General features: G+C 38.0%; 2 protein-coding genes across 3 annotated transcripts; one reads left to right on the top strand and one right to left on the bottom strand.

The window, feature by feature from the left end:
- Positions 1–8,347: 8,347 nt before the first annotated feature.
- Positions 8,348–22,844, bottom strand: slc15a5 (solute carrier family 15 member 5). Its single transcript, XM_066724505.1, has 9 exons — positions 22,235–22,844; positions 15,183–15,405; positions 14,404–14,573; positions 13,944–14,164; positions 13,100–13,286; positions 11,873–12,061; positions 10,856–10,987; positions 9,425–9,533; positions 8,348–8,611 (listed from the first exon to the last, which is right to left on the bottom strand). Exons 1-9 carry the CDS (start codon positions 22,596–22,598, stop codon positions 8,464–8,466), a joined length of 1,743 nt encoding a protein of 580 aa, XP_066580602.1. The 5' UTR covers positions 22,599–22,844; the 3' UTR covers positions 8,348–8,463.
- A 6,990-nt stretch (positions 22,845–29,834) lies between these two features.
- Positions 29,835–33,265, top strand: LOC136771648 (microsomal glutathione S-transferase 1). Of its 2 annotated transcripts, none has more exons than XM_066724078.1 (4): positions 29,835–29,947; positions 30,619–30,759; positions 31,947–32,044; positions 32,620–33,265. In XM_066724078.1, the coding sequence occupies exons 2-4, from the start codon at positions 30,634–30,636 to the stop codon at positions 32,864–32,866; spliced, it is 471 nt and encodes a 156-aa protein (XP_066580175.1). In that variant the 5' UTR covers positions 29,835–29,947; positions 30,619–30,633; the 3' UTR covers positions 32,867–33,265. The 2 variants fall into 2 exon arrangements, with proteins under 2 accessions (XP_066580175.1, XP_066580176.1); XM_066724079.1 differs by having other exon boundaries at positions 29,847–29,947; positions 30,622–30,759.
- The last annotated feature ends 21,390 nt before the right edge of the window (positions 33,266–54,655 follow it).

Raw genomic sequence — 54,655 nt, 5'->3', positions numbered from 1 at the left:
TCCCGAATAAAGTGTGTTTAAAATGTTGGGAAAGAAATGCTACATGCTTAAAGGTGAACATGTTTTAAGATATCGTATCACAATTGGGAAATAATGGGACATAAACTGGGGGTTGGAAAAGAAGGACAGAAGGAACATCCTCACACAGCTATTCATGAAGATGGGGGGGTCAAAATCAAAAGTCACAGTCAGTATCTGGGTGGCCAGCAGCTGCATTAAGTCCTGCAGTGCATCTCCTCCTCATGGGCTGCACCAGATTTGTCAGTTCTTGCTGTGAGATGTTACCCCTCTCTTCCACCAAGGCACTTGCAAGTTCCCAGACATTTCTGGAGGAATGGCCCTATCCCTCACCCTCCGATCCAACAGGTCCCAGACGTGCTCAATGGGATTAAGATCTGGGCTCTTCGCTGGCCATGGCAGCACACTGACATTCCTGTCTTGCAGGAAATCACGTCCAGTGAAAGTGGGTTTGTACCCATAGGCGACGCTGTTGCCGGTGATGTCTGGTAAGGACCTGCCTTACAACAGGCCTGCAAGCCCTCAGTCCAGCTTCTCTCAGCCTATTGCGCACAGTCTGAGCACTGATGGAGGGATTGTGCGTTCCTGGTGAAACTTGGGCAGTTGTTGTTGCCATCCTGTACCTGTCCCGCAGGTGTGATATTAGGATGTACCGATCCTGTGCAGGTGTTGTTACACATGGTCAGCCACTGCGAGGACAATCAGCTGTCCTTCCTGTCTCCTGTAGTGCTGCCTTAGGCGTTTCACGGTAATGATGCAGTCAGTGGCTGCTGGGTCCATTAGCTTGCTGTGCTATGACTTGTGTCTTTATCTCCTCCAGTACATTGAGGTGGAAGCATGCAAGAAATGATACAGGTATTGGTGCTTTGCACTAATCTGGCACTTCAGTGATAGCACGATGAGAATGTTTGCCATTGTAATGCCTTAAGCTTGTAATCTTTTGAGTATAATTTTTTTTTCCAGTTCCTTTTTAAAATGTGTGACATTTAACGTGGAGAACCACCCTGGCATTCAATAAAGCCTTACATAACCCCTTTTATGAACCGGGGAGCTTACGGCATGGAAAGGATTAACTACCACGTCTACATTGAAAGGGAACTGAATCTTTTTTAATGCACATGTTTATTCCAGCGTCATTTAACGAGAGCGTTTGCATGCCTTTTGGCTGCTTTACTTTTCCAGCACAATAAAAGATTTTCCCTTTGAAGAGCAGGCAGCACAATATCAGACTAAAACAAGCAAACTTTTTATTTTGAAACGTTGTATAACATACTCTCTTAATTATTCACAGCCAAGAGAAATGCATGGATGAGACCTCGCGGAGCTGTGTCAGTGTGTTTGCCTGATCCATTTGCTTAGCTTCCCTCGTGTAACCTGTTGATGCTAGGCTGGTAATTGCTCAGGCGCGGACAATCCTTGTGTGCTGCCGTGAGATAATTAGCATTTGACATAAGAAAGCATTAACAAGGCCTTAATGAACAGAGGGGCAAACAACATGATTATCGCCTCACCCCCTCGAGACAGCTACAAGCTCCCAAGTTCTCTGCACTGCATCTGTTGTTTGACGTTAAGGCTGTATAGCTTAAGGAGGAAAGATTGAAGACATATTTGTGTCCGGGAACTTGTACCTTGTATTGATTACTTTCTCTGCTCTGTTCATTTTCAACACTGTGTAGAAAACTGCTTTGAACTAGTTTTTTATGTTTTAAGGTGTAGAGTGCGCAATTTGAATTCAGTAGACTCCATCTAAATTTCTTTCAAAGGAAGAATAAATATTGTTTTGTCTACAATCATGTCAAATGTTAAGCTGAAATATAACGGTTTCGTTCATCTTGGAAAAAGAGAAAGGTGTTATTATTTTGTGTAATAGTATAGCATTGAGTTATTTGACCTTAACTTTCAAGGCACTGCTGCCCTAAAAGTACCTGCTTATGTAGTTTTGCTTCACTGCTACCAATAAAATAAAGTTGTAACAGATGTTTTTAATAGTCCAATAAAATATGTGCAGTGAAAGTGCTGGCACAGAATAGACCCAGACAGAAAATCCAGTCTTGGCAAGATACTGCCTGTATATCAATGTCTGTGTGTTTGGATAGAATTTTACAGGATCTTCATGTGATTCATAATACATTGGTTTATATGTCAAATTGTCAATTGTCAAATGTGAACAGAACCTCCTCATGAAAACAGGTCCTGATCAAATTGTTTGTTTGTCACCAGATAGAGATATTCTGTCCTTGTGCGAATCTATTTAGACCTCGCTATTTTAGTATGAACAAGCAGCACTGTGCTTTAAGGGTAGATAAAACCAGGTCCAAGCAAGTATTGGGGAAATATGGTTGATACTGTTTCTGTAATTGTCTGATCATCTCTTATTAAAATAATCTAATGACGTTATGCACTTACATCTTATGTGTACCAATGGTCCATGCGTTTAAACCAAAGATCGAGAGGAGGCCATTCGACCCATCGTGCTCGTTTGGTGTCCATTAATAACTAAGTGATCCAAGGATCTACCTCATCGCTGTGGAGTTTGTTCCAGATTGTGACGCCTCTCTGTGTGAAGAAGTGTCACCTGTTTTCCATTTTGAATGCCTTGAAGCCCAATTTCCATTTGTGTCCCCAGGTCATAAAAGCTTCTTTTAGGGCACACCAGGAGATTTTAGACTAAAGGTTCATCCCTCTCCTCGGCACCATCATCTGGAATGCCCAATAAGAAAAGGTCAAGTTTGGAGGATGAATTCCCCAGTGGAGCTGCTACCCTCCTGGTCCGTCAGACTACTGCTGCCTTCCCAAATAAATTTACAAATCAAGAAAGGCACTTTGACCAAATGTTTTGGAAGGTACCACAAGTAGCATAAAAGCGACAAAATTAAGTTAGTTCTTCATTTTAATGAGTGCGTGATTGTATGCTGGCTATTATTATTATTATTATTATTATTATTATTATTATTATTATTATTATTATTATTATTATTATTATTATTATTAAAAACAAACAAACAAAAAAATGGTCCTGAAGGCTGTGGTTGAAGTTAGGCCTTGCTATAAAGTTCTTGATAAATCTTGCTGTACACTATCTCCCCACTGACCCTGAGGAAGACATACTGTCAGATCCATCAGGCACAGAAGGCAAAGTAAATAGAAGAAACTGAATTGATTTTTCTGGCGGATCAAAGCACCCTACAGCACTATGCACTTGGATTCCCTACTGAATCAAAGCAGCAGAGGGACCTGAGGGGAAAACCAAAGATCCTTGGCCCAGCTACACTTCTCTGGATGGAGAACCCTTTTCTTCATAAAATCATTCATGCCTTCTTGGGAATTTACTCGTTTTGCTTCCCCAGAGCACAGTGGAGAGTGCTGTGTCTTCTTAAAGCCTTATTAAACTATAAATCAAATAGCGTGTGTGTGTGTTTATCTAAATCTCTATCTAAATCTATATATAGCATATTGAGAATATTTTATTGAGGACATCAGTATGATGGTGTTATTTTCATAGATCTGCATGTGTTATTGTTTTGTGGTATCTAATTAAGTGGCCTCTCAGTTCCTGATATGTTCAGCAGAGGAGCAATATCACACTTTTTGAATTCAACATATGGAGCACTAATTGACAACACATTAATTGATTAATTGAATTGAACACTCCCTAATTATTGATTCCTGAAGTAAGTTTCCTGGTCCATCTCCTTTCTAGGTGTGGAGGTCATCACCTCACTGGCTCTTTTAAGGGGTTTGTTTTTAATCCTGCTGGACTAACCAGGTGAGGGTGTTGGTTTAGTCATCATTAGTATACATGTTACCAGTAGCACAGCAAAGTTGAGCTGGTCTGACAAGTAATTTGGAAACAATTGTAAATGTCTAAACAGTTATGAACACATATCAGATTTTTATTTTAAATTCCGTAGAGGTTTATGGCAAATAGAAAATAATGGAAACTTCTGCCGTAGTTGGTAGTAATGTTGGTAGTTGGTAGTATCTGGTGAATTTCAAACATCAATTTTATTATTTTTATGTGATTATATTGTTTATCTTCAGAATTAACTTTGTTTAATATTTGAATCATATTTTATTTCAACGCACTATAAGATTAGGATCCAACTATCCAGACTGGCAATTGCCGTTCCTCACACATTGCTTCAAATGCTCAGTAATTAAAGAAAATATTGGCTTTTATTTCAAAGGGGTATGTGGGCTTCAGAATATGAGTGCAACAGTGGCAAAAATGTGCAGGGAGGGGTATTGCTGTGATTAAGATTTTTACTGAAGTTTGTCGTCTGATCCCTTCGTTAAAGGCATGAACTGAGATTTCTTAAATTCAAAAACCTCGGGTATTCATGTCACTTTCAAAGATTTGTATTAAAAAAACAGCATGTTATAAAACTATATTTAATTAATTAAAGCAAGCCAAGTTTGCATATCACAGAAATTATGTTTTGTGAATAGATTCAATTTGCCTGTGATATTTCCGTCAATTAATGCGTGAGTACTATTCTTTAATCCTTGCCATGTGCTCTGTACTCGAAATCAGCATAAAATTAATGATGTCGCTCAATAGTTTCTTTTTGTTCATGCTGTATTTTCTTTTTCTTTCTTCTTTCACATGATAAATTAGCTCTACTTATAAAGTGATGTAGATGGTTGGTGGGCAAATCAAGAGCATCTGAAGGAAGTGTTGAGGCTGATAAAGGGAGGAACATAATAAGACAGGAGATTGATTTTCCCTCTGGATTTTTTTCCCTCACTTACCAGAGACATTATCAGGTTAGAGGTCAGTAATAATGAAATTAAGGCAAGAGACATGGAAAATCGCCTTCAGAATGGAATGATAACGATAGTGTGCGAATGCAACCCTGGTTATCTGAAAAAGTGAATATCACCTAAAGTGGGATGGGTAATTGCACGTTGCACTGGGAATTAATTAATCATTTTATAGCAAAGCTGCATATAGGCTGCTGTGTGCTGTCAATCAATCAACCCCTCCCTCTGCCTGCTTTAACTACCAACAGGTCCTGTAGGACTTAAAATAACTGCCATGGGGCGGGTGACAGGGTCAACCCAAGTTGGTGACATCGGTCTTCACAACCTCACAATGACATATTGTCCTACACCCACCTTCGAGGGTTATTTTCGAGGGGCTCTGCCACCATTGGAGCTCCCTCCAGCATGCTAGAGTGACCAACACTTGGCGATAGTGATCGTGTTGCGGCTGTTGAACCAAGCCTCTCGGCCTCAGATCACAGCTATGACCCCCACTTCTGAATCACGACCAAGGCTCTGGAACTCACCAAAAACGGTTCACACAGACTCTTCCCTGTTTTTTTGACTGGGAAACCATTTAGTGGCCTGATAGGATTTGGATAAGCAAGTATAGGCAGCACCTTACACGGGGCTATTTAATTTTTTCTCTTTTACAGCCTTTCTCAAGGCTCCTGTTTTGTTTTCACGACTACACATACGCATTTACGATTCCCTGACACACCCGAGAAACCCCCGGCTGTGTCACAATCTCCTTTGATGCATTTCCCTCTCAGATTCTCCATGAATAGCAACATTTTACTTTCTTTCTGTAATAGTCAGTAGACCATACTGTGTTTGACACATGTGACCAGCAACAATGGAGATTTTCTTTGGTGAAAAACTTTCATGCATTTATTGTAGGCTGAACATCAGCGTCTTTGAGATTCACTTTCAATAAGCTCTGCGGAGCTCGACAGTCTTTGAAATGCAATGGAGCAGACATTCGGAATAAAGCACTGGTCCTATGATCCTCTCATGAGGAATCAAGGCTGCCCAACTTGCAAATTCATACCCCTTGAATGAGCCACTGGAATAAGGAAAGTGTTTTTAATTTCACTTTAGTTCTCTGGCAGAAGATGATGAATGTGGTCACATCTTGCCCTGCCTCTGCCATCGGCTGGCACAGCTTTAGTACTGAATGAAACAAGGAATCAGCAGGTGCAAAACGTATCAAAGGCTATCAAAACTTAACTACTTACTTTTGGTCAATTCTTAAATTAACAAGGTTTGCAGTCCTAAGCTTATATTTTTTTCTACACCTGTTTCTAACTATATATGCATATTATTTTATTTTATTTTTTAAACTACATTGTGGCAAGTGAAAACCATTATTCTATAAAACCTGACTTAGACTTTCGTAAACTGATGACCATATTGAAATATGGATGATTGTTCAAAGCTGGTTAGAAATTCAAATCCATTCCTGGACATTTATCTTCGTACAGTATAGACGCTTATTTATTCCAGCTTTAACACACACTTTGATAAATCTCCCTCAGCGTACATAAATATACCCCTCCTTCATTGGAACATTTTTCTTCCAGTCAAAGTATTTTGCATGTCGTAATGAGGTGTGTGGCATAATAAAGCAAATGTTAATGTAAGAGATTGATGACCCTAAATGTGACCATGCTGGTCAACTGTAATGGAATAGTGCTTTCTGTTATTGATTTGTTTCATCATATCAGTCGCTAATGCATTTTTCCCCTGTAAGCTGCTGGATGAGAAACAGTGCTTTATGTTTATTTGACAAACCATTATTAATAGAAATTTAATTCAGTTCTTTTTTTTTACTGAAATATTTTGCTTTCTTAAACCCCAAATATCTCTTCACAGTCGTGAAGTATTTTTGTTTATTTGTCCATTTGCTCTGTGCCTACCCTGCGGAGGACGATATACTAAATAAAGATTGATTGATTGATTGATAGGGTGTAGTCACAGGTGCAGGAACCAGTTTAGTTGGTCATTTGTTTCATATACTGTTTAAGTACCTGGTACAGCATTTTAGATATTAAGTTATTTATTCTGAGTTACAATTTGGTGTGCATTACCCCAAAAAATAAGTTTAATTTATTTGGAATGTCATTAAAGCACGCACATGCACACACAAACACACACACGCACACAATCGGCATATTTTCAAGGCTGTACACGTAAATCACTGCTGCTTGTCTGACATCATAAGGAGCACTGTGCTTCATTCACCAGGACAGAGAGGGGAGACCAACATCCAAGACAAGACACAAACCTTTTACAGGCTGAACCCGACTTTGAGAAATGACCTTGAAGCTGAACTCCCTTGTGGTGAAGAATATATGTTTGAGAGATCAAAACTAGCAAGCATCACCTGTCTTGCTAGTCAGTGTAACTTCTAAAGGAATATGTCTATGAGTACACCAATCTTTGATTCCTGAATAAAATTAATCGTGAACAAAAATGACCTTTAATTGCTTTGAATTTGTCCTCATCTGAAATATATTTGTTCAGTAACAGTTAACACAAACACAGAACAGGACTTCTGCCCATCACCGGTTCAATAGGTAACGTTATTTCTCAGCAAACAACAAACAAACAAGGAAAGAACTTGCTTTAGATTGGTGTTACAGAAGTCAAGACTAATAAAATTAATAAAATATTGAACTAGTAAATATTTCATACTTTAGCCTGAATATCAATCCTTCACAGAAAGCACTTCTTTATTTGTATTACTGTGAGAGTTCCAGACTTTTTTGGGGAAGGATCATAATTTTTATTTCTTTTACTTTTATGCTTTGCAATGACAAAATGTAGCTCTAGCTCATGCAGAACAGATGTGCCAATAAACCTATGTGATACACTTTGGACTATAAACAACAAAGGAAACAATTAACAAAGGAAATTGATATAGTATTTGAAAATATTCCACAGGGCCTGTAATATACTATATGAGCAGGCAGACAGCTATCAATTCTGGGCCTGTCAGCTAACAAAACAACATAAATAAATGATAACAAATCAACGTCTATTATTTTGTTTAGCTTCTACTTTGGTGTGTGGTCTTGGTCTTGTGATGATGTGGAAGATCATTATAAGCATTCTGAATATATCAATAAAGGGAGACGTAATGATTATGTAGACCCTTACAACATAATCTAGGCTTGAAATAAACAGTATAATATATATATATATATATATATATATATATATATATATATATATATATATATATATATATATATATATATATAATTAGTATATCTACTGAGCAGTAATGTGAGTTAAGCTTTCTTGCACTTTCATGCATCCTTAAACTTTCCAATGAAACCATACTAGTGTTGTTGTACCCTGTATCTTAAGTCAGCAAACCAAGAAACAGACAAATACAAATCTAATGAGCCATTTGTGGCTGTCATAGATGTCACCAGCAATATATTCAATTGTCTCTTCTTTTTACTTTGGCAAACATACTTTATTTCCACAATTATTTAAATACATTTTGATTATATTTACATGCTGTACAATGCCTTGAATAAAACAGCGCAGAAAAGCACTATAGATATATATGTACATTTAACCTCTACTATGTAAACATATATATTCAAAGCTAACAGTGAATAGGCTTTATATGTAATGCCAGCATTACAAATGTCTAAACCACTGTCATCACAAAGTTGTCTCCATTGAAGCAAACTTGTATGAATATTCTGCAGTACTGTCGTAGAACCTGAGGCACCTTTTATGCTGTTGGAGTTTGTCTGCAAGGAGGCTGCCTTTTATATCTTGTCCGGGTTCTTCAGTGAGATTGCTGTATCTACAATACATTGAAAATACATGCATTCAATATCCTCCAATTGTCAAAGGGCAGAAATCTGTTAACTGCATTTTCAAACAATACTAATCTGAAAAGCAATGTGTTCTGTGATTATGATTTCAACTCAAGGGATATTATAATTTCAATAATGATAAATGATAAAATCCTGTAAATTCAAGTGCAACAAATAACATGAAGCAAGAACAATAAATAAATGGTGCTAATCAATTAATTAATCAAATATTTTTTTTCTTTAAGTATTGTTTCTGTATGGCAAACAGTAAAGTGAGACAGCCTGCTGATAGATAAAAGCTCTGGTCAAAGCTGTACTATAAGGCCATCTGGTAATAAAAAAATAAAATCAATTCTTATATCAAATAACAAATAAAAAAATCCACAAAACAAATATAATCTGGCAATTCACCTCTGCACTCACTATATTACTTTTTAGAGGGGTCATGTTCTTTAACTTTCTGTGCCACAACCAGAATGTAATCAATATGTTAATAGAGTGAAAGACATGTTTCAAAATGCAAATTTAAGCCTGACTAAATATAAAGTTTGAAGGCAAAACATTGAACAACGTAACAAAGGCAAATTCACAAACAAACAAATAAAGAATCAGAGCCATAGCATTGCATTAGTATGTATGGATCATATCAATGAGACAAAGAGTTGCTGGCAAAGAAGTCAAATAATGAAGTCAAATATCTGCTGACATCGAGGTCAATTAAAATCTGTTTCCCTTTCAGTCAGAAGGCGAGCAATCTGCAGCTCTGAATACAGCACAATCATACCGAGAGGTTATTTTACCTGTTTGAAATCTTCCAGAAAATGACTGCATTAATGGCCATTAAGGACGCGAGCAGAAAGAAAAACCTTTCCAAGCAGCCATCACTCAAACTGTTTGGAAAGCAATTACCTGCAACGAGAAAACAGCCTCTTGTTTCACATCATACATGTACAACATCTCCTGTGTTTGACTTCTTAAGATTAAAAACATTCCTGTGAAGATTCAGATAGTTGTTTGTTTGTTGTTGTTGATAGGGGAGATTTTTTAATCTCCCCTCTTCTTGGCAATATCAGCAACTTTATCCTCCTGGGCCAAAAGAAAAAACATTGACCCAACTGCCAGCAACAAATTTCAATAGTTAATGGCTTTCTGGCTGATGGATCCGTCATTTGTCTAACTACTGAAAAAACCCTATTACTAGTACTGCATTTTTAATTTGCTTTGGGTCAAAGTTTGCATTGGTGTAACTTTGCAACATTTGTTCCATCTGCTTTTTAAGTACCATGTGTCTGTTGGAAACACTACCTTATCTTAGTACACATGCCTCTGTAATAGTTTGGTGTACTAAAGCAATTAGGTACTTTGTATTTACTTTGTCAATCTGATCCTGTTACATGAAGCTAAGGGCAGGAGACCAACACACCATTTTCAAGAGGTGCTGTACTGAAATCTGATTTGCATCATTGTGGTTTAGTCTGACTGTGTGTTTAGGGTCATCGTCGTGTTGAAAAATCTTATCCCCATTAAAAATGTTCTATAATTAGCACAAGTACAGACAGCATGTATGCAGTGTAGGTGATGATTGACAGACATAGAGGGAGATACATGACTAACGCGGTGAGATTTAATAATCAGTGTGTTTAAATGTAACAAGGGTGAATGCTTGTAATACAAGTATAGTGTGATGTCTTTTATTTCCACTGTGTTCTGAGCAAGTAAAAATATTTAGTGTAAATCAGTTTATGCTGATCGATCTTTTAATCATTTGTATAATGTTTTCCAGTTGTCCCCACAATGACGGCCAGTGCAATAAGGGTCACTTTGGAGTAAAAGCCCTTGTGAATCTCCTCATGTTGGGCTTATCATCTGAAATAGATGAGCAATACTGTAACGCCCACCTCTCCTCCCTTATTGTTCTTTTGCCCTCGAGAGAGACCCTTTGGTATCCTCTGTGGATGTGTGCTCTCTGCTGGGTTCTCTCCATTAGCAGGCAGGAAGCTGCCATGCAGACTTTGAAGTATCAGTGTTCTTGTTTTTCTTTAGTGACCCACCTGTGGCTACTGCTGTCATCCATTTTTGATAAACCCAGCTAAAAGGCCAGTAGTTTACTTTACTAACTAAGGTAGGACCAACTTTGAACATGTTTGCTTTTCCAGCAGTGGCCCAGGGAGGGGAAGAGAGCAAACAAAGACTTTGGAAGTGTGATATTTTGAACTTCGGTAGAGGCCTACCTCCCGAGAACAGATACACCAGCTGAATAATGAATGCCCCAAGAAAGCAGCCGCCTCCATAGGAAAGAGTGAGGAAGTGCATGGAGATCCCTCGAACACTGCTAGGAGCCAGGCGGTAGGATATGAGTGAGCCTGTGAAAAGGAGGAATTTGTAAGAAGTTCACAGGAAATTCTCCGGGGGGAAACTCTCCCAGTAGCTTTGTCGCCTGAGGCTATAGCAAATACGAACTCATCCACTTGCTATCCGCATCTCATGGCACAACATTACATGCAGGTATCATCTCCAACCGTCTTCAGGAAACTGGTTATTTCCACCTGAGTACACAAATACACAACTTTAACAACATAAAGCTTGTCAAATAATGATTTTTTGTATGTCACATTATGACATAACTGAAGCTAAACAAACCACCAAGCCCCTTGACCTTCACTGCTACTTTGTTCCCTTTTTTCAATGACTTAATTGACTAAAAATATTTCCAAAATGTCTGCCTACACAAGAAAGACCAGTTCTAATTGGTTCTTACACTTGTATTTAGGATTATATCAGGTTATCTGCACTTTGCTATACATTATTGCAGGCATAATAAATATAGAATGAGAATTTAAATCATTTATAATATTTTTTTACATGAATGTATAACAAATACATGAACTTACTGTGTGCCTACTGTGAGAAGTATAGTACAGGTAAGGTAAGGTACAGGCATGGACATAAATTCACTCACCTTCTATAATATTGAATTATACAAAACACCAATACATTTATATATTGACAGTATATATATAGACCAGGCCACAGATTTTCTGTTGTGGACAAATATTTAAAAAATCACTGAAGGTATATATATTCCACGAAACAAATCAAAACACAAATACAAAACTTTACTTTAACATATACTTACACAGTTCAAACTAATGTACCTGATACATATATCCATACATACATCACATAAAGGGGTGAAAAAATAAACAAAATGTTAACAAAATAACAGTGCAAAATACAGTCGTTCTTACAGGCTGGGGTGACCAAGGCTTCTGCCACTCCAAGTAGAATATATTGAGGAGCCAACTGGAAACATGCCATCGATGAGATATGCAGTACTTTTCCCGAAAGAGCCTGCTCCATGCTGGGGTATCCTTTCCTGTTAAGCTCTGACAGCCCAGCAACCATAGCCGAGACCGCGGCACACAGGTGACCAGCAACTGAGGAAGACAGAGGATTGTTTCACACAGGATTGCAGCCTCTTCAATATCCCACTCTAGCCAGAACAGCTGAGAACCCATAGGTAGGACATTCAATTTGAAATGATCTGTTTTTCAATATACCTAGAGATACTTACTTTGAAACCTCACAGGCAATAGACCAATTACTGTATATTGCATGTCTAGACACATCCCGAGTGTGAACACAGTTGGTCAGCTAGAGAAAAAACCTTAAAGTTAGATGTCATTGTAAAATGTGATCTTAAATTAGACCACAGATTTCTTCAGGATACTGCTAAAAAACAATAACAACCCCATTTGTTTCAAGATTTGCAATTTCTTACAATGCAATGCTTATGGCTACTGCTCTCACAGATTAGTAGCCTTGAAAACCTGGACTCATAGGATTTTGGGTAACTATACCCATTTAATAATGTACAAAACGTTTCAGCAACAAGCATACTGTTAATTTAAATAATTAAATATTACTTTTTTCAGGAGGACAGTTTAAATTAACTCCAGTATGGATGGACACAATCCACTAAATAACTGAAAGGTAAGTATGTAATAATGCACATATGTGTCTTATTCCCATTAAATTCAATAATAAGTATTGGAATGGACATCCAATATTTGCTATGATGTAAAACCTCAACCGTGGACAACTGAAGGGAACATTCTTATTTGTTCTTCATATCCTCCAGTAGAGGGATCCAAGCTTTAAAATTGACTTCAGTGGATCTTCTCTGTAATGTTGTCTGTAACTAATATAAGTAGCTCAGAAATGGAAGACTAAATTAAATCATTTAAACACCGAAGCTCTAAAGCTTAGCAGAATATGAACGTATGGGTGATTTTAAATAGTAGACGTGAACAAGTGGAACAAGGTAAAACAAATAGAGCCTATGGTGACAATGAGGTAACTTGAGAAGGTATGAATCAATAAAGGTAAATAATTCCTTTGATATGAGAAAACATTCATTTATTACAAAAAAAGTATATTGCATAGGAACAGCACCAACACACTGTTCCACTTACCTATCAGCGTGGTGGGAGACACAGTGCCCCTGTGCAAGGCCACTGAGCACGCAGTAATGCACTCCAGCGCCGGGGCCAGCACTAGCAGCGGCAGGATGCTGACCACATTCATTGCAGCAATAGGCAGAAGAAACCCATTTAAATTCAGGTTGGAGTTCATGGTTTGTATGTAATAGCCCGAAGGAATCTACAAATTTAGAAATAAAATTAGATGCAAATGGGCTTCCATAAAAGTAATGATTGTAATAATGATCTAAAATAATGGAAATCAAAGTGGAATGAGTGCATGGCTTCACAGATGTTCTCTGCAGTTGTAAAATAATTACATCGGCTCAGAATGCTTCGTGTTGTTCACAAACCTATCCATATGCAAGAGAGTAGGCAAACGTTGTGTCTGGTTAGCTTGTTATCTCGTTGTGTTGAGTGACTATTTCAAGACTTGGAGATTTTGCAAATACTCCCCTAAGGTAACAGTTAGGAATTGTGGTGGTTTAGGCTGATTAGCGCGGTGAAATATTGGTGAAATGTTGCCCTGGAGCCTGCGCTGCACTGACATACGTTCCCACCTCATTTCTTCACATTTGGGAAGTCTGTGCTAGAGTTGCATTTTCGGAAATAGGTCATGATATTAATAGTCAAAACAGAAACGATAATTAAGAGTTCTTTACAAGGATATGAAAACAATATATAAATAAGAAACAGTCATATGGAGGAATAGTACAGTATATAAACTAGTACTTATAGAGCTGGTAATGTCATATAGACAAGTGCTAATCAAGGTCTGTGAAACCAGCCATCAGATTCATGTTTCCCCCACAGAATGTAATTTTTCAGTGTATCGTACCTGGGTGATACAAGCTCGGTACAGAAGCTGCAGGGCAAACAGAGGGAAGAGCTTCACCAGGATTTTGACGTTTTCCACATGAGCCTCCCTGTAACGTCCTCCGTTGTTCTCCTTGGCCTGGTCCAGCCAGTTGGTTACGCCACCACTTAGGTAACGATACCTGACGCAGCACATTTTCAGTGAGTTCAGGAAGACGCCGAAAGTGGTCAGTAAGGAACCTCCTGCAGATGACCAATCACTCGGTAATTTGAAACAATGCTGCATGTTCTCATTCATAAGACAAGGCAGGGGATTCCAGAACTGTTCAAGTGTAAACATCGACATGAACTACCTTTACAATCTTCTTAACTTTTGGTTTAGAATTGTAATTATTGTGTACATGTAATAGTGATAAATACAGTACTACTGTATGTACTCAGATTTACGTGGGCCCGGCTAAATCTGCGTACATGTTCCTTACCTTTCTTTGGCCGGAAAGTGAGATTACTGCGCACCATGTGGATGGCAATCAGAGCCAGTAGAACTGAGGTGAAAGGAATCAGGAAGCCGAGATTCTTTGCCACGGATTGCTGTATATAAGATATGCCCACAAACACTATGGCTGAGTTCAGATTCACCAGCCAGTAGAACCTGCAAGACATGAATATGGGTAAATATCAAACAACGTCTCGAATTAGGCAGTTGCCATAGTACTCGTAGAAAGTCAAAATTAAGATGGTCATGAAGGTAGTGGAATTCATCCATAGTGCATCATTTAGAAATAACTAAACAAGGTATTTGTATCGTGCTCTTTTATTTGAGCCCATTAAAATATGCATGGGCACAGGATTCCTTTTCCAGGTTTTACTTTATAATCTAGGACAAAATAGTAAATATTCTCTGATTTTACGTTATTTCTGTAGACTTTAATCTCCACGTAGTTTCACATATTTGTGTGTTTTCTCTTTCTGTGTTCTGCATGTAAATCAACACCTGTTAGGGAACATGTGAAAGTGTGTCCTTTTACAGTGAGGAGCTGATGAAAGGTAGATAGTGCAAGTAACCAAAAAGATGCATCAAAACTATGCTGAACATATAGCGTCCTGTACTTCTGATGTATGTAGATAATGACTGAAAGTAAGGTTATGGTTGTAAATAAATTAGCCTGCAACGTGTGTTAGACAAGCTGGAAGATGAAATGTGACGTCTCTAACATGTGACTCCTGGGCAAATGAGTGGGTTGTCGAGCAGCTGACTGACCAGTTGAAGAAAGACAGAAGCTCATGCTGGTCGTAGTCCTGCAGGCTGTAGGCACTCAGTGGGCAGAGGATGGCCCGGATGCCACCGATGCCCAGAGAGGCTGCCAGGAGGCCGATGTAGAAGAAAATCTGCTGGTCCCTCTTGGCAAGAGTGTGCATAATGTGATGTGTGTCAATGTAGAAATCCTCAAATGGGAACGCTACAACCGGGAGCATGGCAGTACCTGTGGAGACGTGTTATAGAACTTACTCAATAAAGAAATAGCTGTTATTATTATTATTATTATTATTATTATTATTATTATTATTATTATTATTCATAGTAGTAAATAATGCAGTATTATGATATAGAATCATTCTTATTTGACCTTTTTGTGCCTGTTTTTCTGACCCCTGAACTGACTACACAGCCTGGGGAACAGACATATCCTTCAGCACGATTGTTACATTATAACACCTATTTTTCAGCATTGAAATCAGGCTGGGTCTTCAACTTCAAAAGCACTGTTGACAGAGTGGTCACCATGAGTAAACATTATGTGTTAGCTTGGCAGGGTATTTATTATTGGGAAATGTCACTAAAAATCAGTTTAACATTATAGTCCTAGTTAGGCAATTATATATAAAAAACACACAGGCAAACCAAGCATTTAAGCTGTGAAATTTCACGGGAACAGAGGAAAACGAAGGGAAACATGACTTACAAAAGGACAAGTAAACAGATGGTAAAATCAGTTAGTGTTCAACATTGTATTCCCATTTTAAACAGAAAAGTCTGTTTAATTTCCTGTGAAGGCAACAATTTGACAGGCAACACTTTGTTGTGTTTTTATATTGTTAGCAAGCTGGTGTCCACAGGCAATGTAAACCACTTGAGTTAAAAAATATATTTTAAGAATCAGCTACATGAAGGTTGAGGATTATAGTCTGTACACTGATAGCTGTTCTGTTATAGATGAGTTGTGTGAACGGTATAAGATTTACAGTTTTTGAACTCCACCATCACCTGTCATGACACTGATGATATAAGCATTACCTAAGAAGTCTCCTCCCGCTAATATATACACACATACATCATTTCTAATAACTGTATGAATTAAAATCAAGTAAATAAATAAAGCATCAACATTGAAACATACGTATACATGCAAAGCACAGTCAAACATAAGTGAATACATGTTAATATGTAACAGATGGAGCTAGAAGTGTAGGTCTTTAAGACGTAACAAGAAAAGAGAAGTTATGCAAAACAGTGCAAAGTTTTTACACCGCTGACAGTCATTGTGAAGCATACGAATCGCACAACTTAAAATGAGGACAAACCGCATACAAGTATTGCAAAAAATAAAAAAATAAAGAAGAAACCATAAAGGAAAATACATGAATCGGAGAAAATGCATGATACAGAAAAAAAAGAGTAAACTGGAAACTATTAAACAAATTCTCGCTGGTAAATATTTCTAGGGGGAATTTCATAAGATCTTTTATCAATCCACAATATGACAGATTGTCATGTGCTCTTTGAAGTCTGCCAATGCTGTCACTGAGGAGCCGAAATGAGTAAATAAAACATCACACTGTTACTCCTGCTTTGCTGGTTAACAGGATAGCCCTGCTGATCAAAAGAACATTAGCTTTGATTAATCAATCAATACCCCAGTGGCCAAATCCTGTCAATTGATCTGGCTGGCAATAAAATCCCAGTATGGAGGTCTCTGCATGAACAAGTACCTCAGCATGTGATATGTTCTGTCGCATTTTCACACTGAGCCATTCTGATTTGCAATTGAAACAGTCCAATGCCAAAGTTCCATTCTTTTATTAACATATGTATTAAAAAGAATCTATGCCAGCATTCTATTTTAATTTATTTTCCTGTAAGACTATTCTATTATTTCCCCCCATTATCCCCAGTTTTGTAATTGCTAATTAAAATTCAATCTGATTTACCATGGCCCTCCCACAAGCCAAGTCCTGGAAGGCTGATTGCGTATCTTCACACAGGCAACCCAAGGAAACTGTCAAGGATCCTTCTCCTTCTCCTAGTGGTGCTCTGCCAGTTCTGCACAGCTTGAATTTGAGTCTGCAATCTATAGGCTGTGGGACTCACCCTTCAGTCTGTGCTGTACTAGATGAGACATTTGGAAGTTGTTGATCTTTTTATCACACATCTTTATCCACAATGGCTTACAAACACACCAACCAATGTATATTTTTTTTGGTGCAAAAGTAATGTTTTTGAAATATTCAGATATAAAGATACTAATTAAGGCAGGAGCTAGATAGAAATAATGCATTGCATTCAAACTGCACAGAGAGATAAATGGATAATGCGTATCCAGAAAGTGTCTGAGAAGATGGAGTATTGTTCTTTGATGCACCTCTGAGCTTACTCACACACAATCGTGAAACAAGGAGGAACTTTAAGTGCCGATCCTTGGACAGTAAATACTTCATAGCATTCTTTTGAAGAAATTTCCTTTTTATATCATTTTTGCTTCTTGTGTCTGCTTAATGAATTTAATGCCGATTCAGCATGATTCTAATTTCCTCACCTGCAAATTAATATTATTTTAAATTGTAAAGGACGTAAACTTTCCGAGTTGTTTGTGGATAGTTCCCACTGGGGTAGAGAGCTGGTAATCTTGCTCCAATTCTGTCATTGTTTCACACAGCAATTTCAAAGTTTGCGTTGACTTTCACTCCACTTTGCTTTGTTGAATGACATAAAGGAATGCAGGTTTCCTTATTCACTATACCACATTTTATTATTTTATTCCTTAAAGGGATCTTTAGTGCTACATTCTCTCCACTGCTCTAAATGAGCTCAGTATTCTTGTCATTGTCACTGCCATTTGCAGACAAACACAGAAGTCTGTTACCGTGAACATTTCAAGTCATGCACTTCTTTCCAAAATCAAATTGTGAGGCTTTTTACAACACTGAGGTATGTAATTCGTTATACATAATTTAATTATTCTAATTGTGAGGGTGTTATGATTTTAGAGATGTATTATTGGAGCTTATCAGTTCTGTGTTCTCCTCATGTCTAACCTTGACATTTGAAATGATCTGTACCAGTGCCATACTTTGTTTGTTTGAAGGCTGATTTGGCTCTTTTCGAAAGTATAGGTCAGAGAAATTTGGGTCATATAATTGTTTACAGTCTTTTTTCATCCACTAACATTGCACAAATGTAACTTCAGTCCGATATATTTATTGTTTCCCATTATAAATACGGACACAAAACAATTGGTTTTAGTTTTCATTCAGGAAAGCGCAAGTCATTTGTAATTTACATGAAAACTGAATTAATGAGTATTTGACTTTTGGCTTCTGCATTCGAGGTGCCCCTGCTATCACAGCCCAACAGGTGTCAAACCTTGGACAACAATTGGGGCAACAAACTGCTATTCTCCATTTCAGATACAGCACAAAATGGAGCCCATTGAGAAGGCAAATATTAATCATTCAACAGTGTAAAGTTCAACAGCTCTCACTTGAGGTTCATTGGATGTTCTTTTTAATGACTGATCATATAGTTACCCAGGGTGATAATGTAGTGTTGCAGAAAATAATCTTATATAATCTGAATAATCTCAGAATGCTCTTGGTAATGGCTGTGACCAGTTATCTGCCTGAAGCATTGCTTTGCACAAGCTCTTGCATGCACTGTACCTTAGGTGAATTCCTTTGAAGGTATCTAGTTTGAAAACCATGTAAATGTAGAGATCTGTTACATATACAGCTCTGGAAAAAAATAAGAGACCACTCCAAGTTCAGAATTCTTTTCCAGAGCTGTATATGCTCTGTGAATTTTGTAAATTGGATTTTACAGCAATTAAATGAAGGAATAAAGCAAAAACTCCTTATGTTGCCAGAACTGTATTGGTTAGATATGTTTTGTTGTTGCTGGTTGTTCTCTGTGTTGTTTTTTGAACATTTCTATATTGTCACACAAGCAAATCTCCTTCCGCAGGTATTACTGTATATACTGATCTATATTTTTTAGGTAGAGAGATATCCCTTGGAATTGCTCAATATCCTACCTAGTCTAAAGCTTACGCTTTTCTTGTACCTGCTCCCACCTTCTATTCTCATGAGATTTATTCTACAACCTTAAAGATATTTGACGGGAATCAGAGATAAATTGACAATTATAATCTGAACACAACACAACACAAAGAATTCAGATAGCTTCCTCAACCAAAAAATTAGCTCGCCACTTGACTGGTTCTACATGCTTTAAAGATTTGCCTTATAGTACATTAGTTCAATGCTGTCCTATCAATGCTGTCAAATGCTGTTGTTCTATTGATATATTTTACAAGACAAGAGGCTCTGTAATCAGAGCTATGAAGCATTTCAGTCTTTTCAATTTGTAACTTTAACCCCTTTTGAAATACATTTAGGTTTTCCACAGGTGTGTCCAAAACCCAGTTTCACCCGTAAGCACAGTTTAAAAGCAGAGAGAAACTTCCAGGGCTGTCCTTTATTCCTTCATATTCCCTCTCAGTTCCGAACATATCATACATAACCAAACCCCTGCTGAGAAACTCACTCAGAACTTCTTAATTACAGCACCATCCCTGACTGACAAGGCCCATTATAGTGGAAATTATCTTGGTAATTATCTAGCTGAAAGGAAATTTATATTCCTTTATTAACCAGGCCTACCAGTCCAACACATGTTATTCGTCAGCATGGAAGTGGTTTGTTAAAAATCGCTCTAATGAGTTGAATACTCTGTTAGGAAGAACTCAGTCAGCAGTTCCCCAAAGAGCACCCACTTATTCTAATGTATGTAAGTGAGAGAACTTGAGAATACTCCCTAGCCACTTAGACAGCGGCTGTCTTTAATTAGCACAATTTGTGTAATGTTCCTGGGCTGCAGCAATCCTTCCTTTCATGATTCATGGTGTAGACAGCTGTCAGTACCCAGCAGTTCGACACACAGTAGTAATTTATCATTAGAATGGAAATAATGTGTATATATATATATATATATATATATATATATATATAATGCAGGTACTGGTTGCTATGGACACCAGAATAGTACTTTTTTGCATTCATTTAATATATATATATATATATATATATATATATATATATATATATATATATATATATATATATATATATATATACATAATTGAAGCATTCCAAGTGCATTTAGTTTGTGTTGAGAGAAATGCATTCAATGTTATCCCAATAATCATCCCATAAAAAAAACTAACTGTTGCCCATTCTTATGCTAAACACACACAAGATACATTGCAACTAAAATGGAAAGTTACTATATTCTGATCATTTTAAACTTTCATTTAAACTGTCCTAAAAGCCGCATTTAAACCAAGCTATTTCCTCTTTTTAAATTCTCCAATGCTTTTGAATTAAAACAATGCAATACTATGTAATAATAATAGTTTAAACACTACCATTTTAAATTTTAAACACGGGATGACATTTATACACAAGATAAAAGGTAAATAAAAATAAAAATATTATAAATGTGGTTATAATATGTGGTTTTAACCAATAATCACTCCAAAATGTGTTATCCAAACTGAAAGTGTATAATAATAAAACAATAATAGATTTTGCCAGAGAACAAGACTTTACAGCTCTCACGCGCAATGAAAGCACACACTACATAAAAGCTGAATTATCATCAAGTTACTGCATGTTCTCTCGTTTTATGACATTGATAGACCTAGCCGTGATCCCAGGATGAGTGTTGAAACCATTAGTCCATCTGAGACATGCCTATTATATTTTAAACACAAATTGAACTACAGAGCATATGGATTGGAAAGAGCAGGATAGAATATGAAAACTAATCATTGAAATCATAATGTGAGCAATTTCACTTTTCTTTTCACATTTGCCTTCAACCTTTTAAAAGCATTACCAGCAATTAAAGCAAGTTCACTGTCCTGTTAATATATTCACTTCTCTTTGGATCATAGTCAGGGCGAATTTCAATCATCATTACAATCAGTATTCAACATTCCAAGCAAAACTAAAGCACATGAACTCGCACAAATATTCAATTATTTTAATTGTTATAGCCCCCACACAAAGCATATTATCTTCATATTTTATTTTCCAGATGCAAATATTTTATTTTGAAATATTTAAATGATGTCAATATCAGTCCTTACATTCCCAGAAATAGACAATACAAACAAGCAATTAACTGAGAACCTGGATTCTGTGATTTGCTGCTGGAAGAATCTGCGGGTTTTAACTTAATCCACCTGACTACTGTCTGAGCTCTGTAGTATGGAAATCAACTGGCTACAAAATTTATCAGAACCCTGTGTGATGAAGGCAATTCTGACCCTGAATAAAGCAGCTCAAAGCGCACAATGTCTGAACTGGAACACAATTTCCAGAAGTTAACGCTTGTCACAATTTGTATAAATATACAGCTGAAAATATATTTTGATAAAGGACGTACTTCAGGCATTTGTAAAGGAAGTCAATATCACAGATGGGACACGTGCTTTCATTGATTAACCAATTTCAAGGCTTCTGATGCAATCTTACGGCCTCTTCTGTCCCATTTTAATGGATGTACGCATATATTAAAGAAATGTAAAGGGAAGGAAAACTCAGATTTAAATGGAAATGTAAGTCAGCGCCCAAAGGTTACCGGAACTGGGTTTATTTAGAAATATTAACATGAGGGAGATTTCAGAACTGAATTCAGTTTCTAACAGCATTATAAACATATAATTAGTTTGTATATTTCTAAAGAAACAAAATGTTAAGATGTAATAATTTCCAAATAGATTCCTGTTTGATTGTATTGAAGAATATTTAATTAAAATCCACCCAAGTAAGTCTTTTAATATCTTAATTATAAAGTTAATATCTGTATCATGCTCATGGCCAGAACCATATATTCATGTCTGTATTATTTTGTGAGCATCAAGGTTTATTTGTAGAACAGACAAAGGTTGCCACATATATGTTTCTATTGATTAACTAACACTATACGACTGCCTGACAAGAACCTAACAGTATGAAAGAAAACACACCTACCAAAGAAATGGAGGAGGGCACATAAATATAGCACTTTGGTCCTCCCCAGACACGATTCGGCAAACCATCCCACCAGCACGGGGGTGAGAGTGCTGGTCCCTACAAAGGCCAGGTTAACCGTGGCGGCCTGGTAATTGTCGTACCCCAGCTTGATGGTGCAGAAGAGGATCATGTTGCAGACGATCCCAAAGAATGTGAACCTCTCGCAGAGCTCCACCAGCAGGATGCAGACGATGACTTGCAGTTTTTTCCGCGCGTGGGGTCTGTGGGAGACCCGTCCCGAGGTCGTCTGCGTCCTTCTGTCTCCCGAAAGCTGGAGCGGAAAGCCCTTCTCCGGAAAGTCCTGCAGGTCGACCACTGCCATGCTGCGCAGCTCGGGGTCCCACTAGCCAGTTAATGAAATGTGGCTGCAGAAGCCCTGGTCTCATTTCATCTCTGTGAGACTTCATGTCTGCATTCCACACCTAAGTATTAGTATTTCAGAGCGTTCCTCTCACCTCCTTGTAGCTACACTCTTGATCAAAGGCTTTCAAGAATCCAAGTTTGTGTAAGCTCTTCTGTTTGATATTTCAGTTTCCTTTGTGTTTGTTTTTTGTGTGTGTGTGTGTTTTTGTGGAAAGCTTGCGTTTCTTCCTAACCCGTCAGCTTCTCTGCTAGTTTGAAGGTAGATTAGCTTCATGTCTTTCTTCCACGATGTGTGTCAGGTAGGGTGCCAGAGCATAAACCTCATTTACTTTGATTTCTTTTTTGTTGCACTGCACCTTCTTGGTTGTTTAACTTTGAGGTAGTTTTGGTTTATTGGTTGTTTTTTGTTTGAGCTCTCCCACAAGACGAGACACACCTGTGCTAATTCAGGCGATGCCCTACTCCCTGCCAGTAGCTCTTTACAACACCTGGCTTGGTGGGCTGATCGGGCAGTTGACAGTAGAGGGGCCAGGGATATGGGGGGTATAACGAGGTTTTAGTGGAACGGGGTATTAGAGAAGAGATGGGGAGAGAGGCCCTGCTCTTTACCCGGGGCCAGGTGGGTAGAAGATGGGGGCACGGTGGATACATGACCTGGGAAACAGGTAGAGTCGGGCACCCCATGCCGCCCCACGATACTGCCTCCCGCTGTCTGAGTGCTCCCCTCCCCCGAGGTGCAGAGTTCAGAGAGCAGTACCTGGACAGAAATTGTGAATAAGCAGCAGGAGAGACAGAGAACTGCCTGATCCCTGACAGCCACTCGATTGAATTACTTACCTGTTTCGTGCTGGGAGTTTGAGACTTTGTCTGAACTGACCTGTAGAGGAGATCACAGGAGACTCTACATTTTATTACTCTTTTGTTATTGCTGCTGGTACTTTTTAGGGGGGATGATAGTTTTAGGGTAGGTTTTTGATTCGGCTGGTTTTGATTTGCTTTAGTTCAGTTTCTGTAGTTAGGGTCGGGTTTTAGGTTGTTTTATTCACCCCGTTTTAATAAAGGTGACTATAGTTTTAGGTTTAGATATATTCCCCTGTGTTTCCCGTGGGAATTCTCTGTGTGTTGCAGACTTCGTGCCCTGCATTGTGTTGTATATGCTCTATGTTGTTTTAGAGAAATAAAGATTCATCTTCCTTAACTGCTTGGTTATGTGTAACTGGGATTCTGGCCAAACTTGCACAGGGAAGGGTGGTCGTGATTGTTTAGATGTGTTTATAATTGATTGTTGAATTTTTATGTGGTTGTAATTAGTGTTACCTCTTGTTAATTTTAATGAAAGACAGTTAAACGAGTGCAAGGTTTGTTTGAGTTAATTCAACAACCTTTAATTGCCTTTCAGCTCTTGATTTATATATATATATATATATATATATATATATATATATATATATATTTTTTTTAAAGATCACTGAAATGTATTCAAGGTCTTAGAGGGCATTTGTTGAAGGCTTGGGATTTGCAGAAGAGTTTATTATTGTCCTATTGTTTTCATTGAGGCTTGGTTGTGGTTTAAAAAGGTGCCTTACAGTCTTCAAAACTCTCAATTCCCATTGCACCTTCAGAGAACCTATAAAATATATACCATATTGTATTCAATGGTGCATTAACTAACTTCAAATGAGTTCCCAGGACAGGAAAACTTAAGTACATTAAGTACTTAAGTAAATTAAGTACATTCTGCAATAACATTTTGTGTACTTGTTGTACTTACATGTTTTTACTGATAGTTTATTTTTATTTGTGCATATTTCCTTTGGGCCTAGTTAAAATGCTGAGCCAGAATTTGGGTTGAGTCAGATCTCCCCCAAGTCTTCTCTGTTTTTCACTGAAGAATAATACCTTTCAATCCTGGTATTATTCTGGTTGATCATCTTTAGACTCTTTACAGACTAAGCAATATATTTTTTTGTGTTTTTGTTCACGGGTGAACCTCCTTGTCAGCCTGAAACCTCAAAATGTCAATCAACCCACTCAGATGAAAGTTATCTAAAGAATAATTAAGAGACCAACACAGTCGCTGCTGGTTAATTATAAAATATCACATAATAAGAGACACTTATGGCTGCTCTACAGCTAATACATTAATTTTAATGGTAAAGGATCACTACAATAGACTAACATTTCATATGATAGCATAAGTGGAGCATTAGCAGTGTGGTTATCTACCTTAAATGGAGGATTGTGCTGGCTGACATACTCTATCTATAATCCTTAACCTAATTTCTTCAAAGTTTTCTTCATCATGCTAAAAACTAATATTTAGAAGATACTTTTTTTTGCTTTTGAAATAAAGTTCTAAACTTAATTTGTTTCCAGTGCTGCTTCAGTATTTCTAATGATTTTATTCTGTCCTACCTGTTGGAAAAGATCAATTAATGCACACGGTCTTCAGGAGGCTGAATCGAATGGTCATCCCCCCCAGACAACATTGCACAGGTACCCTGGGGAAAGAGTCAGAAAAAGGCGTTGTTTACAATCCATGTGAATAATTTTATAATTCAGTGTCCTATCAAAAATGAAATGGAAACTGAAGTGCATCTCTGTCTCTGGATCTTACCAGGGAGTTGGGCAGTCAATACATTGCACAGCACATCAGAGACTGTCTAAAAAGCTTAGTATTTAGGACTGAAGTAGGGAGAAGAAGACCAGTCTAATGGGAATGCTGCCAATTTCTGGTACTCATCTACGAGGTGTTATAGTCTGTTATCAAGTACTTTCATTACAAAGTCCACAAGAACATCAATGTTTGATTTGGTTCGATTTGTCAACACCACCGAAACCAGAGTGATTGTTATATACAAAGTGGATAGTGTTAGGGCTGGAGACCACCTTTCTCTGAGTTAGAGTTTCAACGGTGTATTGACAAGAATCTAGGAGTGCAGATAAACTAAATAGTGAGAATTGCAATTAAAGGGTACGTGCCCTGAGTGCTGGATGGTTGGGTCAAAGGGCAATCAGTACAGGGCACTTCGTCAATGTTGTATTTGTCATGAGGACCTAGCAATGTGACGCTACCCTCTTGTTTTGTGTGTGTTTTAGTGATATGTAATTATCGTATGTCAGTAAGACAGAATTCTTAACACTTGAGGTACCTAAAGTATCTACTGCAGTGTTATAATCAGATTTTTCTGCTTGAAGAGACACATGAAAGAGGTGCTGTAATTACAGTAGCACTGTACAGAAAAGTACTACATATTGCTTGTTCTACTGTCAAGACAATAGCCCCTATTTAACAGAATATAGCATGGATTATTAGACAACATTTACACTGTATTCTCTGTAAAATGTGTATATATACCTGGTAGGGACTTTCAAATGAAAAGTAATACGGGGAAGGATTCATTAGTGTGAATGAAGGATTGAAAAGAGTGTATGTGTTTTTTAAGGTGACAGCAAGTTGGCAATCCAAATATCGGGCTTTGTATAAAATGAATACAAGTATTTAAAGTGAACACAGGTGGATGAATGGTAGACTTTACTCGTAACACAATGCTTTTAGTAGCCTAGACTGCTGGACTATATTTATTTTTCTAGTAATGGCATTTATACTTACTTCAGAGTTATCTACCGCAAACAACCTCACTTGCATCCTAAGTAAAGGAAAGGCAATGACAAACATGCATAGTATGTAATGTGGATATGTGAAAAGGCTTTGCTCATTCGAGGTATTTTACTGAGCGTGTGCAGCAGTTCGCAGAACAGTGAGAAGTGTGCAATATCGGTCTGACAGCAGATCCCGATTTGTGCAAGAAATTTCTACATATGGGAAATAGAATGGCTTCCACCATGGCTTCTAAAGCAAAAATGATGAGACTGACAGCAAGCTGGATAGTCATTTTTAAATTGAGCAACATAAGTTGGGACATAAGGTAACTTTTCCCCCCCAATTTGTACAGAAATGCAGCAAGTTATCTCACATGTCGACCAAGGGATAAATTCAGTGTCTGTTACCTTTCAATTATATGATTGGATCCATGCAAAGTTTATCCTTGCCCATGGAACGTGTACTTTACTTACCATAACAGGGGTGTCATTTCTCCCCTCCTGTATCATCTTGCAGAAATCATATCTGGGAAATTCAGCAGGTAATCTCTTTGCAGTGGCAGTTTAGTTTTTAGCCTGATGGCAAATTAAATTCCTGTAAATTCTCGACTTACTCAGGCAGTCTGTATATATTGCCTGGAGTTCTTTTTCAACAGGAATTCAATCAATCAAATTCACTTCAGAAGCCCTGATTACACTCGAAAATGTGCCATATGTGTCTGCACAGTCTAGTATCCTTAATCTTCTGCATACGGTGACTGCTTTACTACATGTGTGTGGAATCTTGCCCCAAGAAAATAATGTAGCCACTAATGTCAATCAATAAAAATGTATGGTGCCCGGAACCTATTAAAGAGGCACCCAGTAATGAAATCAATAGCAACGGTTAGCTTCTGGCTTCAGGATTATTGCGCAGGCAGTAATTTAGTCAGCGCTGTCTAACATTCAGAAAATGAGTCGACTGCCATAAAAAATCAATATAAGGATGTTCCGTCCAGCATTCCAATTACTGGTGAGATGGTAAAGAAATCAATACAAGTGTTTGCCATCCAGTATCCTGGTGGGATATCCTACTGCATATAAATGTACTTCTTTCCACTGTAACCGCCTTCAACACAACAGTAAAAGTAACAAAACAAAAACAGGTCAATTTAACACTGCAGCTCACACTGTCGTATTAATTGAGGAGTTATCTCCTATCACAGAAGCTACCACTGTTTCCTCAATTATACATAACAGGCTTTATTTGATTTCCAACCTGGCTAAATCATGGCTGAATCACAGCCCGGAGAATACTGTGTCAAGATGTTTGTCTGTTGTTTTTTCTTGCTCTACAAAGTATATGCACTAGGATTTGTGCCCTTCCATGTGCTCTGAGAATGGTTTCGCTTCTTCATGTCATAGACGTGAAGAGGTAGGAGCCTGGTGATAAAACCACTTTCTCTTGATGTACTCTGTCAGTCAAGCCATTTTCACAGCACTGTATAAATTAAATGCAAGAGCTGAGGCCATTTTCTGGGAATTGTTTACAGAATATGATCAAAATGTGAGTCCACTGCTATTCACAATTGTTTTACTTTTAAATTATTTTTTTCTCTTGCACAACAAATGTGTAGAAAAATGTAATATAGAATTATGATAGTTAATTATTCTGAGCTCCCTGCTGTTGAGGAAAACTGAATAAACTAACATTACTGTACATAATATTTTAACAGACTGGTGTCTCACAAGTATTAGTTTAATATTTGAAGTAAGTGGCAATCATAATAATAATAATAATACAAAATATTATATATATGATAGCAAATTTAAAGCCGGGCATCTCAAAGCACTTTACAATAAAATGATAAGGGATAAAAACTTTGAAAGACTGTTTGTATTACTGTTGTTTTTAAAACCCAGCCTGGTCCCTCTGGCCGAGTAAAGGTCAGACATGGGTGTTGTGGTTGAAAGCCCCCGCGAGAATGAAACAAGGCTCTGATAAGGTTAAGAGTACCTTTCAAAAGGTGTGAAGATTCAAAGGCTTTTTTTTTTTTAGTGCCATACAGCACAGTTCTGACAGGATAGGTGCCGGTCACTATCTTTAAATCAGGAGATGTCAAGTATTGCCACATGAAAACACACAGACTCAACACTACCAAGTGCCTAGTTTGTAGTGTCTTCCTACTGACTCACTCTCTTTTAAGAGCTTTCCTTGTATTTAACCAAATATTAGAAATGTTTGAGTTTGTGTACGATCAGATTCTCTGTCCTACCCATTAAGAAAATACTCCATTATTACTGGGTAAGAATGCATTTGGAAGCAAACAGGGTATATGAAACATTTTGATGGTAAAACTGAGGTATTTTATTTTTTCTTCTTTCTTCCCAAGACACCACAGACTTTAACTAGGAGCTACCAAACATGGATTGTTCAGTGCCATGCATGCAAAGTGAATGCTTCACCTAATAATGAGGAGTGCGGAAGAATAAAACATACATTTAACAGTTGGTGTATGCTTCTCCTGTCACCTACACAGCAAATGCAAATCTACTGCCACATCTTATCACTCACCTTGTGCCTAGAAGCAAAATTCATTTAAAACTGAAACTTTTCATAGTTGGCAGACACATTTCAAGAGTTCCCTCTGACGAGCTGCCATTTGTCTTTCAATGTGATGAACAAGCAGCAACGCAAACACATAGTATAACCACGAGATTAGCTGCCAAAATATGGTGAAATCAAAATCAAACAGAAAATAATAATAATAATAATAATAAGTGTAATTTTATTAATAAAAATATATAGAACTAGAGGTAAAAGTAGATTATAGCTCAGACAGTAAAAGAGAGAGTGAGAGAGGGGAAAGTGGCAGCTTGATTATTTACAACTTATATTTCTAGATTCACATCTTGTATATACTATGTGAGTCAAAAAAAGAATTGTTCACATTGTTCAGCCCTTCTCCCACAGTCAGTTAGTACACATACTCTGAAAACCAGTTTTTCCAGTTGGAAATGACCTTGCACGTTTCAACTCAGTCAGCATGAGTAAGCAAAACGTTGTTCTATTAACCTTTGCATGAATATCGCTGTTTATCCTGGGGAGAAATGCTGTGCTTGAAGTAATTAGATAACCTAATATGACTGTATTTGAAACATGAACTAGTGTCTCTTTCAAACCTGGCCTTGATATTTATTTTTATATTGAACAAACAAAAGAGGTTATGAGGAACCAGACGTAGTTGAGCAACACTGTCTTGTTTTATTTTATCCTTATTTAACTTGGCATTGGATACTTTTGCCATATATAGGGGTTCTTCAGTAGATTTCACACAATACATGGAAAAAGCTAATCGTTTTATGGTAAATAATAAATTAAGAGCTGTTATGCTGCAGCATTATTTTTAAAGGGCATTCAATTACATGTGAGACAAAAGTAGAAAACAGTTTGGGGTTGCAAAATTGGAGCTATACTACTACTACTACTACTACTACTAATAATAATAATAATAATAATAATAATAATAATATGCATATCACACAAGAGACATTTCCATTTTTAAAACAAAGCCAAAGTTCAACTATTTTATTATTACGTTGCACAACCGAGTCCTCCACTATCCCACAATGCCAGCTGAGCGATACAGTGATCCTCCGCGGTGCTGTGCTTCGGCGAGGGAGGCTGCTTTCTCTGTGTGGGTCTCGACAGGCGGGTAGTGCACTGTAAGTAACAGAAGTAAAGAGCCTTCAGTCATTGGCAAATGCATTACATGTTTCTAGAGCTTTTCTGTTTTGCTCTTTGCACTGCAGTGGATAGACCTCGGATTTGCATTTGTTAAATAAGACATGCATGCAAACTGTTGTTAGAAAGTAGCGAGCAATGCAATGCAATGCCAGTGTGAGGCGACTCTGAGACTTGCTGTCTTTTATTTAATATACGGGTCTTTTATAAAGCTCTGAGAGGTTCAAATACAATTTTACACCGTCTTGTTGAGAGGTTATGATAGAAATGGTCTCCGACTATAATAATGAATTGACAACCAAACCTAGTTAAGGACTTGTGTTAGAGAGCTACATTGAATGACATTTGAAAAAGGCGTCTGTTACACTTGTTCAACCAAACATGAAACAGTCCTTGGTTGGGGTTTTGTGCACCCTTTTTTAATTCTGCTACGTTTCCTGCTTCAAGACTATGAGTGTTACTGTGGATTCTCCCTACATTTACTCACACAAGTGTTTAAGATTAGGGTATAGTAAAGGGAGGACAAGTTGTGATGAAAACTGGCTGTTGCCTGACTGCATGGTCCTGACCCATTTGGGATGTCAAGGTTTTCCAGGCAGTTTGCATTTCAGTGCAATGGCAATTCTCATTTCTGGCCTCCCATGTCTTGTAGCAGGACAGCGGCGAGATGGCAGAGATATCCCAGATGATCGACAGTGAGGTGTTCCTGGCCTTCACCAGCTATGCTACCATTGTGATCCTGAAGATGTTGCTCATGGGACCCATAACCGCTTACTTCCGTTTCTCAAGAAAGGTAAACATTTACAAATCACTTACTGTTTTCTCCTTTTATATATTCTTTCTTTTAATAATATAAATGCACAAATATCAATCAAAGGGAAACTATCAAAAAATGTAAGTATTTTATCCTATATTGTGAACAGTATGTACTTTATTTGTATTGAAATGTACTTTTTAACAGTAAGTTATACATTTAAAAAACTTTCCTGCAAAGGAGACATTTCCTATTCATTGTTGAGTTGGGTGGGAAAATACTCTCAACAGACCCTGGTTAAGAAGGCTGTAATGCAGGAGACATAAGCGCTGGGATTTAACTCCAAAAAGCTCTAGACCATGCTGTCCCCACGCCCTTTAAAGTGACTTCACATTGGATTTTCAAGTTTTTATGTCCTCTACTTGTACTTAATCTATCTGAACTTTGCTATGCCATTATGGATAAATGGCATTGTTTAATGAACAGACACAGTGGCCATGTTATTATCTACAAAAACTGTGAGTTATCACTTAAGGACACACTAAGTGGAAAGTCCATGGTTAACTGTGTTTGCGTTTTTATGAATCTACATATCTCTCAATTAATAATCTATAGATTTTAGACGTACAGTGCTGAGTTTGGGTGATTGTATATTTTGAAGGAAAATGAGACATCACAATATTATTATTATTATTATTGGTAAGAAGTTAACAGTAAAGCACCAGTGAACATAATGACGTGAGTAGAGTTTATATATTTCTTCCTGCTGTCATTCCGATATCCAAGAAGTTATGACAGAACAGATTTTGAAACCCTGAAAGAGCGTACATGCTGGCTTTTGAAATCCACCACTATTTGTCGAAACTTGTTTAAATCACAGAGAATAGATGACTGGAAAAGTGCTAGACATCTGCAATATAGCAACATGTACAGATTCACAAAATCATCATTTTAGAAATCGTGCTTCTGCCCCTTTAAGTTAAAATACTTTGCAGCACACTAATCTTTATTTAATTCTGCTTGGAATGTATATAATCTTATACAAAGTTAATTTCTGTTAATTTTGGACATGTTACACATAAGAAAAATGATGTGCTACGTCTGTTTATGCCTGATGGTACGTCGGTGTCCCATGACAAATTGTTTGGGATACACTTGTCTAACTTCTAATAATGTTGCAGTGGAAATGTTTTCTCATCTCCTTCATCCACATTGTCTTTATCTAGGTTTTTGCTAACCCTGAAGACGTTTCTCTCAAAAGCAAGAAATTGGAGGACCAAAAGAAGATGCTCCGCATAGATCCGGATGTTGAACGCGTTAGGAGGTATCAGTAGTCCTGCTGTGGGTTTTCCAGATGCTGTATGTTTTTCCTGAGTGATTCACCTTGTGGTGAAGATTAAGCTCCCTGTGAAATTCTCGCACCACTGTTCAGGAGCTTGTCATTGAACTGTATGGAATAAAAAGCTTCCACAATTAATATTATCAGAAAAGGAACAATCTCAGATTCTTAAAATTTAAATCCTGTTTTTTTTTAATGTACAAACACTTACTGTAATTATATAATCTTAAAGTGTGCACTTTCATCACTGAGCGGGAAACCATAATCTCTCTTATTTTAGGAACATACATATCGTTACACTTTCAATTGCTCTCTGTCATTTGAGGCAGAGATGTCCAAATCCTATTTGTTCTCCTATCATGTTGCAATAACGTATAATGTAATAATGTATTTCACCCCAGATGAAGCAGGGTGGAATTTGGTCCCCATTGTGACATAGTCATTTTATTTTCTATTTTTGTTGCAAAATTCTCTCCTGAAATGTCTCTCCAAATCTTTCCCGAATTTAACCATTTAAAATCCTGCAATTGATTGAACCTCTGTTTCTGGTTCCCATTTAGATGCCACCTGAATGACATGGAGAGCATTTTGCCCTTTGTGCTCATCGGACTATTGTACGCCCTGACCGGTCCGGACCTCCGCACTGCCCTGCTCCATTTCCGTATCTTTGTTGGTTCCAGGTTCTTCCATACTATTGCCTATTTGACCCCCCTGCCCCAGCCTAGCAGGGCATTGGCTTGGGTGGTTGGCATGGGGGCCACAATTTCCATGGCATACAGGATCCTTAGCACAGGATTGTACCTGTGAGCAGCAACACTGTGAACACAGCACCCCACGGCTGGGCATGAGAGCTCCGCTCAGCCACCTGCTTTCCTAGTGATTTTTTGTTTTTTTTAGCTCCAGCACTCGCAGTATTCCCTTCACGAATCAGGGGCGACTCGTTCTGCACTTTAAGGCATCATGAGCTCCTGTGCATTAGTGAGGCCGATGTCAGGCAGTAAAATGTAGCTGTTGGATTCTTCACTGAACTGCCATTTTCGAAACTTTAAGCCATATGGGTCGACAACAGAAGTGTCCACGACTTTTGTGGTGTGTAAACCTAAGAAATTTAAAGCAAATTAATGTGTTTTCTATTATGAATACAAGCAAAGTGGAGCCCAGTGTTCAAACACTTTTTAATAAAGTTTTCTACATTCACATTTCAAATGTTGATTTTTATTTTGCAGCATTTTACAGGTAGAATACGATCCCTCTGTGCATATTTGTGTTGTTGGGTTTGGGTTCTTCAATAATCCCCATGTTTAATTATGCTTAAATCTACAGAATGCCTTTAAGGTATGGCCTATCTTGTGTGTCAAGCATCAATGATTATCAGTCATGTATTTGATCATTTGCAGAAGCATCACTTGAGTATAAGATCAGCAGTTGGAAGATGATAATCAATCCTTGGATTTCAGCTACAGTTTTTGGGAGTTCCAGGCCCTTGCAACTCTGTGTGTAACAATGTGCTTCTTGTTTTCCGTGCATTTTCTCTTAATTCATGCATACACTAATGCATACATATACATAATCTAATCTTTAATATACTGTTCCAGCAGTTTGATTTAATATTAATTTACGGGATTTGGAGCATGATTTCTCAGTTGACGAAGTGACTGAAAAGTGGAAATAGAATAGGTTTCAAATACCTCTATCAAAGAATTGGGAATTGCTTAAAGACATTCTGAATGATATAACCTCAGTAGATCCTACTTACATCTTACTAGATTTGGAAATTAGTGTAAACCCTGTTTAACGTCTGAATATGGCATTACTTTCCCTTGTCACTGTTCTCGCAACTTCTGGTTTAGTGATACATGCGTTTTGTTCTGCTTTTGCTGTGATTAGAAATGATCCTGCTCTGAAGTACTTGGGAATTGAGCAATGGTTTGAATGCTTGCTTGCCAAAATGGTAATCCTTGCAAAGCTATTTTCATCATTAAGAAAACAACCACCGTGTTCTCTAAAGCTGAGATTTGACATTGTGTCCTGGTGGGACTATCACGGGACGTCTTTGTATCCAGCAGCCCTCTTGTGGTGAAATGCTGCAGCACAGTGTCAATGTCATAGTATTTTCTTCTGTATATCAGTCCCATAAAGCCACACGCAAGATTTTAGAATCAGCATTCCCCGTTATGATTGCCTTATCTCTTACATTTGTGACGAAAGTACATTTTTTCAGACTGAAGGTACTAACAAAATGCTGGTTAGAGGTCTTGTTGGTTTTTATTTTATTTCTTCTATAATGTCATAAATGAGAGTGGTGGTGTACTCTTGGAGCGATGGTCACAAAGGGATTCCCGAGAAGCTGGACGAATGCACAAGTTTGCAGGAAGTGACTCGTTTGGCAACATATTTATGATTCTTTAGAATCCCCATTAGAAAAACTTGTCTTGCTGCAGCACTAGACGTTTAAGTAAGAATGTACAAGTTTAGAAAAGCCCTGTGAATTGAGGTGGGGAATGCAACACATGATTCATTTAACAATTATTTTGCATTTTTACTCCTTTTCCTTGTTGGCTCACATTCTGATTCCTGGACAGTGGGGAACCGTGATGCATCTCACAGGTAGAAAAGATACAGGACAATGGGAAAAGAAAAATGGCAATCGGAGGAATGGGGGCTGAAATACTCAGGGCTCTTTTTTTTCTGTGCTTTATTTGACTGATTGATTGGGCTGTAACAGTTCTGCCCCTCAAAGTTAGGATAACAACTTTCAGGAAAAAAAAAATCTTTTTTTTTCTTAACATTCCTGATATGAAGTGTAATTCTTATGAAGAAATTCTCTTGGTCCTTATCTTTTTGTTGTTGTTGTTGTACTATGCCCACTAGGGGGAGACATTTGAAAAGCCAACTTAAATCCTTTCGTAGTGCTGAGGAAACTTATTAAAATGAAATTTTACATTATTATTGTTGTTGCTATACCTGTCCCATGGTTGAATAATTGTTCTATGCATGTGAAATTGATCTAGCACTCCAAATATCTATTTTGAGAAATGCTGGAGGGACTGTAAGTATGTAGGACAGAATCTGCTTTATACAAAGAAAGACATGGATCAAAATCAGGAGCTCAATATTTTAATGGTGAATGTTTGAATGAGCTAAACTGCTCTGGTGTTTAAGACAGGGGAGATACAATGTTCAGATTTGAAGGGGAAAAAAAGTGTTCTACAATATCTAGTAAAACAAATGTATTGTAGGACTTTAGGTGTATCTTGTCCTATAATAGATACCTTGAATGGTTTTGTCAGTAAATGCAAATGCATTCTCTTAAATGCATTTTATGGATTTGAGATTTGCTGCTCAACTCTGACAGCCATTTTGATGTGCATCACCAGCTTGGGCTTGTGTAAATGAAGTAATGGATACATTATTACTTTATGCAAATAGGGAAAGAAAACTTGATTTAAATCAGTCATTATTGCACTAATCTGTCACTAAGAACATTCCAGAAAATCCCCTAAATTAAACTGAGAGCACTACTTCTCCACATATCAGATAATGCACTAGACTTGGAGACACAATCTGTCAAATGCCTGTTTTACTTTTGTAGCTGTTGATGTCCCACTCATGCATATTCAGGGAGTTACTGACACCTACTGGTTATCTGTCTAACACCAGAATAAAAGACTGTTGTGTCTGAGATTATGGAGGACTTTTTATTGATAATCTGTGAAAACATTAAATACATGACTATAAAATATACAAATCAGTTACATGTTTATGGGGGTTAATATTTGGGATGCCACATGAAGTGACATTTTAGAGAATGGGATTGGATTTTATAAACAAAAACCTTGGTGTGTTACTTCAGCACAAGAGGCAGCTGATTGATGAAGCAGGGCATTGTCATCGTGTTTGCCGTCACTTCAGGTGCTTTGAATGAACTGTATTTGAATTCTTAGCAATGCATTTTGAGCTCATTTGTTCTTGGCTCGTGCGATTCAAGGGTATGCTATTTCTCAGTTAGTCAAGCATATGAAGGGAAGAGGAATGCCTAACCTTGTTCTTCTATCAGTTGTCCTCCACTTTCACACCATTGTTGGAGACGCAGGTTTAACCCCTTGAGCTTGCTTTTGTCTCCCCTGTGAAGATGGCTCCATGCCAGAGAAGGGAACAGCGTAGGGAGATGGCACTGTCTCAGGAGAGCTTGTCACTTGAATTGCATTGCACATCAAATACAAAACTCTAAACTCTGCTAGTTCTCTTTCCTACATTCCTTCATTGAATGGATTTTGCTTTCTATCTGTAGGCTGTTTCACGTTTTTTAACTTGGAGTGTCAAATTCCTAATTTTACATATTTACATCTTCTGCCTGCTTGAGTTACACTGCATTGATGTGTTTCTGAAATGGTTTCTACATCAGGAGAAAAAGTTTATGGATTTTGTTGCCACTTGGTGCATTTATTTTGCTTTGTAACACGACCTGCGGTAGAGTGTGGAGATGATGTGACCTTTGCGAGGTGTGTTGTACAGTATCCAAAGTGAATACAAACGCCTTGAGATAAAGCAACACTTCTCATTTTGGAAAGAACTGGCAGGAGTTTAGTGTAGGTGGAGAAAGTGATCCAAAGACCTCGGGAGGGATTTCAAGAGACCGAAGACTGCCATTGATGTCAAGGACAAGGTTTTTAATTTATTTAGTTACAATAATGCAGTATTTATATAAACCAGTATGAATTTCTTTGCACTTATGGCCTCAATTTGGGCTACCTTTGGGATATTCGGGCCCATTATGTCACTTAATCCTCCCTGCCAAGACATAACTTTGAGAGAACTGCTTAGTTACTCATCTGTAAGTTTTTTTTCTCTGTACCTTTGTGTGATTTAATGGAAATCATGTGCTGGATTCATATACCTACCTCCTAGTAGCCATGACAAGTGCCACAGTAAATCATTACGAAATGAGCTCCAGAATATATAACCTAAAAAGAAGAGAAAAACGGAGGAGAGTGATATTAATTTTGGGGTTTGGGATTGCCATAACAACTAACAACCAAACTAGTCCCTCCAACTGCAAGATTAATTATATATGCGCTGGTTCTTGAATCGCTGCATGGACAAGAGGGTATGGTGATTATGTATTAGCAGATCTTATTATGCTGTTTTTTTCAAAGCTGTTGAATACATTTTGCTTTATTAGGATAATTTAATGATAGATTTAGCACTCATGAAAAATAATGGAATCGGGGGCGGAACAGTTAACTGTGGACCAATGAGTTCTGATAGCTCCCGATGTGATGCATGTTGTGATACTGAGACTATGTATTGTTCCGTACGGCAAGATATCTATTATTCAAACCCATTCCTACTTCCAATATTATATTGTTAGCCTCGTTAACTGTACAAGAGCTTAATTAGGCAGAACTTCAAAGTCACAGTATCGACAGAGTCTGAGGTATGTCTCGCATTTATACTGTTTGATGGTTCACGGGTTTCAAAAATGAATGCACAGTTTACAGAGGTCCATCTAATGGCAAAGCCTGTAAATGATGAATTAGTTATATGATACTCTACCCAGTTTAATCTAAGTTTCCAAAAGAATTATCAGTTTTTTCCCCCCCACACGATCTTCATATTGTGCGAGACAATAGTGCTGCATGTGAAAGTCTCTTGAAACACCAACATGAAACATTTTTGAAAATAAAAATTCTCCTTTGAAAATATATCAAAGCATTCATTGTTTGGTCCTTTTCTCTTGGATTCTAGCTTTTGTTTTCAATGGGGCCTAAGTCTGCCCTATTGAAAAAGCTGCTGCATCTTTAAGAAAAAAAGTGAATATCCCTGTTGTACAGAATCCTTCATAAATGAAAGCAACTGTCAGTTTTGTGTCACTCGGTGCTTCTGTGATTGTGTAATAGAGTGGAAGTCAGTCAGTGCTCTACCCCCATGCCGTACCAGCTTCCTTTGCCATCGAACTCGGCTTCACGCTGCACTGTCTGCGGATGCTCAGAGACCCGGAGTAAAAGCTTTTTGCAGTTTATCTTTTAAGTATGAGACACCAGTTGCAGAGAGCAGTGCTTCAGCCCTCATTTGAACATCACCTACCTGCACAGTAATACAAATGGACCTAAACTAAATGACCACTCATTACATGTTTCAATTTCGGAAGCTTGGCTGGGGTCAGCAGATTGCTTATGCTGATCGCAATGATTTGAGCGCTGTGATTACCATAAGCAATTTAAATTTTATTGATTTAACCTTCTGGATGCTGTAATTGAACCTTGATGTTGGGCCTGTGGCTCTCCGAACTAAATTGTGCTTGCAGCCTGGGCTGCCTGGATTACTGAGGGGAAGGGAGGGGGAGGAAGAGGTGAATCGATAAGTAGTTTGTCATGGTAACAATAGAACTGTTCAATTAACATACAGTACTGGATGGGGAAACTTTATTTAGGCCTGGTGCTCATTTATTTTATTACTTTGTCAATTGGGATGTGTTGTAGAAGCTATGTAATATATTTTTGTATAACTAAGTAGACTAATAAAAAAACTCAAATATTATTAAAAGGTAAGTTCCAATAAAAAGTAAAAAATGCAGTTGCTAGCAAGTATTTGAGCTTTCCCCCTTAACATTTTCACATTGTAATTGAAGGAGAAAAGTCCCTTCAAGCATTATATCTGCTTTGCCTCATGTAACCAGTTAGACATTTGACATAAAGGGGGTCAGATTTTATTACTGTTTGTTTCTGTAGTCAGGGTAACAGGGCTAGGATGGTTAAAAGATCATACAGATTTGGCCTTTTTTTCAGATTTTAATGTTATAATTGAAAATGTAAAAAATGTATGTGATACAGCAGGTGCTGCTCAGTACTTATATATACAGAAAACAAACACAACACAGGTTTTTTCTGAAATATTCACATTTTGTATCCTAGTTCCTATAGAGAAGTCTGTGATCTTCATTTAATTTAACATGGATCTCAGGCGAAGATAACTTCTAATTAGTAGATGCTGAGCTCATGATGTTTTTTTGGTAGACTCTGCCAACTGGACTCCTAGAGCTGGCCAGAAAACAGTATTGGGGTTTTGAGCAGCAAGATGCTTATGTGTCAGTGTGCCCTCACTGTGAGTACAATAAAGAGGGTCTTCTACCATGTCATTGTTCAGTTTTATGACATACACCGCTCCCAGCCCCTCCAGCTGTGACCGGTCCATTCTTGTTTTGGTCTATAGATGCTGGAAATGCCAATATAATATTTTACCCACATTCTGGAAGTCAAAGAAGATGTTAGGATCCACAAAAATGGTTTTCCAATACTCAGTTTGAGACAAATACCCTCATAATTTGAAGGAGAATTTAATAAGATTGGAGATCATTAAAGAACAGTGACTATAAAGTTTAGATTGGGGTTAACTAAGTGCATGGACCTCTATTCGATGAAGGCGGTTTTGTAAGCATTATGTTTTGTTGAAAGCCAGGGTAAACTACAGGAAAGAAATGCCAGAAAGATTAAAAGAGTAGAGGCTGGTGGAGGATACGGTTCACTGGGCTTTGGAAATGTTTGTGGTAACGAGAGGGGCATTGGAGATTAAAACCCATTAAAAGGAACGAATTCCCAGTAATTACCCAGATTTTTGAATTTTATTTTTTTTGCAAATGTTGTGTCAGTAGGTCCCTTCCTTGCCTCCTATAGCCACTCGCAACATGGTTGATTGAGTCACTCCACTCAGCTCATTAGAAAGATAGACCGCGATCTGGCAGCATGCTACATTACATTAGCGTAGTGCCCTTCCGAAACAATTACTGCCTGACCCAACAGACCCAGAGTGATATCACAGAGCCATCTGCACACCTTTCAGACATGCATATTATACCAATTACGTCACTTGCACAACTTGTCTTCTCTGTGATGCAAAAGGAGACTACAGCAGGGAAGAGGAGGGCTGTGGAAAAACTGTGACTAAGATTAAGCTGGACACGATCGTCTTTGTTACGTAGAGTATTTAAAAAAAAAAGAAAAATAGTCAAAAACAGTCCAGTCTGCCAAAGCAATAGTGGAAGTTGTATTTGCATCCCTCAGTGTTAAACAATGCTCTTAATCAAGAAAAATATGAATAACATTACTTAGAGTCGTTGCAGTTACTATTCATGATGTTATTAAATGTCATAGAGATAGTGGTTATACTTCTGAAGCTTGTCAAAGTCTCCTTTTCATTCTTTTGAGATGATATGGGTGATAGCTGCAAGGGTTCATAGTTTTTTTCCATTTTAAAAATAATATGCAGATCAAATAAAACTACAGTCCATCCTTAAAGCCTCTGCTCAGAGCACAGGTTCAGCCCCATAGTCCAGACTTTTGATTCAAATCTAGGCTGTTGTAGCCAGCTGTGCTTGGAGTTTGGTGAGCTTGGAGTCAGGCAGGGTTTCCTCGGCTTTGCCACACAACGGCATCCCCTGTGGCTTGTCTGGCACCTGTGTGCCTCCTGTGTGATCAGTGAAAGCTGCATTGATCCTCCCTGCAGTGCTATAACTCTGGTGTTTGCACTGGGCACTCTTGGTGAGAAATGAACTGGATGGTTTCATGGAATTTCCGAGTATAAGTGTGTTTATGTCTCCCCTGTTGGTACAATAGTCGTAGCAATGAGCTGAGTTGGCTAACACTTGCTGATTCCATATGAGAGAGTATATAAGGAAAAATATTATTCTATTTTAAAAAAAGGACATTCCATTTGGCTCCACTGAAGCCCAAACACAATCCATTGCTAAAAATTGTCCTACTTAAGATAAGTGAAAAATCCTAATTCAGATTGTAAATGATTGATGCTGCAAGAAGCAAAGTTGGGAAATAAATGCTATGAAATCCTGTCTTGCACTTCACATTTGAAGTGATACATATCAGCTCATGTGTTAAAGGGGATATTTTGGATATACCAAATGCCTGTATAGTACTAGGTTTGATGGTACCCTGGGGAACAACATAATGCATCACAGAGACATGTGGACCCTGCATGTGTGTAATGAGTATCTACCCATTCTGCACATAAAGACCGGGACCACCAATAGAAAAAAGCCCATCTCTTGATTTCTAAAATAATATTGCAAGTAAATAAACATAATGTTTGAGTAGTATGCAATTAAACCTGGATAGTAGATTATACAATCAGCAAGATTCTTCAAATTGCAGAGACATGATGTGCAATAATATGAATTGAATATATTTGCCTCCATTACAGCAGACACTGCACATAGTAATGTATCTTATTGGTTATATTTCATATTACTTTTTCAATATATCCAACATATAATGCAATTACAATTGCATTTTTATTTTGTTTGTACACTAAATTATTGATGAGGCCAGATACCTATGAAAAATAAATATGACTGGGGTGAAAACCTGAAGCCGAGTAAAGACTTCCAGATAACCTGAAAGCCTTCTCCTATAAATCATGTAATGTCATTTTTTAATTAACTATGTGCAAAAATGTGTCTGAGGAACATTTTTTTCTCTAGTAGTTGAATCGGGAATATGTCCTTTACTCTTCTTTCTTTATCTTTGATTAGACGAGTATATTTTATGAAAATCATGGTTTTAAACCACGTCCCATTTTTTATTATATAAGATGAGTAGCACTAAAAATATAAATGTAAAAAAGAAAAAGAAAAACGTTAATAGCTACGTTATTGGTGATGAATTACTTTAATACATATTTCTCATTAAAGTATGCTTATCAATTATGTCTTTCAGAGTTCATTGGACGCTAGAGAAACCATCAAGATTCCAGTTAATTGAACCGCAGCTGCATCTTTAAATATAGTTTAAGAATTCAGTTTGGAAACCAGGAAAATACCAGCACTGATCTCCAAAAGAATAATTTTATTGGAAATAATTTTATTGGGACGTAAGATGACACAAGGCATTCAGCCTTCCCAAGCAAAACAGAGCTCGAGTAATTTAACCAAAGTTTAGCAAATGACAGATGATATTTATTATAATATTTTTTAGCAGGCACCCTTATCCAGGGTGACTTACAATTGTTACAATATATCATGTTATTTCGTAACATACAATGACCCATTTATACAGTGGGGTTTCTACTAGAGCAATCTAGGTACAGTACCTTGCTCAAGGGTACAGCAGCAACGTCCCCCACCTGGAATTAAACACACAACGTTCCCCTCAGGAATCTATTGTGCTAACCACTACACTACACTGTTGTCCTATGATACCCTTCATATTTAGTTGTTTTGTCACCACAGGATCAATGACATATACAGGAAGAACATGACATACTTCTATTTCATCAGAATTGTGAGCACAGCAAGAACAGAAAGCTGCCACATCCATGACATCACTGGCGCCATCATCCCTGCCTTTATTGTGGTTGCGATGTGTGCCGTTAAACTGGCGGAGAAAGAAAGGGGTGTCCTGCTGTTATATTAATAAGAAATTTACAACTTAATTTAAATGAAAACTTGAATTGAACCGCAACAGAACTAATAAAGGGAATATATATTACACCCAGCTACATATGGGAAGGACATATTGCCAGAGCATAGCTCACATATTTCATGACTCCTGTGGGTATACACAGCCGCAGATCAGGCAAAGCAATACAAGACCCTGTTGTGGGGGTTAAGGTAATGGAGAATTTATCGCCTGTTTAATTTTGGAAGTACCTAGTGGCTCAGGGTAAATAGCAAATGCTTCATCTCTCTCTCCCCCCCAGAGAATGTGTTTCAATAGGATTTTGGATATGGAATTTCATTCTTTCAAGTGACCGATGAATTTTATTCTGCACCTGTTATTCTGCAGTTGCTATTAAGAATAGTTTCCAGGGTATATTGGAATCCAGAGAGACACGGAGATGTACTGAGAGACCCCGGCCCTGCCTTATTTAAAGTGCATGATTGGTGGGATGCAACTGTATGCAGTGAATGAAACTCAATGTACCCAAACTCGAAAAACAAAGTAGTGTGGATGATCAAGTTTCAATTTCTGTTCACTGCCCAGATTTGAATCCATATTGAACTTTTTGGGATTTAAAGATTTGTGTTCAGAGTTTTGAGATGTCTGTCAACCCCAGTTCTTGTCTCACTAATATTTTAATTAATTACATTTTATTATTGATCCCCTGGAGACCTGTACTCCCATGGAAATGCTTTTGTCTTGTAGGGTAAACTTGAACCTGTGAGAAACAAGAAATTACAAACAGGACACCTTTAAGGCAGGATCACATTTTTATTCTGTGACTAATCTAGTTCTGTAGCTGTGTTTTGGTGAGACATGTATCCAAGGGGGTTTACAAGATTCCTTTTAGTTTTTTAATATACATCATCATGAAAGCCTCTGAAACTGATCTGATTGAACTAAATGACTAAGTGTACACAGACGTCTGCTAACTGTAAGGATGCTAGGCCTTTTAAGTGAAGAGGCACTGAAGTATGCTTTCAGATGTTTAATGTACATCTTTTATAATGAACATATATCCGAATTATGCATTGCCAACCGTTCCTTTATTGCATGTATAAAATCAATAACTTGGAATGAACTGGAGATGATTTAGGCTTGTTGCTGTTGTATATCTGCACCGCCGTTTGCATGCTTATGTTAGAAAAACAGGCATCTTGTAAGTCATAACCGTATTTTGTATTTGATCAGCTCTAGTCCCTCAGTGGCGCTGCTTCTTCTCCTTCATAAAAGTAATTCAGCAGCCAGGTATATTTCGATCATTTGAATCCTTTGGAAATAGCAAAGGGAATGTGTGAGCCTGTGGTGTGAAGTCTACATAGATTCTGGTTATGTTAAATAATTTCTGCATTAGCAGCAGATATCACTTTTGAATAATAAGTTGCTTGTTTTCCTCAGGACATTTGCTGTCTTTACAGCATTGCAGCTTGACGCGAGGGAGGACTAATTGTAGTATAGAGATGAATCCCCTGGTGTTTACATTTATTCATTTTGTTTTATCGACTCCTCGTGTCCCTGACGTGCTGATAATCATGTTTTATTTTACAGTTTCACAGATATGACAGAAAATATTGAAAGTGCGATAGACATCATGGCCACCTTGTCAATCCCTACTGAAGGATTCTGAAACTGTACTTTGACTAACTATATTATTACATCTTACCCTGTAAGCACATGATATAGAATATTGCAATGCACTTTTTTCTGTTTAAAAACACCTTATATATAGCCTAACACTACCAAAAACCCTCACATTATCTGAGGTAATCCTTTTGTGATTGCAACTGAAACACAGTCAGACTGGTCAGTGCTGAAAAAGCTGAATGTACTATTCAGAAGTCGTAAGGTGTGATAAAAGGATGCCGTGCGCTGCAGTGACTGTGTGGGAGCTCAATGACTGTGAAGTATGCCCACATTGGCATGCTCCAGCCTTCTCACACCTTCTCTACATAAGTCACTGGTGCTAAATGACGTGTCTGTTTTCACCTACTTTCTGTCACTGGTACGAGGCAATTTTTAAAGCCCTGCTCTCTACGCTGCATATTAAGAAGCCAGCTCTACGATATTTGACCACAGCACAGGTATGCCATTTAATAATGGGGATGTAAAATATTGAAGCATAACTCCTTTTTAATGACTGCATTCTCTGATAGAGTACAATTTACCCTGAACACTTCTGCCACGGCAGGTACTCATGAGGACCAGTGTTGGCCAGATAAGTCTGTACATGCCCCCAGTGTCTTGATTGGGTATCTGTAGTGTCTGTTTGGTGTGACACTCTGTGGGGTGTCGGCCTCACATACCTCCCCTCTGACTACATCCTTTACTGTGTCACATACCCTACACTTTAGTGCCTTTTGTTATTCCCAGATTTCCTTCGCTAGGTTTAAGAGGTCTCAGAGCTTTACAACAGCTTGTAAGGTGAAAATCCTGTAGAAGTCTGGGGTACTTTTCTGATGGCGTTCATGATGTAAGGCAATACCATCCCAATCATTTTCATCTTTTTCCACTGTTTTCCATAACATTGCCTTCAGTGTCTGATTAAAGGGCTCCACTAAGTTGCCTGATTAATTCCTCCATACTGGTGTATATATTTTGTCTGCTGGCTCACAGAGTCCTATCCACGTTCTCCACCAACTGTGACACACTGTGGGGTGTCGAATGTTGTTTCCCAGGATTTAGGTTGTGAGCTGCGGACTTTTGGGGATGGAACATTGGGTTTGATGGCTTTAAAAAGGTAAGCCAAAAAATAAAGCTTAGCCCTAGTTCAGAGCCATAGTTGTTGTCCAGTCCAGGTTCGTTCAGTATCAGGTCCTAGTACAAATGTGGGTTGGTTTGCCAGTAAATCACTCCAAATGCACAACTCTCTCTCGCCCTCCTGCACCTTCCTCCATATATTGTGCAACGAACAATTAACAGAGATGCTTAAATAGGGCTTGTGATTCATTACTCGCAGGTGTGTGCTCTGCCTGTAGTCATGAAATGGCAGGTAGGGGGTGGGGGGCAGAGACCAGGTATGGCTCTGACCCCGCCTTACATACCTCCCCTGTACTACACTGTGTCACATTGGTGGAACAAATGCTAAACGTTTTTCTGCGTATGACACTACATTGTTTATTTGTGTCGTTATCCTCGGTCATGTCTGTATTTTAAACTACTTTTAAAGATTACTTTCTGTGCAGTGCTGGATGATGAGAGAAGTGGATTAAAGATGTTCATTAAAACAGAATAGTCTGCATAATAAGACCTCAATATCAGACGTAAATTGGTAGGAACTGAGCTATCGACACAACAAAAATTGGATAAGTTCCTGGGAATTCTGTCCAAATCATAAAAAGGAAAACCAACACAACTAACCACTCTGACTCTGCTATGTGGAACATAATTACTTCCCACATAATTTCCTTTCATTCTTTCTGGAAATCATTTTTGGAATATATTGTTGCTGCAAAAGTTATTTACAGAATAAATAACAATTAAAGCAGAAAGAACAGGCCGAATTACAGTAGACATGCAATTACACAGCGAGGAATACATTACATAACAGGATAATGCACATGAATTAGTAATCTTTTAATACTGGACAACAAAGAGAGGTTTCCCACTATGTACCTATTTTCTTTTTGACCATTCGTAGTTCTTTTTAATCATAAAATTACATTATTTTAAAATCTGTTAATCACTGAAATGGGAGGATACTGATTTATACACTGCTTAATCACTAATAATTATATTTAATAGAACACGTTTGTTAACAAGTTTTAAAATTAATTGACTGATTGCTATGTTTAAAAACAAAACAAAACAAAACAAAAAGATTTCACAAAACACACTAGAGTTACATACTATTCCTCAATAAAATAAATGTACTTAGGAAGCCACATCACTCAAAGGTATCTGAGTCTTTATTCATCCATTTCTGTCTTCCAGAATCTTGACACTTTAAGTTAATGAAAATGGGGGTTGTTTTAAGTTTATTTTTAATCCATGGGCCCAGGCAGATCTCATAGGTGAGTCGTAAAGTATACAAAAAAATATAATATTTCTATTTGATATATTATGTGGTTGGATTTATTTAGTCAATGACTGGGAGTGGAATTTAAACTGTTATTTTTCTTTTTTCACAGTGAGCTTGACAAATGTTTCTGCTAGATACAAACAAGAAGAACATGAAGAAAAAAGCTTAACAAGGTGAGTAAAAACCCATTTCATCTCATTATCTGGAGACCACTGCTGAACAGATATATCCTAAAAACTAACCTGAAGCAAAGTACTCACCAAAAGAGCTAAACCAAACAAACTAACACACACACACACACACACACACACACACACACACACACACACACAAATTGCAACCACAATACTAAAAATTCCTTAATTTTGATTGGTCTGCGGCCATCTTCTAGCACATATCTGACTTGTGAACTACATCTCCCCCAATTATTTTTTGTAAAGTATTGATCTCCAGTTTAATTTTGCAGTCCCGACAAGAGAGTTGTTTCGTACTGAAATATCTCGCAGGAGATTGTAATCAGGGTCTCGCCTGAAGGTGAAGAGAGTGAGAGAGAGAGAGAGACAGAAAGAGAGAGAGAGAGAGCTATGCCATATTTTTATGCTCTTATTTCTTTACTCTTCATCAGCCTTGGGATTGGAGCAGGGGCATTGGGAAGCAGATTAATTTTTGACGATAGGATCGATAGGAAGACTTTTTTTTTCCTTTCCTCCTGACATTGAGTCATCTAATTTGCTGTTTATCTTGCACTTATTGAGTTTAGAGCATTGTTAAATCATACCTTTCAGCTGTTTAATTTTTTTATGTGAACTTGACATTCCCCTCGTGTGTGGAGGCACTTTTATTTCATCCCCCAACAAAAATAAAATAAAATAATAAAAACCTAGTGGGTGATTATAATCTTTTCCAGTGTTATGTTGGTTCTCTCTTCCTCCCTCTCTCGCCTCATCATGGCTTAAGCACTCCTATGTAATGCTGATGTTCAACCTAGCTTCCCTTCACCCCCCCTCCAGTCTTATTCTTCCTCTCTTCCCTGTGGCAATAGATCAGATTATCTCCAGGGAAATCATTACTTGGCATCATTATTATCCCTAACACTTTTATCTACTACCCCTTGTTTCCTGACTCCATCACTTGATTAAGTATCTGGATGTGAGAAAACCCCTTAAATGCCTAACCAATAATTAACCCTTTGAGATCTTGGCTTGATTAGGTATTTTAGGGGGCTTTAATAGCAGTCTTTAGGCGGGGGGGAGGGGTGGGGGTACGAGAGGGGGGTCACTGTACTGAAAACATATCAAATATTATAATTAGAACCTAGATATATACTGTAATATTGTGAATGTAAAGCCCTACACCCAGACAGTGTAATAACTGGTTAAAATGATGGTGTAGCAGATATAACTTGTTTTCTCTGACATATCTGCAAGGAGGAGGTGGTTATCTGATCAAAACCAGTTATTTAGTAAGCCTGGGCCTTAGAGACAATGTGAAATACTGGCCTATCCCCTATCCTTCTGTACCTTCTGTCAGAATGTACACACGCTATGTATGCAGTGTATATCAAAGAAAGGCTTCATAAAATGACCACCAAAGTGAAGTCTAATGATCAGGTTGATGAAGTCTACACAGACAACACACAGCCATGTCCTCAATATGCTCGACCAGCAAAAAATAAGCAACACGTGTAGGAAAAATGTGCTTTATGCCATGAAACTGTCAAGTTGCCCAATGTACAAAAAACGGGTGATCCTGTATTCATAATTAATGGCTTGCCAAACTGCTGCCAGACAAACAGCCAAGTTTGAGGATCCCCTGACGCAGGCTGGGTCCTGCCCTCAGTGGACACAGCTCTCAAATCTCACTCCCATGCTCCAGACAAGACTGACATTTCACTGTTTGTCAATGGTTCCAGCAATAACCACCATATTTATATTTTGTAAGACACCCTGGACAAGGGCATCTGCTAATAAATACATTATTATTATTATTATTATTATTATTATGTACATTTCTCCAACACAGCTTTGACAGGATGTGTCACCTGCTGAAGGATGGTGACCACAGTGGGAACTAAACCGTTGTGACCATGCCATTATGACTATAAAATGGTAAAGTCTGGACTTCCTCTGCAGGTACATCTTCATGTCTGCAGAGTCAAAGCAGACATCCAAGCAGGACCGGCTGACAGGCGGATAAGGCGGTCTCCTAGGGCGCCATCTGTCGTAGGGGCGCAGACTGGCAAAAAAAATTATGATTATTAAGGGTCAGACACTCTACAGGTCCCCCTCTCTCCCTTCCTTGCCACTCGCTATTTAACACAATTTGCACATATTACTAGTTTTCAACACAGTACCTACTTTGTTTCTCCCTCAAAACAACAAAATACAAACACTGCGCAAGTGTATATCCTAGGAAACCGAACATACCGCAATTACATGTATAAATGGAGTATTAGAAAACTGAAGACTGCCAGCCAGCATTGCAATACAAGACACTTCACACAAGCAATCACACAGAATGACAATGAAAAGATCATCATTGTCAGGTGCACAGGGGCCAAAAAAGAAAACATTCTCAAAACAGAGGTATGTCATCATGGCTGTTTAGGCTAGTTTAGCTAATCTAGGTTTCACACAATGTATGCGGCCTGCAGTGTCGTCTCCAGCAGAGCCGTTTGCTGTTTCATGGCGGCGTTTGTCGGTGATTCCTGTATAATAATGCTGTCATAATGCTTCCTTTCAAAAATATCGGTCCTTTTCCACCGTCCACTATCACAAATAAGTTTTGGACACTATAAAAAGTGAATGGTCATTTAATATTGTTTTATCTAAATACTGATGAAGTTAATCATAATGATTAAATGATTAGAAAGTATTTTTTTTTAAATGTATTCCACTGTCTACTGCATTTTTAAGATGCTTTAACCTGGTTTTGTGGAAAGTTTAATTCAATTATTTTTAATTTTAATGGGTATATGAGTTTAAAAGAAAACAATTCTATCACAGTTTTTGGTTCAATTTCAATGGTAAAACAAAGGAATAAAATAGAATTGTCTGCGCGTCTGCTGTGTTTATGATCGTGTGTTCACGTTTATAACTGTGTTGATATATTGACAAATTAAGTACAATCTTACAGAAAGTGATTTACATTGCATTCATTTTTTAAATATATATGAAAAATTCTGCCATATATATAAATACACACATACTACACGCACAGAGTGAGCTAATAATTTCCATATACTTGTATTTGTAGTAATAAGTCATTTTGTATTAGTATTGTTGTTGTTTATTATTCTTAGTAGTAGTATATGAAGCACAAAATCACTATTTACTAACAATAAACAGAGCAAATTGTTGTAAATATAAGAAATGAATGTAATAATATTGAAATATTTTTTTCGGGGGACGCCCCCACTGAATCCAAGGATACATTAACAGCTGGTTTATCAACTAATGTGACTAAGGACTCGACCAAATAAAAACTTTGACCTACCACGAAACATAAATTATAAACTTGTGCACTTGGCATTGTGCGGGTAGGTCAAAGGTTTGATTAGGTCTAGCTCAGAGAGTGCAAATGGGCTCCAGCAGGTAGATCTCCTCCCATGGGGAAGAGCATCATAACTATATATCATGTGCATATATTTGTGTTTCCCCAGTGATTTCTAGGCTACATGCATTTTGAGCTCCACTAGACAGGCTTTGTATTTTGTTTTTGTTTGTTTGTTGTTGTTGGTTTTTGTTTTCCAAAAACAGTTTTTATAGTTTTATAAGGGATGTGCACCTTTCTTTGGTCTGGAAAGTAATTAAATTGATTATGCTGGTTTACAAAACTTGTTTGGCATTTTAATTGAAGTGTAATGCAACTAGGTCTTTCCACTATTCTAAAAATATGTTGTTATTTAAGGTTATTCCTGGCTTCCCAGTGATGTTTTGCTTAACAGAACTACAGACATGTTTGTTTTTAACTCAGACTATACATTTTGTACTGCCTGCACTCCTCCCCTTCCTCCCAGTAGCTACTCTATGGGTCTGAATGGTCGAATAACATTCATTCACCTAGAAGATTTTTTTGTTTTCATCTGAAGGGACCTAAATACATCAGCTGGACATTTTGGTATTATACTGACCAAGTGGTGTTTCTTGTGTAGTTTATTCAATGTTTTTCAGAAGTGCTGCAACTTCTGACAATTAAAATATCCCTTTCGATGAACCTGTCGATTAATTATTTTGATTATTAGAATCATCGAGATACAATTAAATAATGCTGTATACTCATTATAGCCCCACCTTATTAATGCTGTCGGAGCCGGGGGCTGCATGTGGGTTATGGGTGGACCATGACAGCAGGTCCGCCAAGAGCTCGGGGACGCACTGGATTGCTTTAGTGTTGGAGTGGAGTGGGCTGAGGCCTTCAGCTATCAGACGAAACCCCACAAACGTGATGATGGAATATAGTCTAAACTAGGTGTGCAAAGTTAGTGGAGACCCATCCCAAGAGACTCACAGCTGTAATTGCTGCCAAAGGTGCTTCCTCCAAGTATTCACTCAGGGGGGTGGAGACTTATCCAATTATGATATTACAGTTACAAACTTTTTTCCCCTTAACAGTGTGGAGTCTGGTGTGTAGATAAGTGGAAATAAATCCTCATTTAAATGCATGAAACTCTGAGGCACTGACACAACAAAACGTGAAAAAAGTTCAAGGGGATGTAGACTTTCTATAGGCACTGTATATTATTGTAATCATTTTCTTCCTTAATTTCACCTTCGACCTTAGTGTCTGCCAGCTCTGTCAGTGAGACCTCTGTCAATTTCATAAAGGAAGAAAAAGAGAGTAAGCAACATCAGTTCCCAGAACATAATATTCAGAACTGCAAGAGTCTCTTTCAAGGTGGTTTTTGGAGCTGAGTTTTTTTACGTGTTTGTTATTGTCCTCCAAGAATCTGTCAGACATTTTTGACTCTGTATCTTTTATTGCCAACAACCTTATGTATTTTGGATGACATCGACAGCAGTATCAGTACCCACAGGTACACGAACACACTTAAAGGTTGAGTTTCTAAAGCTGACATTTATTATCCTTTGGAGAATCTCATCTAAAACTTCAAACACTAAATCTTTAAAAGAGTACAAAAAAAAAGATAATGTATGTATTTTAGCATTACATTTCAAAAACTGTCCTCATTGGTGTTCATTAGAAGGGTGAAAGTGATTAGATAGTTTACACTGCAACTCTTTTAAACTCTTGACACCAATCTTTACTGTAGCATTGGCAGGCTACACTATTTCTTACAGTGTTTCCCTAGAAAGAGTGAGAGCAAACAAAAATCAACCAGAATAACCCAGCACTGACAGCATCGTCACATGCAGCCAGCTGTTAGAAGGGGTTTTATTGAGGTCTTAAAGTCAAGAGGAAAATGTTTGTTTTCCATAAAGTAACAGGAATTTCAAAAGTTTTTGTTTACCCCCACATCCTACTTTACTGAATGTAAAACTATCAAATTAATAAGAAAATGACATGATTCTGAGCTTCCTTTTTGAAAGAAGAGGTTTTGTATTTTAAGTGTTTCATCTTCGAACTGTATACATATAAGGACAAGAGATATACAATGGTTCTTCTTTTTGTAAATGTTTAATCAGACTCTAATTCTTTACATGAAAATCAGGCAAGGTACATCGAATGTAGCCTATATATTCAGAAAGAGACAAAATGGCTACCTTGTGAAAAGTAAAATGACCAGTAGGCAAGCACAGCGCCCAGGTGACTGAGAGCTGGCAACGAGGGGCAACCCATGCTGTCCAACGAAGGACCAGGTGCAGAGGGACCCTGGGAAATGGCAGGGAAGCACGGCGGAGGGTCCTTTTGCCCCGACAGCGCCTCTTCCTCCTTACACCATGCTGGGAGGTTTATCTCTGCCACCCATGCCAGCTCTGGCCAAGGCACGTTTTCAGACCAGTCTTCATCCCCACCAGCGGGTCCTGAGAATAGTATTTCTTCCTCCCATTCCAGCTCTGGGAGGATTAACTCTTCCTGCCAGTCCAGGGTTGACAGTACCGCTGTTTCTGGTGCTGCTGGGCATTCGTCCTCCCACTCGAGTACAGGTATTCCCTCCTGCTCCGGCTCAGAGTACGTCAGCGGCGTCACAATATACACACACACAGGCATGCATATATATTTATATTTATATACACATTTATAAACATACACAAACACCCAGCTTAGGGTCATCCAAAGCCATTTGTAGTAGTGGGTTTGAAGACTAAAAGGTTGTTTTATCATTTTTGAAAAAGAAGGTGGTTCAGAAAATGTAGTTCATACAAACTAAAGTTGTCTTGCCTTTGGGGTCAATTCAGGCCATTGTTACCCAGCTTAGTGAATTTTCTTGATTGTGTCTGAAGTTCTTACATGAAGTATTAAAAATAAAAACAGAACATTTGCATTTGCTTTAATATATTCATTCCTATTGCATATATAGCAAGCTTATTAGGACAAACCTTAACAGCTGAGCTCAGAGTGGTTCCTAGTGTAGTCAAGTTCCTCCCTGTGCAGAGATACCTTCAGGCACAAATGCAAGCTTGTTCCTTTTCACAAGTTTTTTTTTTTCCAGGCATGATTGCCAAACATTTTTCTCTCTCTCTCTTCCCTGCCCACGTAAGTGACCCTTCGCTGTTTGGACCACAGCTTATGCACATGTGGGTGTGAATCTAAATCCAGGCGAAGATGTGGGTTATAAATGAAGGCGGGGAGAGGGGAAATGTCTTTAATCGTATGTTTTAATATAAACAAATCGTACAAAATAAAACAAAAAAATGATCTGAACTCAACCTGCATAGAAACAGATTTGCTACAAAATGTATCTCAACAGACTGCCATTTGAGATGCCAAGATCACATCAGCATAGTTTCCTGCATTATCTCTACACAAAGTCAGTGTCTTCTCTCTAGAAACAATGGGGTTTTCTTTAAATTAGATGTAGCCGAGTAAAGACCACACAATAAAACAAAAACATATTCCGATTTGTGTCACAAAGGACTATTGTTCTGTTCTCTTCCTGTTCTTCTTCCAGTATGTTCTGTTAGTTAACTATTCTTACTTTAGACTTTGAACTTGCAGTTCGTCCCATATCTTTCAAAATGTATATGTCCCGCACAATTGGTACGCTTTCTGTAGTCTGCTAGGGGATTATGGATGTCTGAAGGTGCATTGGTGTGTAGTAATTACTGCACTGCAGTGAACTGTCAGGATCCTTATTTCAAAAAGAGGCTGTCGATCAGGATCATGTTCATATGGTCTCTTGAGTGGTCATTATATGCAGGTTTGCCTGAGCTATTGAGTGACCCAGGCCATTTTTGATACGATTACGCACAGCAACAATGTGATGTTGTTGTTTGTGTACATTTGAACAGATTAGTCTGGTGTTATTGTGTCCGCCATCCTCCTTCGGGCAACAGCGCTCAATGCAGTCAGGAGGGGAAATCATATTTCAGACAGAGAACCCAGGGCCTCCCTCCCCATTTTTTTCCCCCCACTAAGCAGATCCATTTATAACACTAATCACACCAGCAGCCTCGGGCTCATTGAAAGTGAAACGCCAGCTTCATCTGAATAAAAGGGACAATGTGGGCAGAGAATAGACAAAGACAGTTCCATTAGTACCTAGTATTTCAGCAGAGCCGGGGTCTAATCAAAGTGATCTGAGAGCTGTGCATTAATTAATTGATGTTCTGTTTTATTATGTGCTGTTGAGTTAATGAGTAATTTGTGCAAGATAACCCTCTCGGAACAAATGCTTCCCAGGAGCTACTTTCAGGCATTCTTTTTTTCTTTTTTATACTAACAGCAGGATCAGTACACAGACATGAAGGGGACACTTAATAAGTTTTAGATCATTATTTCTGTGCCATCCAATTTTTTTTGATGCACGTGGGCTCGCCTGCCTCTGTCCGTCCCTTTTGCTGTTATAAATAGGGTGCGCGTTCATATTTTTCATTGTGATGTTGGTAATAGGCAGAGAAAACAGGAAAGGTTTGAAGTGACAGTGAGGATTTTCTAATGAATCATCCGAACTAACCTGTACTATCCAGGGAACATCGTTTCAGTGGAAGGGCTCTGTGATTACAT

The sequence above is a fragment of the Amia ocellicauda genome, chromosome 15, assembly GCF_036373705.1.
Source record: "Amia ocellicauda isolate fAmiCal2 chromosome 15, fAmiCal2.hap1, whole genome shotgun sequence".
NCBI classification, from domain to species: Eukaryota; Metazoa; Chordata; class Actinopteri; order Amiiformes; family Amiidae; genus Amia; species Amia ocellicauda.
The sequence above is the reverse complement of the archived record's forward strand: the minus strand, read 5'-3'. Positions and strand labels throughout refer to the sequence as shown.

Coding starts and splice junctions, on each gene's coding strand:
- slc15a5 (XM_066724505.1), bottom strand. CDS start 22,598: ATGGCAGTGGTCGACCTGCAGGACTTTCCGGAGAAGGGCTTTCCGCTC. Junction 9,534..10,855: donor GGTGTATCTGTTCTCGGGAG/GTAGGCCTCTAC, acceptor TTCTCGTTGCAG/GTAATTGCTTTCCAAACAGT. Junction 8,612..9,424: donor TTCTGGAAGATTTCAAACAG/GTAAAATAACCT, acceptor AATGTATTGTAG/ATACAGCAATCTCACTGAAG.
- LOC136771648 (XM_066724078.1), top strand. CDS start 30,634: ATGGCAGAGATATCCCAGATGATCGACAGTGAGGTGTTCCTGGCCTTC. Junction 30,760..31,946: donor ACTTCCGTTTCTCAAGAAAG/GTAAACATTTAC, acceptor GTCTTTATCTAG/GTTTTTGCTAACCCTGAAGA. Junction 32,045..32,619: donor GATGTTGAACGCGTTAGGAG/GTATCAGTAGTC, acceptor GTTCCCATTTAG/ATGCCACCTGAATGACATGG.